The sequence below is a fragment of the Rhinolophus sinicus genome, chromosome 14 (genome assembly GCF_057876585.1).
Source record: "Rhinolophus sinicus isolate RSI-liver-muscle chromosome 14, RSI-T2T, whole genome shotgun sequence".
Lineage (NCBI taxonomy): Eukaryota > Metazoa > Chordata > Mammalia > Chiroptera > Rhinolophidae > Rhinolophus > Rhinolophus sinicus.
The window spans coordinates 177268962-177331772 of record NC_142514.1 but is presented as its reverse complement, the minus strand read 5'-3'; the positions used below and the strand labels follow the sequence as shown (position 1 = coordinate 177331772).

The 62811-nt window shown below is 47.6% G+C and overlaps 2 protein-coding genes and 1 long non-coding RNA gene across 3 annotated transcripts; 2 read left to right on the top strand and 1 right to left on the bottom strand.

The window, feature by feature from the left end:
* The first annotated feature begins 2287 nt into the window (after positions 1-2287).
* Positions 2288-6095, top strand: APLNR (apelin receptor). The gene has a single exon (XM_019713395.3). The coding sequence runs from the start codon at positions 2680-2682 to the stop codon at positions 3829-3831; it is 1152 nt and encodes a 383-aa protein (XP_019568954.3). The 5' UTR covers positions 2288-2679; the 3' UTR covers positions 3832-6095.
* A 7712-nt stretch (positions 6096-13807) lies between these two features.
* On the top strand, positions 13808-41299 carry LOC141572269 (uncharacterized). Its single transcript, XR_012497593.2, has 4 exons — positions 13808-14124; positions 36052-36107; positions 36690-36792; positions 41164-41299. It is a non-coding gene; the product is annotated as an uncharacterized LOC141572269 (long non-coding RNA).
* Positions 37158-49446, bottom strand: LRRC55 (leucine rich repeat containing 55). The gene is made up of 3 exons (XM_019713427.3): positions 49112-49446; positions 46745-48228; positions 37158-43030 (listed from the first exon to the last, which is right to left on the bottom strand). The coding sequence occupies exons 2-3, from the start codon at positions 47463-47465 to the stop codon at positions 42795-42797; spliced, it is 957 nt and encodes a 318-aa protein (XP_019568986.1). The 5' UTR covers positions 47466-48228; positions 49112-49446; the 3' UTR covers positions 37158-42794.
* Between the last annotated feature and the right edge of the window lie 13365 nt (positions 49447-62811).

Below are 62811 nucleotides of genomic sequence, written 5' to 3'. Positions count from 1 at the left end.
GACTCAAGACAGCCTTGGTTCAAATTCTGATTCTGACAATTACTAGCTGGGTGACCTTGGCCAAGTTATTTCACTTCCCTGTGCCTCAGCTTTCTCATCAGTAAATTGAGATGAGTGAGCGTACTTACTTACTAACGTTGTTTTGCCAGTTAAAAGAAATAAATACATACCGTGTTTCCCCCCAAATAAGACCTAGCTGGACAATCAACTCTAATGCATCTTTTGGAGCAAAAATTAATATAAGAACTGGTCTTATTTTACTGTAATATTAGACTGGGTCTTATATAATGTAATGTAATATAAGACTGGGTCTTACATTAATTTTTGCTCCAAAAGATGCATTAGAGCTGATGGTCTGGCTAGGTCTTATTTTCGGGGGAACACGGTATAAAATATAACATGTTCAGGAGAATGTCTAGCATGCAGTAACTGCTCCGTATATAATCCTCATGAGGAATACCAACGTGTTCTCATCCACGCACTGCCTTCAGGTAAAAGCCGTCCAAGACCCTCGGACCTTTCTCGTCTTTCTCTCCAGCCTCCTGTCCTGTAGCCCCTCCATTGCACCCTAAGGCTTTGACCACGCTTATTTTTTTTTTTTTTATTAAATTTATTGAGGTGACAATTGTTAGTAAAATTACATAGATTTCAGGTGTACAATTCTGTATTACATCATCTATAAATCCCATTGTGTGTTCATCACCCAGAGTCAGTTCTCCTTCCATCACCATATATTCGATCCCCCTTACCCTCATCTCCCACCCCCCACCCCCCACCCTGACCACGCTTATTTTAATTTCTCTATCTTTGCGTTTTATATTTCTTTCTCCTGGCCTACCCTCCCTATTTTCCTCCCACTTTCTCTTCCTGTTCAAAGGGCACTGAATGGGGGCCTGAGGACATGTTTTCCTTGTGTTGCCCCATCTTTTTAAAAATGGAATTAATTTCCCACATTTACAAATCTGGAAATTTCTCATGAAATCCAGAATTTAAAGTTTTGTTAAGAAAAGCAGAAGGCACAGAAATGCTGGCAATCAGAGCTGGGAGCTGAGGAGGCCTCCTTTCGATGGAGTGTGTTTGCTCACAGTCTCCACCATTCCTTATTGTCTCAAACGGCCTGTTTTACCCGTCTACATTCTTAGCCTGGTCTCTGTGGGTGTTTGAGTTTGGGGTTCCTGCTTTGTGACCTCTGCAGAAGATTTTCTGATGGAACCTCCCTTGAGACAATGGATTCTAGTTTTATAAACCCTTCGCTTTGGATGTAGGCAAGACTCATCTCCTGATTTTGCTTCTCCTCACCCCTGCCCAACTTTAGATGGCCTCCTCCATTCTTGGGTGTGTGTGTGTGTGTGTGTGTGTGTGTGTGCATATTTTTTATCTTATCTTGTGCATCCCTCCCTTCTTCCTGCCAAGAGGTCCTGGAGAGGTAGGCAGATAGGGCAATGTGAGTTTCTATGTGATTGTGCCCACGGCATGGACTCAGCAACTGCCCTTTTCTCTGCCTCTTCCTCTAGTTGTCACTTCCGGTCCCCATTTGGCTATAAAGAAACCTGGTCCATGCAGTAAGAACCTGAGGATTGAAATGCATCCATGTTCTCACTGCATAGTAAGTCATACACTCATTCCTCTCTATAGGGGCTTCTCTTGTCATTCTCTCACTTAGTGATCACCGACTACATGCCAGGCCCTGCGTTAGGTGCTTGGAGAAGAAGAAAAGCAAACAACAAAACTGGAACAAAATTCATCCTGTGACCTTGGGCCTCAGTTTCCCCATAGATTTAATGACTTGATTAGAGATCCTTTTGTCTGGGGTTCCTTTTGTCCTGTGACTCTGTCCTGACTTTCTAAAACTTTCTATGCCATCTGCAAACTTCTATCTGCCAACAGCTTATGAATTCTTGAGAAATTGCCCTATAACTGTGTCTGTAAAATATAAACGTTTCCAGAGAGAGGGTCAAAGCCCAGGGGTAAAGCAGCGTGACGTGAGCAGAAGAGTACAGTGAAGTCTGGGAGGGAAAGAGGGGAGGGTAGGACAGACCCAAGGGGCCAGACCCGCCTGCCAGGAGGGCTTGCCAGATGCTCAGATCATCCTGCGAAATCTCACACTCTCCTAGCCCCCTGCCCTCCCTGGCTCCAGCTCAGGCTGGATTTCAATCTGCATAATTTGCCCCATTTAGAGGGGTTGGGAGGAGGTGAGAACAGGAGGGTGGCAGAACTGAGGAGGGGGCACTCCAAAGACCAGAGGAAACCAGAGGGTTAGAGGCGGAGCCAGGAGGAGAGCTGGCTGCAAGGCACAGATAACATTCTGCCACTTGCCCAGTGACAAGAAGGAAAAAGAAAAGTGGGTTGTAACTGAAATATCTTAAGACTCACAAGTGAGGGGTTGGTCTGTAGGTGGGAGGAGGGAGTGACGAGTCAAGGAGGAGACAGAGACTCAGGAGGGCGCAGGAAGTGTCTTAGCTGAGGCTGGGGCAAGGCAGGAGAGGGTGGAGGGAAGTCTGCAGAAGCAGGCATCCTCCTCCCGCTGCTGGGAAGGGCTCAGGACACCTTCGGCCCTTTTGTACCCGCCTTCCTTCCAAGGCTCAAGCCAGAAGCTCTGGGTGCTTGCTGAGTTGGTGACACAGCCACCGAGCTGGTTGCCTGGGGGATCCCCTGCTCGGCTTCTCTCTGCCCCCCAGCATGGAGGAAGGTGGTGATTTCGACAATGATTATGGGGCAGACAACCAGTCTGAGTGTGAGTACACGGACTGGAAATCCTCGGGGGCCCTCATCCCGGCCATCTACATGCTGGTCTTCCTCCTGGGGACCACGGGCAACGGCCTGGTGCTCTGGACCGTGTTTCGGACCAGCCGGGAGAAGAGGCGCTCAGCTGACATCTTCATCTCCAGCCTGGCGGTGGCTGATCTGACTTTCGTGGTGACCCTGCCTCTGTGGGCCACTTACACGTACCGGGAGTACGACTGGCCCTTCGGTTCCTTCGCCTGCAAACTCAGCAGCTATCTCATTTTTGTCAACATGTACGCCAGCGTCTTCTGCCTCACCGGCCTCAGCTTCGACCGTTACCTGGCCATCGTGAGGCCAGTGGCCAACGCTCGGCTGAGGCTGCGGGTCAGCGGGGCTGTGGCCACAGCGGTCCTGTGGGTGCTGGCTGCCCTCCTGGCCATGCCGGTGATGGTGTTCCGGGCCACCGCGGTGCTTCCCAACCTGGAGAACATCACCAAGGTGCAGTGCTACATGGACTACTCCATGGTGGCCACCTCCAGCTCGGAGTGGGCCTGGGAGGTGGGCCTGGGGGTCTCGTCCACGGCCCTGGGCTTCCTGGTGCCCTTCACCATCATGCTGACCTGTTACTTCTTTATTGCGCAAACCATCGCCGGCCACTTCCGGAAGGAGCGCATCGAGGGCCTGCGCAAGCGGCGCCGGCTGCTCAGCATCATCGTGGTGCTGGTGGTGACCTTCGCCCTGTGCTGGACGCCCTACCACCTGGTGAAGACGCTCTATATGCTGGGCAGCCTGCTGCACTGGCCCTGCGGCTTTGACCTCTTCCTCATGAATGTCTTCCCCTACTGTACCTGCATCAGTTACATCAACAGCTGCCTCAATCCCTTCCTCTACGCCTTCTTCGACCCCCGCTTCCGCCAGGCGTGCACCTCGGTGCTCTGCTGGGGCCAGAGCAGGTGTGGGGGCGCCTCCCACAGCAGCAGCGCAGAGAAGTCGGCCAGCTACTCCTCAGGGCACAGCCAGGGGCCCGGCCCTAACTCAGGGAAGGTCGGGGAGCAGACACAAGAGAAATCCATCCCCTACAGCCAAGAGACCCTTGTGGTTGACTAGGGCTGGGATTCCCAGGGAGGCCTGGTGCCCTCTGCCCTGGCGCTCTCTCTGAAAGTCAGGTCTCCTGAGGGCACCTTCTCTCTTGCACTTGACTTCTTTCCCTGCTCCCTGCCTCCCGCCTCCCTCTTGTCCATTTTTCTCCGTTAGTTTTGGTCAGAGGTTTTGTGGAAGGAGTCTGAGCCCTGCGGCCCCATGCTTGGCCACTCAATATCTGTGGGACTGACTTTGCACAAGTCTCTTAACGTCTCAGTCTCTCCGTTTGTGTAACATGGGGGAAACCGTACTGAACAGTAGTAATATGACGTGTGCGTCTGGCTCAATAAAAGTTCGTTCCCCCCACTCCCCTTTTCTTGGATCTCCAGCCCTTTTTTTCTCCCTCCTTTCCTTTTACTTTTCTCTCCCCTCTTCCTCTGTCTGTTTTCCCCTCTGTCTCTGCAATTTTCACTCTGAATCTTTACCTCTGGTTCCCACCCCCTCTTCATAGCTCACCCCCCTCCCTCAATCCTTTCTTCTTCCCGCTTTTTACCTCCTTGTTCTGAAGGACTCCTAAGGGTTAAGAATCCTGAAGCTTGTAAACACCACTCCAGTTCAAGCTCTTCATCCTGTTCCCTGAGAAAGCCAAGGGAATGGGCTGGGCGGGGGTGGGCTGGGTGTCAGCAAAGAATTAGTGCTGCAGTCTGCAGGCAGGAGCTGCAGAACTTTCCCCCAAACTGGATCAGTGCGCTGTGATTTCAGGCACTGGGGGTACAGCGATTCCAGAAGGGGCCTCCCTTCCCACATCCCCTCCACGATGCCCACTAGATGTGCTTTCTGCAGATGTCCTCAGACCCTTTCATTCAGCCTCTGTTCTCAGTGGGAACCGGGAGGCAGTGAGGTTGGTGAAGCAACCGGCTACTTGGGTTCATTATGTGAATGGGGAGTTGGGAGAAAAAGGGGCACCTGCATTTATTCTACATGCTGCTTGGCTTTCCTCCCCCCTCAAACCTCCTCCAACGCTGAGCTGCAGGTCTCTCCCCTGTCCCCCACACTCCCCACCCCATCACCCCCAGGAGGTTTTTCTCGGGCACTGGAGATACTCAGTGCCAAGTCACTTTGGCTGCAGTGGAGATGCTTGTTGCGTGCGTGCGTGTGTGTGTGTGTGAATGTGTGTGTGTGTGTGTAAGCCTGCTGAGCAAAGCATGAAGAGTAGTGTGCCTGTGTCACTTGTCACTTGGATAACAACCCCTTCTTCTCCACCACATCTTCATTCTTCACACAGTGTCCTTGAGGGAAGAAAGGACATATTGAGGCAATATAGAATAAAAATGTGTCCACCCCCCACTGGATTTGGGGGCTCAGACGGCTGGTCCGTGCTTTAAGGGAGAAGTCTGTGTGTTTGCTCAGGGCTCCGTATAAGGAGAGTACTCCCCAGAGCAGCTGGTGCCCACGGCTTGAGGATGTCTGATGTGTTGGGTCCCCATGCCTTCCCTAGTTTCATGAGGGAAACAGGAGGCTGGTTAAGAGTTTCCTTTGGCCCCTTTCCCATGCTCCTCACCTTGCTTTGAGTTTGTGGGTGTTTCTTCAGCTTGCTCCCTTTTCCAGGGTCTGTGGCCCTCTTCTTAAGGGGAGCACCTGCTTGCCATGGGGTGAAGAGCACTGGTGGGTTTTTTCTCACCTCACCATCAGTATCAGACTCCTTGGCTTCTCCTGCTGGGTGGAGGGGCTGGGAACATTGAGTGGAGCAGCCATGGCAGGGCTGATGGCATAACATCTACACCACCAGAGAGACCTTGAGGGCTAAATTGCTGGTGGGGCCTTTGCGAGCTGGGGGCAGGGTGAGTACATTCTGGGTTTTGTTCTTGGAGGACTGTGGATATGGAGGACAAGACATGAGCCATGGAGACAGGAAGAGCCCAGCTTGGAGTAAATGGACATCATGGCCATCACTGGAATGGAGCCAACTCTGGGAGCAAGGGGAGGAGGAGAAGGGAAGGTTAGTTTCCCCATCACAGGCCAGAATCTTCCACAGACTCACTTTCTCGGCCCAGGGCTGTCCTCAGAGCATCCAGTCAAGGCTGGAAGAAGTTTCTAGAAGGGGAGAGGCGCTCCTGGGTGACCTGCAGAGACCTCTGCCTGGAAATCATCAGTGGTCCTAGACAGAGGGTGTAGGAGGCTGCCTGCTGTGCTGGTCTCTCATCCCTAACCCACCCCTTCTTTGGAATGTCTGTGCTATTTTCTGACACTGTTGGCCACTGTGGTTCATCAAATAAATCTGTTTTGTGTAACTATTGTGTTCAAATCCTCTTCTCACACAAATGTCTTGCGATGAGGAAAGGACCCCCAATTTACAAATGTTACAGTGGGAGGTGGACTGAGTATGGCTGAGAGGGAACAAGAGGGAAAGTGGGAGCGAAAAGGACTAAAGTGGAAAACTGGAAAGGACGTGGGGGAGGCGACGAGAAGATGGAGAAAATGGACACCAGGGAAGGGAAAGGATGGAGGGTGAGATCAGGGGAAGGCAAAGAAAATAAAGGGCCAGGGAAGCAGCTAAGTCTTTGTGCTCTGAGAAGCTGTGGAACAAATGGGCACATGTTCTGGAGTCGGAGCACAGGTCTTGGGGAAAAAACTAACGTTTCTTTCCATGGAGGTAGACCTATCATTCATTCATTCATTCATTCATCTATTTAGTCATTTATCATCCCCTGTTATTCATTCATTCATTATCATGTGAACATCCGTTCAGTTTAGACTAGAAGTTCCAATGCTTGTTCTTCAATCAGAGTCACTCTGGAGGGTTTTGAAAATACCCATCCTGAGTGTCACCCAGACCAATGAATCAGAATCTCCTGGACTCATCCCCAGTGTTCACAATTACTAAAAGTCCATCAGATGATTCTTCTGGGAGGTCAGGTTTGGAGATGTTTCCATCTAGATAAATTCTGCCCAAATTAAAGTGGGCGCAAAAGATTAGAGAGTCAGAGGTAGAGGAAGCCAGGCTCTGGATGCTCATGGATTTGGGGGAGGAAGGGGCTGGAATGATCCTTAGAGGGAAATACCCAGTCCAGAGGTGTTCACGATCCTCCATGAAGACATTGAGTACTAATAATGTCTGAGGATGACACAAAAACAATCACAAAAACAATCACTACAGTAGAATGTGTAGTAATGACAGAGCTCACGGGATTTTCCTGCTGTCCTAGCTTTTCCCAAGAATTATCTCATTTAATCCTTGCACTTAATCCTCTGAGAGGGGCATTTTCACCTCATTTTGCTAATAAGGAAGCTGAGGCTCAGAGAGGTTAGATACCTTGACCCAGGTCACACAGCTAGTACATGGAAGAGCCAAGTTAGAACCAGCCAAGTCTAACTCCAAAGCCCATGCTCTTGACCACTGTTCCTCCCAAAGTACAAATGGGGCAGTCCAGGTGGTTGGGAAGGAAAGTGAGGTGTTACCTGTAAGGTGCCTGGCACATGTGGAGAGCGCTTCATGAGTGGGTGGGGATGGGGCAGGATTGGAGAGGAATGGGGAAAATGTGAGAGAGAGAGAGAGAGAGAGAGAGAGAGAGAGAGAGAGAGAGAGAGAGAGAGAGAGAGGAAACAGACAGAGACAGACAGACAGAGATGGCAAAAAAGAGAGACAGGGACAGAGAGAGACAGAGAGAAGAGCGAGAAACAGACAGAGAGTGAGGAGGTTGGTGGCAGGAAGAAGCTGGGAGGCAGGGAGGAGCTGCAGGACAGGGTGTCAGTGCTTGTTTTCAGTTTTCTGAAACACACCAGGGAAATGGCAGGAATTTACAACTGGAATCGCAAACTATTGAAGCTATTTTGTTTTTTATAGACACTGTAAAAAATCCTCACTAACTCTACAGGGGAATTTGAAGTAACTTACCCCCAAATTGTAAGCGTATAGAGCACTTAACCATTTATTTGTTTACACACTTCTTCGTTAATACACTCACTCACTGTCTCACTCACCTGTTTATGCAGCATGTCCTTATTTATTCCTTAGGGGCCATGCAGCGTGCTGAGCCCAGGATCAAACTGTGAACAGGGCCCAGTGGATCCCAGTCTGGTGGTGGAGATGGGTTGTTGAATGAGTGATTATAATTGAGTGTAACTCAAAGAGAGGGGTGTACAAGGCGTTTTGAGGGCCTAATCGAGACAATGGAATGAGTCTGGGCAGGTGTCAGGGGGCCTTTAGACACAGGTGCATGGCAGGTGGTGAGCAGTTAGTGGGGACACTGGTCTGTGTAGAGGAAATACCCAGAGATGAGAGAGGGTGCAGCCCCTCTGAGGAGCTGGGCAGAGTGCTCATTCTTGTGGTTCCCCCCACCCCTCCCCAGCTCTGGGAGGGGAGCCAGGCAGAGGCACCGAGGAAAACTTGCCCAAGTCTCAGAGTGTGGCTGATAAGCAGATTGGTGGCTGGGACTCAAATCTGGGTTTCTAGACAACTTGGCAGGGACGGGGGAGGGCAGACATTTTTTTTTTTTTTTTTTTTTTGACTTCCAGTTTCTCTCCTCCCTGGGCTTGAGCTGTCTTCCTCTAAGATACCTGCCAGGGTCTCCTAAACGGGTTAGAAGTTCTGGGCCCTCTCACGTTGGGCTTGTTGGAGAAAGAGGCCAAGAAAGGGCAGATGGATCCCTTGGGAAGACCACCCCAGGAAGCCAGGATGACACCAGTGTGATGGGATCTAGCTATGATGGCTTTGCCATCTCAGCAGGTACCACTCTGAGCTCCAGGGGGTTTGAACCTTGCAGGGCCTGACCCAGGGCTTACAACTCTTCCTAATTATTACCAAAAATGCTTATCAAGTCACTATGAGACACACTGGCGTCACAAAGACATGAGTCAGGGAGCTTAAAATCAACGGCATAAGAAAGGAGATTCAGAGACATTGGGCTGATTCTAGAAGTTTCAATTTATAGTTAGAGTATCAAGCAATGTTCAGTGATTTATTTATTCAACCAACTTTTATTCAGTGTCTACTATGTGCTTGGGTTTTAAAAGAGCCCAGAAAGGTGAAGTAAAGACTGGTGCCAGAACAGATGCACTGGGTTTCACGAGTACGAAGATTACTAACAACTGACTCCGTTATACCAAATAACCTCGTCCTCTTCGAGCTGCCCCTTGGGAACCAAAGCACAGAACCAGAACATGGGATCATGTAAACCATGTTTGCGGGCAGGCACTTCTGATATTCTTGTAAGTAGGATTCCTCAAGTTGCTGTTTTGCAGTGATCAGTTCGGTGTTGATGCTGAAAATGATGTCTTCAGTTCTCCTTGGCTGGGTGATGGTGTGTGAGGCTAGTTGTCTTCCTGGGGAAGTTATCGGTGAGCCAATGGGAGCCAGCAGTGAGTCAAACAGTTTCTGGGAATCTATGTATGGACTTCCACTGTGCATGGAGGAAGGACGCTCATGATGGTGGGGATGTACCAACCGAGTGGAAAATAAAATCTCAGACTTCCCCTCTCTATAAAAACACTCAGAGAAAACTTCTCTTCCGGTCCCTCAGAAAAACTGGGCCAGGTTTAAGGGCATCCAAGAAGATTTGGCAAGTCTTTCTTCTGGGTCTGGAATATGTCCATAAGTGTAAGAGGTCTTCCTGTATGATGGGAATGAAGTGGCCTCTGATGACGAGAGAGAGACCTGGGCTTCACTCTAGGTGGGTAGGGTCTGGTATCTTTGGCAGAGAAAGGACTTTGGCAGCAGGGACAACAGTGACCCAGAATATGGGGACTGTCATCCGAAGGTGTCATGGATGTGACCCTTGCCCTTAGGAAAAAGGATGCACCAATATGGTGGTTATTTGGTTTCCTGGATGAGACCTGGAAGCCCCTGAGTATCCTTGGGACCCAGTTGGCTGAAAACTCTGTATCGGGAGTGTTGTCAGGCTGTCAGGGCCCCTGGAAGGCAGTAGTTATTTGCTGTGCTAATAAGGAGCTCTTTTTAATGTTTGTGAAAAACAATACAGCAATTACCAAAGGAGTTGACTAAAGACAGATGTTACAGGCTGGAGAGGGAAGTGGTTTCCATTCTGATTGCATCAGGAGCCCAGGCAGCCCAACATGTTCTCATGAGAAACAGCACAATTGAGCCGGGAAGTTCTGTTCTTACCTTCCCACTTCTCTAGTGAAAGTAGTGAGGCCTTGGGAGGGTGAGTGACTTTCTTCACATTATTACTAAATAGTGGCTGAATTGGTTGGCTTGGTTTTCTTGATTCTTAGGCCTGCTTGTTTTTTCATGTCCTTAGACTAAGGACCAATCACAATAATTCATTTACTCATTCAACAAATATTTATTGAGCCTTGACTGTATGCCAGTCACTTTGCTAAGCACTGGGATTTTAGTAGAGGATGAGATAGGCCTAGTCCTTCTTTTATGTCAATTATTTTTTGTGGGGGTATAGACAGTCAATAAGTACATAAGCAAACATATTAAATGACAGATTACAGAAAATGTTGGGAAGAAAGCAGCATTTCAGATAGAAAATAATGCTGAGGACATTTCAGACAAGGGGCTTGAGGAAGTCTTCTTGGAAGGTGACCTTTCAGTTGGTACCTGGAGGATGACAGTGAGCGACTGTGCACAGGGCTGGCGGAGAGAGTTCGAGATGCAGGGAACAGCACATACAGAGACTTGGAAGCAGGACAGATCTCAGGGGGTTGTCAGAGCTATTGTCAGGGCCAGTGGGCAGGAAGCCAGGGAGAAGGCGTCACAAAACGAAGTTAGACAAACAGGGGCCAGATCATGCAGGACTTTGGAGATCATGGTGCGGAGTGTGACTTTTCTTTTTTTCAAAGTGCAGTGGGAAGCCCTCAGAAAAATGCACAATCCAGTTTGCATTTAAAATGATTCCTCAGGCTGCTGTGTAGAGAATGAATTGAAGGGGATCAGGAGAAAAAGCAGAGATACCCATTAGGGGATATGTCAGAGGCCAAGATAAGAAATGATGGTGGGTCATATAAAGGGGTGGTCCCTAGAGAAGGGAGGCAGGTTTAAGCCATATTTTGGATACAGAATGAATAGGACTTCTGATGGCCTTGATGACTGAGTGGGTGGGAAGGTGTGTGTGTGTGTGTGTGTGTGTGTGTGTGTGTGTGTGTGTGTCTGAGAGAGAGAGAGAGAGAGAGAGAGAGAGAGAGAGAGAGAGAGAGAGATAAACATGTCATACCTAAGATGTTAATAAGATGTCAAGACGGTGGTTTGATATGCAAATCTGGAGTTCTGAAGAGAGGTCTGGTCTGGTGATAAAAAACTGAGCATGGTAGAAGTGGAACTCTGAGGAATCCTACTGATTGAGAAACCACGTAAGAGGAGACCAGAAAATTGTCCACTGAATTTGGTGACATGGAGATAGATCATTGATGCCAGGGACCAGACAGGGTCGTTACAGTGGGTTGTGATGGCAGAGGACAGGGAGTGGAAGAGTGGGTGGGAGGTGGTCATGGAGAATGCTTATGGGAACAACGCTTTGGGACATTTTGCTGGGATGGTGAGCAGAGAAATGGGCACTAGCTAGAGAAGGATGTGTGGTGAAGGGGAAACCTTTGGGAAGTGAGAGATTCAGGAGCACGTCTGTGTGCTGGTAACGATCTGAGAAAGACTGAGACCATGAGTGAGGGCGAGAGCAAGCCATAGACAGGATGAGGCTTCAACCGAGAGGGATGATTGGAGGAGAAATGCCTTTGAGAAGGGACACATGGGTCAGGCGTGGAGAAGCGAGCACACCCCTTCTGTAGGGTAGGAAGGAAGTAGGCAATGCTGAGTCATGAAGAAGGCGAGTGGCTGGACTTTGGTGGTGGGAAGGTGACGGAGTCCTAGTTCTGTGACTTCTAATTTCTAAACGAATCATAAGAGGAGGGCCTCAGCTGTGCATGAGGTACGGAAAGGGGTAGAGTTTCGAAGGCTTAGAGTGTTATCTTGGAAAGTGACAAAGCAAAATTCCTAGGGAAGCATACAGTGCTGGTTTTCCACTCTGGGATTTGTGTCCGTGACTTCAAAGAGAAATCACTTAGCCGGGTGTGTGATTTTCCCTGGTAGCGTCTAGCTGCGGCGGTTGTAGGCACAGAGAAGGTGTTCAGCACGTTGGAGTTTGCAAGGTGTTTGTGACAGAGGGGAGAGATGCGAGGTATCGGGATTGTTTGCGAGAGAGTAATTATATAGAAGGACAATGGAATTTAATTTATGTAAGGAAGGAAGCAAAGACAAGAAGTGGCTGCTGGATGGTGGACATGTGATGAGATCAATGGGTTAGTCGTGAGGAAAAGAGACAAGAAATGTGGGAGTGGGGGGTCCCACTACAGCAAGTGAGGTAGAAGGACAGGAAGTGGAAGTCAAAGAATGGGTTTTCACATTAGAGATTTCTGGTAATGACATGGTTTATGGTGTGACTTGAGTGGGCGGGTGCAGTGGAGTGGAGAGAAAGATTGTTGGGGCGAAGGACATCAAAGGGTGGAGAGGCCAAGCTGCTGGGTGAGTGGCATATCTAGATTCGAAGTTCTGAGAATTATTGTAGGAAGAGGGCAGTGAATATGATTGCACCCAGGAGCTAAAGTCTGCAGTGAAGGAAGGATAATGACTAAGAAGAGGGTAGACAGAGCCCAACGAGGAGGAGGGCCTGGGTATGAAGTAACTGAAAGTAGGGCCATGGCTAGCCCAGTGGATGCTTTTGTGCAAATTAGGAAAAAGTGTCCCTCCTCCAGGGGGAAGCAGCTGTGCCTAACGCATAGCTTGGGGAGTGTGGGCTGGATTTTAGTCACCTCTCAGGTGTGTGTCTGAGGCCAGGACACACCCTGTTGCACAACCTGCTTAGCCATGCCTGGCAGCCCTGGTTGAATGGCATAGGTATGAAAGGAGTCAGCTATTTGCAGGAGAAATGTCTTGAAAGAGGCAATGGGGAGCAAAGACCAACTCTCTGATTTTACAGGCAGGGAAACTGAGGCCCAGAGGAGGGAAATAAGCACCCAGGAGGCAGAATTGGAACACAACTATTCTGACACCCCGTCATCGTCGTGGAAGCGACGTTTTAGCAAATGCTCCAGAATTGCAAATTCAGAAAACACGTTGCCCCTCAAAGTCGCTTCTGTGGGAGGTGCCAGACTTCTTTCTAGTAATGCTGCTATTGTTCCAACCATTTCTGGAAACTCCTTCATGGACACGATCTTCAGAGCCAGCTTCTGAGTCACAAAGACAGCCCAGCGCACTGGGGAGCCTTATTTAATGTGTGGGATGGGACCTATCCTTGTTCTTCTCTTGTGTTGGGTCTGAGAGCCCGAGATGCAGCCTGGAAATATGGCCTCTCTACACCTCAACACATATGTGTTTTGCACTCAGCATTTCCAGGCCCATGAGCTCCCCATCAAGGTCAGGGGTCAGTTATTGCTGTGAGGTATGTTCGTTCCGAACTGGTTTTGTTCTGCAAGGCTGGTGTGGGTGAGGTTCACATCCTTCTGGCATCTTACCTGCAAATAGCAGAAGCCCACCCACCTATTTATGCAGAAAATGAGTTGAATAAAGAATACCAGGCAGCTCACAGCATCGCTGGCGAATCAGGCTTCAGGGAGGAGCCATCCTCCAATTATCCGGTTCTGATAGGAACCACGCTGCTTGCACATGAGGTTCTGCTGGGACTGGACACAGCACTTCCGGCCCTGCTGACTCTGAGATCTTGATGACTTTCTGCCACTCCTCCACTTCAGATGGAAAACAGATTTCACAAGCTCCTGGGTCCTCAGGTTGTTCTCTTTCAAAGTGAATTCTCCCACGGGCATGGTTGCGGGAGCCCAGGCCACATACTGAAACTAGCAGCAAAGAGGCCAGGAAAAGTGGATTCCAGCAGTGATCTGATTGTGGGAAGATCCCTAAACATAGGGAGTTTGTGGAAAAAAAAAAAAAAAAAAAAAAAAAAGAGTGCTGCAGACGTGGCAAAGTTTTCCTACGAGACCATAGGCTTCCTTGGGCCCTTATGCCTAGGATTTGGGAAAAGCTGCCCCTTGCTGCACAGTGCTGACTGGGTCATTGTCACCACTTCCTGGTCCAACGGCCCATCTTCACAGAGTGTGATCACCAGCTCAGAGATCACAGCACAGCCAGACTTTTCGTGCTACAAATTTAGACTTCTCTTTAAAATGGGTGTAGTTAAAAGAGAAACAGAAAGTTGTTTGTCCAAGCCTCTGCCAACCGGTGGTTGTCACGCTCAAATCGTCCTGCCAGCAAACCTGTGTCCGTGGAGAATGCTGAGACTTTCTACCTGGAACTGCTATTCCTTGGTGATCCACAATTCACCTGACAAGCATTTATTGCGGGTTTACTAGGTATCAGGTACTGGGGCTTGAGCCTGGCTGAGGGGCCTGGAAGTTTCAGAGATTAGTAAGATGTGGGCTCTGTTTACAGGAATGCAGTCTAGTGTCACAGACAGATGGACCTGTGCTTAACTGGGTGTCAGTGGGGAACAGGGAGCAGGGGAAAAAGAGTTTGGGTGTCTTTCAATCTAGGAATCATGTCCTGCGCCTTGTGACCTAGATTTTCCTGCTGCAAAGTGGGGTAATAAGACTTAGCTTATGTGGTTGCTTGAAGGAGTATGTAGTATAAAGTATACGGAGCAGCCAGTGCCTGGCCCATAGTAGGTACTCAGCAAACGTAGTTCCCCCCCCCCCCCACACCTCTTCTTTTCTTCCTTCAATATAAAGTGTTATGGGACCATAGAGAAGGTGGTGGTTAATTCTGCTTGATGGGTTCTTGCTGGGCTCCCAACGATGACATGCGTCCTTCAGGCAGAGGGCGAGGAAGACTTTCCAGGCAGTGGGAACAGCATGTTGAAAGCCGTGGAATACTGTATGTGGGGGCTGATGGACTGAAGAGCTGGTTGCGTGGGGGAGGGGACTGGCTGGAAATGAGGCTGGAGGGGGAATGAAGGGCTCTGTGAATCACACTGGGGGTCTGAACTTTCTCTTATAAGCCTGGGTGGTCAATGAAGGGATTTAAGGCAGAAGGCTGTTCCCAAAGGACCAGAGCAACTGCTCTTTGGCTGATGAAAATATCTTTTATTTAGAACTGCCCTGGATTTGGAGTTCTCTCCATATCTCTGCTTTGGGCTGGGCTGTTTCTTGCCTCCCCATTCAGCCTGAGGAGATATATGGTTGGATATCTTGGAGAGCATCTTAACACAATTACTAATTCAGATACGAAGCATAATAATACTCTTTGTTGAATATCTGTCACTCTCAATGCAATCTTAGATATTTTACATAAATAATCCCAAATCCTCTTAATAGCTCTGTAAAGGCAGATATTATCATCTACATTTTGCAGAAGAGGAAACCAAAGCTCAGAAATGTTAGTCTATTGTTCAAGGTTATATAGCCAGTATATGGCCATGGCAGGATTCAAAGTGGGGTTTTCGTAATGGCAAAATCTGTGCTGGTTCCACCATGAGCTCCTGAGTCTCGTTGGATTATTTCTAATTGACATTAAAACTTGTGACATGAAAACCCAATATATCTTTATTTCCCTCTCTGTATATTTATATAAATACCCCATCCATCCATCCATCCATCCATCCATCCATCCATCCATCCATCCATCCGTCTATCTATGTAATCTCTCTACCTATCTAATGCAATGGCAGAAATTTACCTACTACCTCAAAATCTCTTGCCTTTCCTTCCTTAAATCTCTGGGAATTCGGGTGCATTCACCTTTCTATGTGGAGAAGCTGAAACGTGGCTAATTGTTGTCATCAGAGGTGTCCTAGAGTGAGGGTGTGCTGCCTGCCCCCTCAGTTATGCACAGGCCCAGTACTGGTCACGTGAGAAGGAAGTTTTGAAAGTGACTTAGAGGGTATGACAGATTCCTTAAATGTTGGCCTCTCCCTGTAGACTTGTCAATCTCCTAGCGATGCTGGAAATCCCTTTGTCTTTCAGTCTATTGTGGTGTGGTCAATGCATCTGACTCTAGAGACCTGAGTTAAAATACCAGCTGTGTCCTCACCTGCCACTGGGGTCTTGGTTGAGTTGTACAATTTATCTGAGCCTCAGTTGTCCAGTTGTCAGTCAAGTGGGGATATTAGTCATACCTACTTACAGGCTGAGTAGAATGAAATGAGATGTCTGTGAACCTCTGGGCGAGCAAATGCTTATCAGGTCTCCTCTTTAAGCTTTTCTTTCCTGGGGTGGAAATGTATTAAGCCATGTTACATGGTCATTTTGAATAATTACCCTTAGTTGCATCTTTGAAAAGACAGATTGGGATTAGATTGTAAACCTACTTGACCGTGGCAGGGAAATCTTGCGTGATGTGTGATGTGGAGGTAGAAGAAAGGGAGAGAGAACAAAGAAAGGGCTTATCACAGCCAAGTTCAGCAACTGTGTAATTTATTCAGGATCCAGGCTGGGTCTGCCCATGAGAGCAGGAGCAGATGGGCCTGGGTGGGCCCCTTTGATGCTGACTGTGTCCGTAAAAGGTTGGATGAACTCTTCATGAAGCCATAAAAATGTTCTGGGCTCCAAACACAACCTCGCCTTAAAGGGCAAAATGCTCTCGGACGGCGAGGTGACTTTATTTGGGTTTCCCTGGGGTGGGCAGCGGCTCACTGAAGGCTCCTGGCAGGAAGCAGTCCTGGTGGCTCCTGGCCAGGCCGGTGGAGACCTCTGACCTCCCTGGCCCTCAGGAACTTCTGCTTCCCCGGGAGGGGAAGGTGACAGGGAGGAGGGGAGGACACAGGGAGGAGCACTTAGGAAAAAAGGAGCTTTCCGGAAAAAATTGACTGAAAGGTGAGTGGGAGGATCCCACTGTATTGTGAGCCTGAAGGGGGCTCTTGGGCGCTTTTTGTTGTCATTATTCGTGACTCTTAGTTTTTGAGAACATCTTGAAGCCACTGAGTGATCAAGGACCATTGGGTCTTATCTCTTTATTTTGCTTTATGTACTAAAGGCCCGGAAACGGCAAGTAAGTTCCCAGGGTCACTCGGGCACTTTGCACCGCACCTCACTGCTCACTGTATTATTCTGTGATCTAATCATTCCAGAATTGGATGGATTGATGATAATAACAACCACCACAGCAGCCACAGTCACGGTAAAAGCTACTGAGTACTTCCTAAGCTAGGCATTTCCTGAGCACGAGGATTTCATGGGCTTTGTCTCCATCAGTCCTGGAGGTGTAGGGGCTAGTGTGATCAACCTCATTTTCCAGATGAGAAAACTGATGATCAGAAGGATGAAATAACTTGCCAAACATCAACCGATAGTCAGCAGGGGAGAGTTGGGATTGAACCCTGGGTGGGTGGGAACCAGGGAGAGGATATCTCCACCCTGAAATGCTACTGCTGGTTGGTGCCTGCTCTGTTTTCCTCATCCCTGTTTTCTGCAGAGGTCAAATTGCTCAGTTAATTATTTTCGTGCATGTGATGATAATTATTTTTTATTTTTATTTGACACTTCTGCTTGGGTCTTGGTGCTGAGACTGCACGTTAGGCCCTCAACATTGATTAGTTCAAAATTAATTTTCATGGGTAAAGAGAGACTGATTTAGAGAGACTAGGCGTTAATGTGCGTATATAAGATCTGTCGCCTCTTTGAGATAAAAAAACATGGCAAGAGAGATCATAGTTGATATTACTTCCTGTTTCTCCAGCGCACTGAAGAGAAGGAACCTGTGTTGAACACAATAGTGCCAGGCATTTGAGCATCTGTTATCTCACAATCGCTGCAAATGTCGTGGGGGAGGGTGCTATGTTATTATGTCCACTTTTTGGGATTAAATTTAGAGTCAAGTTAATACTCCCAGGGCAACACTGTAAATAGAAGAGTTGGGTTGGGAACCTCAAAGCGTCAGAACCAAAAGTCCACTGTGCCAAGTTACCCTCTAGGTGTTGGACAAATAATTTAAATGGAGAGAGGACCAGAGTTACATTCCGCTCCACACGCTGTGGTGAAAACTAGGAAGAGAAAAAGGAGTGCTACCTTATTTCTTTTTCTTCTGAAGAGTAGAGAACTAATGTGAGCTACAGGGAGTGAAGTCAGCCAGGGCTGTGGATGGGCCCAATATAAGGCATGAATCAAGGGGCTTGGACCCATGTGCACGATGCTTATCCACCAATGACCTCCTCATGCTCAGAAATGTTTGAAATCCCAAACAGACTGTGCTGAATGAGAACTCATCCTCAGAGTACCTCGTTGACCAAAAGATTAAGCTGAAGCAAGAGCAGTACCCACCAGAATTCTGGACTGCCTCGTGATGGCTATTGAGAACAATATGGACTCTTGCTACCCATTCCTAAGACAGAGGCTGCGTGCTTTCACTCAACTTGTGTGAAATATTGCTGGTAGTTGGGGACCCCTCTCCAATCTGAGCACACTCCCAGCGATCTGGGTTCTAAACAGGGATCCATCAAGGTGGGAAATGAAGTATTTCTCTCCTGTTGTCATTTGTCACTTGCCCACTGTCCTTTGTCATTTTAAGCAGGATTGATGGCTTCTGCTCGTCCTCATGGGGAAGCCTGCAGAGGTGCAGGGCTTCCAGTCTGCAGCGTCTGTAACTCTCCTGTTACCAGGCCATTAAAGGGGCTGAGAAGCTAGGTCCCATTCACCATATCTTAAGGTCAGAGGGCTTGAGGGATTAGATGCTGGGGGCTCCTGAGGGTGTGGCAGCTCTGGGAGGTCACAAAAAGGTTTCCACCTGCTGGGAATGGACAGTTTTTCTAAGTGCAGGGTCATCTTATGGGAGGTTTGTTTTGTTAGTGGAATTAATCCAGCTGTACTGGAGACGGTGGGACTCGTGTGTGTGTGTGTGTGTGTGTGTGTGTGTGTGTGTGTGTGTGTGTGTGTGTATGTGTGTGTGTTCCTTTTGGGCTGTAGGCCAGGGTTGGACTTAACCCAGCAAAGCTCCTTTGAAGTGGAAATCAGAAAGCTCAGTCCCTCTGTCCTGAAATCAGAGCAAATGCATGGCTGCCTGGCAAGGAAGGCATTTATAAACTATTTTCTCGCTTTCACACTGTCTCCTCCTCCGTCCCAAATGGTGTCACAAACATTGTATTTGTGAGAGACCCCTGGCTGCTAGGTCTCTCTGGTTTCCATGGAAACCATAAAGCCCACTTGAAGGGGGGCTAGAGGGAGGAGGGGTGGAGAAGGAGGAGAGCCTGGGGTGGGAGCCTTCCTCTCCAGACAAAAGGGAGGGACAAAGGCTGGGGGAGAGGGAGCAGGGACGTCACTAAGGACGATTTATTGTCCTTAGTCTTATGGCTTTCCAAATTGATTATAGGATAATGGAGCCTCAGGACCCAGAGGAGAAAGCTGAAAGGCACTGGGAGCTGTGTCCTGGGACCTGAGCTTGATTCAAAGGCTGGGATAAAAGGGCTGGAGGGATAACCCTCTCCCTGAACGATTGTCTGTGAGATAAACCCTAAATTCCCTGGACCACCACACAAGGTTTTCAGTATCCAACTCCGCCAGAGCTGTCTGCTTTCCTCCATTTCCTCATCGATAGTCCCATGGCACAAGTGTTGGCCTTGCTACTATAAATCCCTCCAGGGGCCTTGTCTTAGTTATTTATTTCTGCATCTCTAGAGCTTGGTGCTGTATTTGAGCTGTATTTGTGCTGGTGAAACGTCATGCTCTCACTCCAGAACCCAGAGCCTTTGCTCCAACGGAGCTCCCTGCCTGGAAAGTTCTGATTTTTTTTCCTCCCCCCATGCAAGGTCTATTCCTTCTTCCATGTTCAACTCAAGTCCCACCTTCTAGTCAAAGATTCCCCAGCCCACATTCATTACCAGGGTCTTCAAAACATGCATATAGCTCATTGGCTTGCAAACCCATTTCTCGTTTCTCTGAACACCTATGTCCGTGCTTAATCACAGGCTATTTGTTTTTAAAATACAGGCTCTTTCCCTCCTGTTGGAAAGAGCATGGAATTTGGATCACATGATTCTAATCAATAATTCAGTTCCTATCAAGAGTGCTTTGCATGCAAAGTATCATTTGAAGTGAAAACCAATGTGAGTGTGAGGCTTGGCTCTGCGTCTATTGTGAACTTGAGCAAGACATTTCAACTCTGACCTTCAGTTTCCTCATCTGGAAAACAGGAATCATGATAACAATTTCCATATTCTCCTCAGAGGGTTGTTTTGAAGATCGCAAGAGCTATTAGTAAGGACGGTGCTCTGAACCCTGGAAGATATTCTGCCCTGGAGATGTGTGTTATTGTCACTTTTGGAGTTCTCTGAGTGCAGGAGCATGTCTTACTGGTTTTGTGCCTGTCCCCTTTGCCCCAATCTGTGCACAAGTGCTCAGCCACCATACTGGGGAAACACAGTAAATGTTTATTGAGGGTCACTGAGTCCAGATGGGAAACTCCGTAGCGTGTGGCCCACGGGGGCTTGCGTATTGTTGGGATATGTAGGGGATATTTTAGGGGATGTTCTTAGGGTAACAAATCTGCAAGGGTCAGAGATCACAGCCAAGGGTGCTGCAATTATTAAGAGGAAATTTAGAGAAAGGGCAAAGTGAAGATTAAGAAATCCTAAGGATCGGGGGTTAGGGAAGCTTAGACTTTAAAAATACTTGGGTACCTGCTGCCTGCCAGCCACTTGCATTTACAAATCATCATCTGGCTTTGCTTTTCCAACCACTGTGTGAAGTGGATGTTACTGTCCCCATTTTAATGGTGAAGAGTCTTGCGGACACAGCACTTCCTCCTCCATACCACATTCCCTCCCTGACCCTGGCCTGAGGTCTTGAGGTCCCATCCCTAATGGAACTAGAGTAATATGACCCCTTGAAAGACCCACTAAGTGTTCCACAGGGAGAGAAAACCAATAGGTGTGGTGACTGTAAGAAAACATTTGGTTGGAAATCACAGCTTGTCATCTAGGAGTGAGCTCACACCAGGGAGAAGAAATGCAATAGAGCTTCCTGTGTTCCCCGGGTGGTCTGGTCCCCGCACCCCCTGCCTATCTGTATGTCCACTTAACTCACAAACATCCATCACCACAGGGTACAGGGTGGGGTGACACAGAGGGGCAGGGAGTATGGAGGGGGATGGGAAAGTCAACTGTTGATCACCAACAGCTGGCCTCCCTCACCTCCCTCCCCCCAGGCCTCAAGGTTCCCAGGGGCAGGGGTGAGTCTGATTAAGAACCGTCTGTCAGGACGTGCCCACCAGCTGCCAGGTGACCTCAGAGGCTGTTTAATGTCCAGCAACACAATGTCAGTCACAACCTTTGCCCTGTCTGCACCACTGGAGGATGGAGCTTATTCCAAAGAGGAAAACATCTTTAAAATAGAAGCTGACCTCCTCGGCCCACCCCCTGGCTTTTCCTGCAACTTCAAGGCTCTGGTTGGAAGCCTGGAGATGGCTATTTTCTTTCTCCAGTCGAGCCAAGAAAGGGGCCAGGTGGGAAATTTACCAAATGGAACAGACCACTGGGATCAGTTATTGTCTTAGATCCCACACAAACGTTTTGATTTCTAAGGAAAAGTTTCAGAGAGGCCCCACTCCCACTTTTGTGAAATTTGGAGGACGTTTCTTACTTTCATCCCTCAGCCCCTGCCTGTCACCCAGAGGGGCTGTGTGCACTCCCAGGTCTATGGCTGTAGGGTGCAATGGGGTAGCCACTAGCCCCATGTCGCTGTTCAAATTTAAATTTGTATTATTTAAAATTAAATAAAATGAATATTTCAGTTTTTCAGTTGCACCAGCCATTGTTCAAGTTCTTAGTAGCCACGTGTGTGACTCTTCCCTGTCAGATCGGAGCATGCAGGTGTAGGACGTCTGCATCACTGCAGGAAGTGCCTTAGGACAGCGGGAGCCTCAGCGGCAATACCTCCCTGGCTGCCTTTTGGAGTCACCCAGGAGCTTCTGAACAGTCCTGATACTGGGCTGGGGCTCACCCCCAAGACTCTGAAGTCAACAGATCTGGGATGGGGTCTGGCACTGGGACTTTTCAAAAGTTCCCCAAGTGATTCTAATGTGCAGCCATCACTGGTCCACTGAGTCCCAAACCGCCTTGTTATAAGGATTGTGGGAGGGTTTTTTTTTTTTTTTAATATAGATTCCTGGGAAACTTCCCTCAGGATTCTGAGTCAGTGGGTCTGGAGCAGGTCTCAAGAATCTATGTTTTTATTAAGTATGTCAAGTAATTCTTATGGTCAAGCAGGTTTGGGAAAAATGGATGTAGACTAGAGACAGGAAGAATGTCATTCATCAGGTACCTCTTAGGCCAGGTGCTGTGCCGGGCTGTGGCCATCAGGCCCCAGGCCACAACAGGCCAGTGATGTCGGCTTTATCTGTACCTACCTCACAGGTAAGGAAGATGGAAAGTCATGAAAGGCGAAGTCCTTTCCCAAAGTCTCTCAGCCAGTAAGTGGTGGCAGTGGGGCTTTAGACCTGGTCTGTGTTCAAGAGAGTGGGCTCTGGAATCATTTTGGGGTTTAAGTTATACCACTAAGTGTGTGACTCTGGATGACTCAATTTCCTTCCTGGTGAACTGGGAATCATACCAGTGCCTGTCTACGTCCTCAGGCTGTGGGAGTGACATATGACATAATGTCATAATGTATGGTACCGTAGGCCTCTCATTCACCTCCAATAGATAAAGAGCGTGCAACTCCAGGCAGGGCTGTTCTTTGCACTATGTCTCTAGGCCAAGAGAATCTTTTATGCTTCCCTCATTATCCTCGTTTTTCTGTGTGTCTCCCTCTCTGTTTTGTTTTATGGAAGGGAGGTGTTGGTTCTGTCCCTTCATGCTGTGGGGCTCCAGTGGCTGGGTGTGGGGGTCAGGAAGCCTGCTTGCCGTTGACCAGGTGGGTCCAGCCTGCCCTCTTATCCCAAGTCCCTGTGCTACAGGATTGCAAATACAATTTCAGCAGAATAATAAAAACAGTAATAGAAACCATAACAATAATTTGTACCAAAATAGCAGCTGTCATTTACTGGGCGCTTGGACACCAGGCTTGGGCTAAGTGCTTTCTATGTTAAAGTGTTTCATCCTTTTAGCAAACCCATGAGGCAGGTGTGATTGCTCTCCTTTGTTCATACCAAGAAACAGAAATTAGAGTCTGTAAAACACTCATCTGCCGTCACATAACTAACAGAACTGAGATTTGAATCCAGGATCAGGGCCCAAACCTGTTACTCTAGGTTGTTATCCAAGCAGAAAAAAGAAAGAAAAAAACATCCACATAATGAAAGTAGAGTTTTGTGTTTCACTTTATAAGGTACTTTGATGCCCACGGAATCACTGGACGCTTATGACATACCCAGTGTGGTGGGGTCGTTACACCAATTCCTGGATCAGGAAAAGGAGGCCCCTGGAAGGTGTGATATACCAGGATTGCCAACCTAGCAGAGCTAAGACGTAGAAGAAGCCGTGTCTGCTGGCTGCCACGTTCCTGCTCTTCCCAACACAGCATCTCTCAAGAGAAATTACACTTGCCATTGTGACCAGGTTTTGGTCTCCCTCACCTCCCTTCTGCCTAGTCCACGAATGATGAGGAACCTTTCTCTTCCAACGGGGGAGGTGCTTGGTAAAGGCCTGAGCAAACAGAGGATGGCAGTTATCTCATTATTCCATCTTAGTTCTAGTTCTTTTCCAGGGATGAGGGAAGAGCCCTTGACCTCTAGGTTCCCTGCAGGGAAATGCTGGCTCCTGGCAAGGCCTTTTCCCCTTCGTGCACTGCAGTTCTCCACTTACAGAGACTGACAGCTTGCTCATGGGCTAAATAGGCAGCAAAGGGGTCATGCAAGGGAGTGGGTGGGTGTTGGGGCCGGCAGATCTGGATTTGAATCCCTGTTCTGTTTCCTTCTTGCTGTGTGACCTTGGGCACATCATTTAACCTCTCTGAGCCTTACACAATGGCCTAATGCCTAGCACTGCCTGACACACAAAGGCGTCCCTGAGGGGACTATTGCCATCTAGGCTCATAATTATCAGCCAGCAAAGTAGAGAAACAGAGAAAGGGAGGGGGAGCTGTCACGCTCCACCTGGAGTTGTCCCTTTCTCTCAGTGTTGACTGGGGATAGAGGAAAAGGGGGGCTGGTCTTGGAGAAAGGATAGAGGCCCTTTAATGAGTTCAGGAAAGCCCATCTCCTGACAATGACAGCCCGGGACTGTGCAATAACATCCTGCCAGGAGACATAGTGACAGGATATGTGCTGGGATGGGAGCGTGTGGCAGCCCCACTGCGCGCCCGCCTGCCCTCCGGTTCCTTAGCCCTAAGGAGGCTCAGGAAGTACCAGCTGGGGATCAGAGGGAGATGAAGACTTCCCTCTCCACATGCATCCTGGACTGATATGGAGACGGGAACATCGCCTGGACGGACACCCTGTCGGGCAGATTATTAGCGATTCCTCTGTGAGCTGCTCCCGCCCTACGGCTGTGCCGCCTCAGCTGGAGCTGCCCTCTGGGTGCTTGCTCAGTGGCCTCCCACGGTTCCACTGAGTCAAAGGGCAGGACCGGTGAAGGAGAGTGGCTCTTACCTGCCAATCAAAGCACCAATACTTTTTTTTTCATGGTATCATTTATAGTTTTTTGTATATAACGTTCCAAGTTACTGTAGAGAAGCGTGCACACAGCTCTCATTCCAGAGTGAAAGCACCAATACTAGTTGAAGTCCTTCTGTGTGGTGAGGACAGAGCTTGTCTGTGGAAATACAGTGATTGATGATGGCGAGAGATACCATCTCAGCCCCTGGGAAGTTTCCAGTTGGGTGGGGTAGAGAGATGACATGCACATACAGTGAGCTGAATGGAAGTCCCAAAGTCCAGGGTGTTGGCGGTTGGCAGAGGGGTGAGAGAGAACCAGGGAAGGCTCCGCGGTGGGGGAAGATGAGCATCCAGCTGAGGATGAGCAGGAGACGGCCCAGTGAAGAGGTGAGGACGGGCCTGAGGGAGAGCTGTCGAGGGGTGTGAGAGTTCCTGATGGGGGCTGAGTTGGAACCGTGGCTGAAGAGAGCGTCAGGGCCAGGGGCTTTGAGGGGGGTCACGTCAAGGAGGATGAACTTCATCTGCAGGGTAGTGGGAAACCACAGAAAACTTTTTTTTTTTTAGGAGCATGCAGCTCACAGTGGCCCATGCGGGGATCAAACCGGCAACCTTGGTGTTAGCACCACACTCTAACCAACTGAGCTAACTGGTCCCCCACCCAACCCCCCACGCAGAAACCTTTTAAGCAGGGAAGTGATTCCATTAGATTTGCAGTTTGAATCTTGACATGTCTCCTCCCACCAGTGAACAATCCTTCCCAGAGACCCACTCTGCTGTCAAGCCTGGAGGGGCCCAAGGAAGCTGCTGGTCAGAGCCAGAGTCCAGCGAAGTGGAGGGGCGAGATTTGTGTGGGGCACGGGGCTCAGAGCTGTACTCCGGCTCTGTCAGCCGTTCACAGTGACCTGGGCAAGTCATTTGCCCTCTGGACCTCATTTCCCAGGTATTAAAAAAAAAGGATGGAACTAGGTGAATCCACAAGGCCCTTTTAGATAATATGTTCTACTATCCAAACCTAAGATAAGTTTCCCTGCCCTCAAGAAGTTTATAGTCTGGGGTGCATGTCCGAACGAGACAGCACGCTTGGTAGACGCCTGCTGATTCTTAGAAGGCGTGTAATCAGTAATAGGGGGTGGAGAGAAGACCGTAAGTCTCCGTGGAGAATGGATTTATGTATGCAGAGAGGGGAGGGGTTGCCACAATGTGCTCACCGCCTGCAGGGAAAGGTTGGAGTCTCCACTAATCTCGGTCCTCAGTGGGGGTCCGCCTCTCCCGCTGGCAGGCAGGGGACACAGCAGGCCACAGCTGCTCTCCCCGTGGAATAGTCCAGGGATCCTGGAAACTCTGGCCCCCCGAGTCATAAATGGGGTCCATCCCTAAGAAGACAGGGCAGCAATGAGGAAAATATTCAAGTAGGAGACCTGGGTTACATGCCTGATTCTGCCAGTGAGTGACATGTTGTGCAACCTGGGGGACATGTTACTCCTCCTGTCAGGGATTTATTTGTTTCCTCTATGCAATGACATTGTTTTCCGAAGTGATAGCTGTGTTCTGGACATTGGGTGCTGGTGATAAAAGATGAAAAAGACTAGGTTTCTTCCCTCAGGCAGCCTTCAGTCTGATGGGGAGACATACGTGGAAACACATGCTTTCTGTGTAGTGTACTGAGTACAATGCTAAAGGGATGCCTGGGGGTGTAGAGGCACAAGCATGGGCCCTCAGTCCAGCCAGGGAGGGGCAGAAAGGCTTCCTGGAGAAGGAGGCTACACGCACACTTGAATGACCAGTGCAAGTCAGTTGGTAGAAGTAGGTGTGGGGGAAAGATACTTCAGACACTTCTAAAGAAGGAATCTATCTAGTCACCTTGCTTTTGCAGCATAAACTCTGGCTCCCCACACCTTCCTCCCCCCAGTCTGACTGTGGTACTCTGGAGCCGTTCCTCTGTCTGCCCAGCTGGGAGGGCAGCCAGTGCCAGAGGTCTCTGCGGTGGGATGGACTTCTAAGCACCTTCTGCTGGAATGAACGCTGAGCACAGCCCACAGTTGACTTTGTCCCAAGCTTGTTTTGGGCAGAGTTTTCCAGCAGTCAGCAGGATGCCTCCTGACGAGCCTCTAAGTCTTAGATTAGAGCAGACACAGACTTGCTGTCTGCCAAAGTTTACTGGAAGACATGTCATCCACCCCTCAGGGTCTTCCTAAGGGCGGGACACCCAGCTCCATCTGCCCATCTTGCGAATATTCATTGAGTGTAGACTAGGGGTGAGCAGGAGTGAGAGAAAACAATCTCATCAGTAGACACACACACATACACACATACACACACACACACACACACACACACACACACACACACACAAACAAATGTTGTGCGGGAAAGGGTACGGTCCCATAGGAAAGTCTAAGCAGAGCATCTGAGCTGGCCTGGCAAGTTTCTGGAAGGATGCCTTGAGGTGAGATATAAAGGAAGGGATGAACCTTGCTAGTTGAAGAAATGGGCGAACTAGACAGGACAAAGGAATAGCATGATCAAAGGCCCTGGGGTTAGGGCTTTGCTCATTAAGGCAGTAAGAGGCCAGGTGGCTGGTGTGCCCAGGGAAGGGAGGGGATGTGACAGGATGCTGAAGGGTTGGCCAGAGTTAGCCCTGCGGGTCTTCTGGATGACATGGAAGCTTTTGTTCTTTACTGTAAAAGCAATGGAAGTCCACCTCAGCAGGGGCCTAATACATCAGATTTGTGTTTTGAAAGGAAACATCACCATGGACGCCTGGAGGAGAATAGATGGGGGAGGAGGTGGTGGGTGTTGCGGGACAATTAGGAGGCGACTGCTGTGGCCTGCGTGGGAGAGGGGGTGGCCTGAACTGGTGGGTGATGATGGAGGTGCTGAGGTGGTGTCAGAGAGTGCCCGCAGGTGGCAGGTGAGTGGACATGTGAAACATGTCTTCTGGTTTCTGCAGTGACAGGACTGTGAGGCCATCTAGTCGACCCCTCATGTGACTGCATAAGGACACTGAGCTCAGAGATGGAGAGGGACTTGGCCAGGCCAGCAGAGCACAGCCAGCACTGGAACAAGAGCCTGTGCTTATCCTGTCTTGTTACAGTAGAATCTCAGAGTCAGAAAAGGTCAGAACAGAAAGGAGCCTTGGAAATCAACCAGTTTCATTCCTGCATTTTATAGAGAAGGACACTGAGACCCCAAGAGGTGAAGGCTTTAGGGGCCAAAGGCCACCTATGGAGTTAATTAATTAATCAACTGACTGGTCTGGGCATATATAAACACGGCTCGGGTGACCCCTAGGTTCTGGGACATGTGTTTGTTCAGGAGGGAAATAACTTGGCAGAAGTACCTCCAAATGCTTTCCCAAGGCTCCTTGGCCGCTGGCTCCTTGTTCAGCTGGCTGCCCGGGGTTAGGGAATCCAGATGTCTGGGGTCAATGAAGCCAGCAGGATTTTCCCACGTCGCCGGTTCCCAGTGTTTGGACTCAGCAGCTCCGCAGCCATGCTGGAGAGGAGTGGGTGACAGGCAAGGAAAGCCAAGCTGTTCTCCAGTGCGTTTCCCAGCATTGAGTTGAGGGAGAGGGCTGATTTCTTTGGGTGCCTTGGACGTGCCCCCTTCCGTCGGCTAAAGCCAGACTGCCAGTTGCCACCTTGCACCTAAATATGGGACCGTGGTCTTCAGAATTGAATGTTGTGACACGGTCTGACAGATGTGACCAAATATTGTGCTGCTTCCAGATGGAAGAGATCACTGGGAGATATGTTAGTGTGGACGCCAGTTTTCACTTTTTTTTGGAGAAAAGCAAACTGAATAGATGAGATTGGGACTGCATTAGGAAATTCGAGAACATATTTTTTGACAGCTGTCTGAGTAGTTCATTGTCAGTGTGACCTGGCTTTGTCCCTGAGGAATCCTCGAGGTCCTAGAGGAACTCAGAGTATCAGTTCTCTGCACCTGCCCCCTTGAGTCCCCAGGAATGTTCAGGCACAGGGGACAATAGCACCAGTTTTTGTGGAGGCTCAGATGGCTGGGAAAACTGTGGCATGTGGAAAAGCCCAGAGCCTTTGGAATCAGATGACCCTAAGGGTAGAGTGTGTGTGTGTGTGTGTGTGTGTGTGTGTGTGTGGTGTTCAGTTGTGTCCTGACTTTATTAACTACCTGTGTGACACTGGTGCTCACCTCTCTGAACCTCAGTTGCCACTTTGCACCTAAATACAGGGACTTTGATCGTTAGAATCGAGGGTTGTGACAGGGTCTGACAGGTGTTATCAAATATTCTGCTGCTTCCAGATGTAAGAGATCACTGGGAAATGTGTTAGTGTAGGTGCCAAGTGGGGATTAGAACACCTATTTCACAGTGTCGTGAGTATGAAATGAGATAACTGATGAAAAGCACTGAACATGTTGTCTGGCATTGAAAAAGCGCTTAGTAAATTTCAATTGTTACTTCTCACTCCAGGACCCTGAAACCCACCAAGACTGAGTCAGATTGATTCAGAACAGAACCTCGCTCTTGGCGCTGGCCACTCCTAACTCTCTCTTGGGGGTTCACTGCCATGGCAACGGGTTGGTGGAGTAGTGAGAAAGCAGATTGGGGCAGCGAAGCAGCCAGAACACTGCCTGGCCTGCCGGCGCCATGGCCAGCGAGGGCGGCAGACTGATTAATGTCTGCCTGAGCCACTGGCCTCTCTCCGGCCACCCTGGGGGTCACTTCTCGCCCAGGGAGGGGTAGAGGCTCCATCACTGGGATGTGCCAGAGCCCTGGCCAGTGGGCATAGTTACAGGTGCCACACAGTCTTAGAAGGGCCAAAGTGGAATATTAGAGCTGAAAGGGATGCTGGAGAATATTCCAGTCTCCTTTCCTAATGGCTGAATACAGAACAGACGGGCATTGAGTGTGTGTCTGGCAGTCTGAGGTTCTTTCCTCGTTGGTGAATTTCTACAATAACCCTGTGCGATAGGTATAGTTACCCCCATCAGGGAGGCAGAGACCGGGGCCCAGAGACACGAATTCTTTCATTCACAGCACACAGCTGGGATTCCTACCCCCAAGTCTCCTCTGACTTCACCTCCTATGTCCTTCCTGCTCTCTCATGTCACTGACTGTCTGGCTCTTGGGAACATGTCTGGTCTCCACTGTGTTTCCAATGCCTCGAACATATCAGGGGTTCAATAAAACATTGTGGAGCAAGTGGATTGCCATGGGTACCATTTTTACTGGTTCGATCCTAAAAATGGGCCAGGTAAGTGTGTGTGTATGTGGGGCATCTATCAGACTCTATGATAGGAAAGAGACACGCAAGTCTGTAAACATGCCTCCTCGGCGTCCCAGCCCCTCCACAGGAAGCTTCCTTTCTGCAAGGGCCCTTGTTCCAGTCACACTGGACTCCATGCCGAACACACACCTTCCTTTCTTTGTGCCTTCCCTCCTACTTTTCCCCACCCGGAGCACACTCGTTTCCATCTCCACTTGAGGATCCCATTCCGATCTTCAAATCTGAAGATCCTTCTCCATGTAGTTTTCCTTGATCCCTTTAGGGGAATTTGACCTCTTGCGCCTGTAAACTTCTGTACTACTTGCGGGTCCCTCTTGTGTGTCCTTAATTGCCTTCTGCCTTGTGATCTGTCTTCTTGGGATGGCACCATTCCTCTTGTTAGACTCCGAGCTCCTGGTGGGTCCTGACTCTGTTTTATCCTGGCATCGTCTGGGGGCATCTAGCACACTGGCACACACAGTGGTTATAATGAATGTGGAATTGAATGGCCTTGACTTGGGGCAGAGCTCCCCATCTTGGGTCCCCTGCCACCCCAATACTCTGGTATTGGTCTGCATGAGTCAAGGAATAGGGCTAGAACTAGGCAGGCCTGGGGGTGGAGGGGGGCCTCTGTCTGCCTCCTCCCTGCCAAGTGTGGCTGAAAGCAGCCGTCTCCAGGGACCTCTCTGACCTCAGCTGACCTTCACCAGGGCTGTTTTCTCATTCTCTTGGGTCAGGCTGAGAAAAACAGGAAGAATCATTAAGAGTGAGAGCCTTCCGAGCCAGCAAAATGATCCCTGATACTTTTAACAGACACCAAAGGCTTTTTTTGTGTGCATTGTGACTAAAGAGTGGGCTTTTCCTGCTGGCCCCAAGAAGCCTCTACTTATCTCCTAGATCCATCCCAGGCACCATGCCCAGCCTCCAACTTCTCTTTCTTTTTTCTTTTTTTTTCCACAGTTAGAATCGCTAGTGTTTTCCACAATGAAAAAAAATGTAGAGTTGGAGGAACCCACCATTGTATCCAGAATCTCTAAGAGATGATCTGACTCCTTGCTACTCAAAGTGTGGTTCATGGACCAGCGATGCTGGAGCCTTCTTAGAAATGCAATTCCTAGGTCCTGCTGAGCTTACTGATGACATAGCATCGGCACTTCCGCAAAACTCCAGGGAACTATTATGTGCATTAAAGTTTGGGAAGTGTTGCTCTAACCTACTTTTTTTTCTTTTTTTGAATAAGAGGTGGCATATGAACCCTGAGGAGGGAAACTGACTTGTGAGTTCATGGCAAGATTAATTTGGTTTTACAAGTATTTGCTGAAAAGCTGCTACATACCCCATCCTGTGCGAGGCACTGTGGATAAAATTTGAAGTGGGGATTCCGGTCTCTTTGGTCTTCAGTAATTCTTTCGTGCCCCTAACATCGCCTTGCCCACACCGGGGCTCTAGCAAGTGTTTGTTGAGTGCATACGTCTCTTGAATTCCAGCCCAGGGTTTCTTCCCCTTCACTACAGCTGCCTTCTATCATTTCCAGCCTCCTTGAGTAACTTGTAGTAATTTTAGACAGAAGTAAATAAGGGATTTAAAGGAGGAATTCAGAGAGTGGGTTGTATCCGTGGTTTTGCCAACTCTGGGAAGCAGAATCCCAAGACGCTACTAATGAGAAAAGATTCATTCAATCCAGAAATCCATATATCACAAATAACAGAAGGGGAGGGTCTCTATCCAAACAAGAAGCAATTTCCAACTGATGGAACATCTTCAACGGAGCAATACAGGATGTGTAACAGGCTCAAATGTCAGTGACCGACGCCACGTCACCAAAGGTCTGGTGATACTAGTTCTCATCTCTGAGGCTGATGATTCTGTTCTGTGCAGCCTGGCTATCTTCTGGGTATCCCAGCTTTTTCTTGTCCCCTGAGAGCTGATCTCTTTTGGAACACCTAGTTCCTTCTTTAGAGGCTTTATTATTGATTTACCGTTTGCTTAAAGTAATATTTAGAAGCTATCTTTATTCCCAAGGAAGGCTTTGCTTCTCCCTTATCTACTCATCAAAGAGTAACTGTGCAGGGCAGCTGTTCTCCTCTCTGTAAATCACAGGCTCGGTGTCTGCATCTGTGCTTCTTTTGGCTGCTGTATTATTTCTGGGACTTCAATATTCTTTCACGATCGTGGAGTAGGATGGGATTTTAAACTATTTGCCTGCAAGAAGTCACATACTACTTTGCATCTGTGCTGTAAATGACTTTCCCATTGGGGAAAAACGTGCCACCATGATATGTTTCTCTGTAACAATGATATTTTTCAGTAGTAGCTTGGGATAGCAGTACTCTTCAAGACCAGTATGAGACGGGTTGTAATCGTCTCCTCTTGATTAATTTTTGTTGTCTATGTTATGCTCTTTTACTAGTCACAGCTTTACAATATCGTCCAATGGCATTTCCTAAAGCAAAGGAAAGTGATGCAAATTTCCAGTGGTGTTATTTTTGGAAACACTAGAAACTAGAACTGGGAATTTCACCTGTTTCTTGCATTGGCCTATTTAATCACTCTAGAATAATTACATTATTTTTAATAATAAAAGATAGCACTAGCTAATTTTTTGTTGACTTCTTACTATGTGCCAGGCACTATTCTAAGCTCACTAATAGGCATTGTATTTTTGAATCACTACTACAACACAATGAGATAGGTAGTATCCCCATTATTCAGAGAAGGGAATGAGAAAATGGAAACACTGAATAACTTATTTAGTTAGTAAGTGGCAACAGCACAACTTGAACTTGGGTGGCATATATCCACTACACAGCTTGCTTCTGGGATGGAATGGTCGCTCTGGGTTTCAGACTTATGCTACTGACACATTTTTCGCCCCAATAAGTCTTTTCCTCATAGACTGGTGTTTCAGTTGTGTATTGTTGTATAACAAAGAGTCCCAACACAATAAATTAATTGTGTTAAAAGGGAAACTGAGGCACACTAAAATTTAAGAGTTTTTTTGAGCAAAGATAGATTGGAATCAGGCAGTGCCAAACCCGGAGTGGTCAGGGCTGCTCCTCTAATAGGAATTAGCGGCGAGACTTTAAAGAGGAGACACAGACGTGAAGCAAGAAAATTATTTGGTTGGCGATAGCTTAAGCAGTGGCCTTATTTGGAAAAGGCTAGGTGGCTGTTTGTGACTGGCTGTCCTAAGCTTTTGACTTCTTAACCTTGAGGCATTTATGAGCTTAGGTTTTGGTTTGCTGAAGTAGGCTACCAGGGCATTCAAACCACGTCAGTCTAATGGCTTCCTAGTTTAATTAATTTAAACAATCTTCAGTACTGTAACAAAGCTGGACAGTTCTTTTGTTGGTCCTGCTTGGGCTTTCCTATAGGGCTGTGGTCAGAGGGTGGCTGGGGCTGGAATGTTCAAGACAGATCCACTAATATGTCTGGTGCCCGGAGGGGATGTCTGGAAAGCTGGGCTCAACTGGCACGAATGGCTGAGTCTATTTTCTCTCCATGTGGTCTCTGGACTCTCCATTTATCTCTATGGATCAGACTTCATCCACAGGCGTTCAGGGCTCCCAGGAGCACAAAACAGAAGCTGCCAGGCCCTCTTAAAGATTAGGTCTCGAACTGGCACACATCACTTCTGCTACCTTCCTTTGGTTAAACTGAGTCACAGGGCCAGTCCAGGGTCAGTGTAGGAGTGGACTACTCAAGGACATCAATGTTGGAGGCGTGGTTCACTGGGTCGCATGTTTGGAGACCAGCTGTCACAGCTGGCCAACAAAACCTATCTGGTATACGGTAGTGGTTTAGCACACTGGGTGTGGAGGACAGATGTGAATTAAAACCCTGGCTTTGTCACATTTCAGCTGCGTGATGTTAGATAAGTTACTTAAACATCTCTCGTCTTCTAGTTCTTTTCCTGTTAAAGAGGGAAGCTAGTAATAGTGGCTATCACTAATTGAATGTCACTCTGTGCCAGTCCCCATTCTAAGCACTTTCTATACATGAACTCATTTAGTCTCAGAGACCTTATGAAGTGGCTACCACTGTCCTTTCCAATTCACAGTCAGAGAAGACTGTGATATGACGTCACCTGCTCAAGGTCACATAGCTGGCCAAGTGGCAAATGGCAGCCATGTGATTTGAACCCAGGCACTGCGGCTCCCTAGTGCATGCTCTTATGCTTTGCATTTCTAAGTAGTAGCTATCTCCCAGTGAGACATCAGTGAGGTATTGCAGGTAAAGCCTCGGTGTGCTGTGTGGTACAATGTCAGCAGTGGTTGAAAATGTTCACAGTATTAGTGTCATCCTGAGATGCCCAGCTTGTCACCATAGTCTTTCATTCCTTGGCTAAGACGAGTACAAGCTGTTCGTTCCCAGTTTTTAAAATATGATTCTGTGTAATATTCCCATTTCAAACATATTTGGGCCCATCTCAAATACAATTTGTCTCCTGGATTTGCGTCTTTATCGACAGCTGAGGGAGCCTTACACTTTCCTGCAAGGAAATCACTTTCGGTTGAAGCCCCACCTCTAGCACACCACTGTGGGTACCAGTCTACATATCTGTACTCTGAAAATGCTGCTGATTATTTAGGCGCAAGCTCCAGTTCCTTAAGCTCCGTTGCTCGGTTTAAGATCCACTGGGACACTCAGAGTGATACAGAGAATTTAATGCTGTGTATGTTCAGAATTTTCTATGCTTATCTCAGGTTTGGGCTGTTTCCTGTCATTATGAATCTGTTTATCTGCTTTCTCCCTTCCCCTTCCAACTTACTCATCAGGGTTTTCTGACTTGCTGATTGTTGACGGTCTGTTGGTTTTTTTTTTCTTTTTTTCTTTTCTTTTAGAATTATGACAGCCTTTCTGTTACTTGGGTCTTGCTGAGAATAACTATAGCTGAAGTAAAAAAAAATATGTAATTGAAGTTTTCCTTTATTCTTCTTTTGTTCTGTCTCCCATAGCCAATGCATTAGTAGGTCCCATTGACTCTGCCTCTGAAACATATATCCTCAGTTTGTCTCTTTATTCACCCACACTCATAACCCTTAGAACATCTTGCACTAAAAGGAGGACCCTCCCTGGTCTCCCTGCTTACATTCTTTCCTATCTATTGGACATTTTCCATACAGCATCCAGAATGGTCTTTGAAAATATAATCAAATCATGTCATTCCCTTGCTTAAAACCGTCCAGTGGTTTCCCACGGAATTTACGTTAAAAGGGAAATCTGACCAAGGCTCACAAGGACCTACTTGATCTGGGCTGACTTATTCAACCTCATCCTCCAACCCTCTTCCTGCTATTTTCTTTTCTTTTCTTTTCTTTTCTTTTCTTTTCTTTTCTTTTCTTTTCTTTTCTTTTCTTTTCTTTTCTTTTCTTTTCTTTTCTTTTCTTTTTTTCTTTGCAGTACTTTTCACTATCTGGAATTATTTACTATTCTTGTTTATTGTCTGATCTACCTCTACTCCCCCCACCCCCACTCCCACCCCCTTATAAAAGGTTGGCACCAAGGGGCGGACACTTTATCTTGTTTATTGCCATTTAGCCAACCCTTGAAACATGTGTCCAGCGCATGGGAATGTGTGATGAATATTTTTGAATGAATGAAGGCAAAAACTGCTCTTTTATATAGAACTCTTGACCTGCTAAGATTCTTATACCAACCATTTCCATAGCTTTGGCTTTTAATTTATGTACATAGAGATCTCTTTTGAATATTGGCTCAGCTATAGGAATAGAATCCTCAGTTTTGTAAAAATCAGCCCCATTATTACGTATTTTCTAGAATTCATGCTGTGTCCTTCTAAATGATTCCACGAGCTAAGCATAAAACCGGAGGAGGCCACACTTGACAATATTCTCTTTTTCGTAACCCTGTCAAAGTGGCTTTATGATCTCGGCCCTCCGTGGTGAGTAGGTTGGGGGTAATGACCAGTAACACAATATATTAGCTAACATTTTCTCCTGAGATAGCCTTTTAATCACTACGTGTGGGCAGTAACTCGTTTCCATCAATTCCTCGTATCCTTATAATGGCAAACCTATCTCTGCTCTAGTGATTTCTGGTAGGTGTTCTGAATGCCACAGTTATCATGTTTTATCCACTTTCCTTACCTCGCATCACAATGATCATTTTCAATGATGAGTTTAATCCCCTTCACGAAGTTCATGGTGCAGTCTTGTTTGTGTGCTTCAAACATTTTGGTCTCAGCCCAAATTAATCCAAATCAGGTTTCTAATGTTTTAATTAGTTTTAAAGCAGTTTGAAAATAGAAAGTAAAAGGAAGAGGGAGAAGGTAAAAAATTTACAGCCTTAAAAAGTTGGGAAAACTGACTATTTCTCGATCTAAATGAGCAGAGATAAAATAGGAAAAGTTGACTATTTCCAGACCTACATGATAAGAGATAAAATTGAACAAAGCTTTGAGCAAGAAGACCCACTAAAATTTTTCAGTTAAACTAACTTAGCCAAGTGGGAACACATAAAAATAAGAATGTGTCTTCTTGTCTATTGTTTCAGGTAATTGCAAGGTTGCACTTAAAAAAGCACCGGGGAAGACAACGCAAGAAATCAAGGTAGGCTTAAAAAGGCCTTTTAGAAAGAACTTTGTGTGTGCACTGAAACATGAAACTTAGTAGAAGCAAATAGAATAAAAGTCTGCCAAGTTTTTAAGGGAGATGAATAGCGAAGAAACCATGAACATGGAATCAAAAAGCTTTTGACCGTTGAGACCTCAAACAAATTTCAGGCCAGGATACTTGCCTCAGCAGGAGGCTGGTCAAAGAAGATGGGCAACCCCCAAAGAGTGCATGCTCCCCAATACCCACTTTAGATTTGGCCATGGTGAATAGTGGAAAAGGGAGACCCTTCAAGAGAGAACACCCAGAAGTGACAGAGAATGACTGACAAAGGAGTTCCAATCAGGAAACAGAATTGAGGTCTAATAAAGGAATTTGATCTGAGGCCTTCCTCGTGCTCTCTCACGAGGATTTTAGAATTACTATGGACCATGACTACTATTACTATGGACCATATGTGGTTTTGTTTCCCCCTTTCCAAACAAGGGTTTTAATTTGCTGTTACACTGTCCTTGTATCAACTTTGTATATTGGATATGTGTAAGTGGGTGGGTAGTAACTTTCTTTTTTATTTCATAGGTCATAGGACCACAAGGAGACCTAGTGGAGAATCACTATTGGTGATCTTTTACTTTGAGCTGGATGTGGTGACAGGATAAGTATGGGAGGAAGATTGAAACAGGTATTTGGTGACCAGCAGAACAGATGGTGTTAGAGACAGGTGGGGTTTTCCAAACCCTGTTTCCTTTGCCTTCTAGGTACTTACAAGTCTATTCCTTTGAGGTTAAATGGAGACATGGAACTGGGTCTGGCCAGTGAAACATGGCTGGAACTGATGTGCAATATTTTCAGCTTAGGCCATCTAAAATCTCTCTTGAGGTCCTCTGTGCTGCAGAGGATACAATGGAGGGCTCTGGGGACTCAGGGATGGCAGACACATTAGATGGAAGGAACCTGGGTCCCTTAATGACCGTGTGCAGCAGAAAAACTTTGACATGCATTGAAATGTGACATGAGCAGGAAATAAGTCTTTATAATGTTAAATAATCCAGTAAACAAATCTTTATTCTGTTGAGATTTTTGGATCACCTGTTGTCATAATTAGCTTACCTTTACCAATGCAGTAATCAAAGCTATACACAATAAAACATACAGGATATGGGTTGGTTTTACCTATTACCCCCCAGTTTGCTTTCACCAAGTAATTATAGAGGACCTTCTGATTGAGATGGGATTTTCTTTAATGTCTCATATTGTTCTTGTCCCCTGAAGTCAGTTAGTCCCCAAGTATACGTTATGGAGTGCTTAAACCCAGATCTACTACTTCCTAGCTGTTTGACTTTGGGCGCGGATAGCTGGTTTGAGTCTCAGTTCCCTCATCAATGAATGGGTATCATAACAGTGCCTATCTCGGGTTGTTGTGAAAATTAAGTGAATTACTCCATGTATAGTGCTTTGCACAGCATCTGGCACATATCAATAAATGTTATGTCATCATCACCATCATCATCATCAATATCTAGGTATATGCCTGGCACTAGGGCCAACATTGCATAACATATACAAGTTCTAGACTTCTGTGAGAAGTACTTCATTAAGCACTTCATTTTATGAGAAAGTCTTTGCCTCCCTCCAATCTACTGCAGATGCCACTAGTTGTGGTTGGGCATGTTCTTTGCCTTTCTGAGTGTTCTGAGTCCCCTTTAGTGGCTTTACTTTGTGAGTGCAGTACTCGTCTGTACCCTGTGGCAATTAGAGTGTGAGGAACAGAAGGAGACTAGAATATGTATTGGTGGAAGGAACTACTTCCTGTCTAGAGCCACTTCCTGCTTGAATCCACTTCCTGCTTAGAACCACTTCCTCTTTAGTGTACCGGGATAGAAATGGCTGCTACTGCACATACAGGAGTACACTTTGCTCCTCCTTTTTCGGTCTCTGTTCCCAAGGTACACTGCCCAACTGTCTCATTTCCCGTGGTGTTCTGGCAACACTTGCAAGACTCAGGAGGTTTATATTCCCTTCCTTTCTTTTATAACCTATGAGGAGAGAGACTGAACCTATACCATTAATGGCCTCTTCCGTCCACTACACCATGTGTTTAGATTCCTGGTTTACCTGTATGCCTGGTTTATCCTTTTGCCTATGTGGCTGGTATGGGCCATCTCCCTGGCGCACATCCCTCAGGGATGCTAACTAGGCTGGCACACCCACTTGCCTTGGCATGTTTTGTAGATGACCCAAGCTGCAAACACCAACATGTATAAGACATATGCTCTTTTCTTTGTATAATTTCAGGCACCAAAATATGCCTACACGTAGGGGTGTGTGCATACAGACACACGCGTACTCTTTTTTGCCTGGTAGAAATATGCTTCTGTGATGTTCCTTCTACTCCCACACATGCCCCTCCATGGCTGGCTCATCTCCTAATTATTCCCATCTACTCCCTCCCCATAGACCTCTTGCGTGTATATTTTGGCACGCATTCTCTTGATTCCGCTTAGTTCCTCTCTCTCTCTCTCTCTCTGTTTCTTTCCGTTTCCCTCCCTCTTCCTCCTCTTCACAACTCTTTAGAAAATTTGTTAAACTATACACTCTTTATTATTAATGTACATTTATGAAAAATTCTTCACAGTTACAAAAGTGCATGGTTATAAAATCATCTCCATACAAAGGTGCACATCTTCCCTTTCCCCACCCCTCCCTCACCCTTCCACCCCCAGACCTCAGCACTCCATAGGACAGTGCTAGGAAAACTGAGAGCTCTGTGGATGCAGATCTCTCCATCCAGTGCTGTGGCAAACATGATGGTGATTTACACAGGACCTTGCCTGACTTCCTTCCTTCATTTCCCCTTTCCATCCTTCTGGGGTGGGGAGAGCAGACAAGTTTCTCTAGCTTTGGGAGGAATGGAGATAGTTGTTCTCCTTACACTCTTTGAGAGCTGGAAAGGATGTCAGAGCAATATCAACAAAGACATCTATAGGGAAAAGAGGGGCTGTATTTCCTAATGGATGAAGAGAAATTCCTATTTTGGTGCGTTCAAATTCCATACATCAACCTTCTTGAAAGGATCCAGCAAACTCTATAGCAACTCTGGGGACCTATTTCTGCAGGGTTACCTGGGAATCCCTATAGGGATGGAGAACAGAGGAGGGTTTGTCTGAGGGTGACCAGAAGCAATGGGTACAGAGTGGTGTGGTACATATGTGGGGTCTTTTCTACAGAACAATTTTCTTGGCCCAGACTTTGCCCATGACAGCCCTGTTGGTTAGCTATCCTCAGGCCCAGCATGAAGGAAAATTCTGTGATGAGGACAAATTTCTGAGGACTAGAGAGTGGAGGGAAGCAGACAGGCTGTCATTAAGCTGCCTCAGCCACATCTCTCTCGCTCTCTCTCTCTCTCTTTGTATATTTTTTGAGCAGCTATCCCTACCCCAACTTTAATGGGATTCCATATTAGGGTATCATGCAATACAATAAACAGATGGTTGAGTAGACTGTGTCAGAGAACTGAAATCAAGTTCCAGAGAGATTGGCCCCATATCAGTGGATATGCAAACTACACGGAACCTCACAAACAGACACGTGGTCTCAGAGATACCCCAACACTTATGTGTTAACTAGTCTGGAAAAATCTTAATGAAGCCTTATAGGCTTACCATCATGGGTTCTTGGTCAGCAGCATGTAGCAACAGTTTCAGCCAGGACTGCTAGATTCCCTCTAGAAGCTTGCTTCTGATAGCCTATAGAAGATGCTGGTAGTGGACGTGGGGAAAAAACGGAATTCCCTGGCAGTAGGGAAGTTTCCTCATTGTGCTTTAGTTAACTGGGGACCTTCTAGTAGCTGGAGAATCATCTGTTCTTTAAAAGTCATGTATCCTACTCAGAAATGTTTGCCATTAATGGGGACTAAGTAGTCTCATTAGAAAGGACATTGGATCTCAAGGGGGCATTTGGTGTCTTGTTTGGTTCTAGTTCTATGCAAAACAGAGTACATATCTTAAAATATATTAACTATATTTCAGCAAACAAGCATCTCTAGGAGATTATCATAGATGCATATGGTGCCCCTCTATGGGACACTTAACTGTTTGTGTCAGGACTATTATTTCTATAAGTTCATCCTCAAATACTTTAGCTTTGGAAGAAATGGACAAAGGTGTCCCTGACAGCTTAATGGGTGGACAGCAGGCCCAGTCCAGTGGTCGCTGGACATAGCAGAAGAAGAGAGCGGGCACAGTTATGCTCTAGAAGTCGCAGGAGCAGGGCTCTGGGCCGGATGTTATAAATGACATTCAGGGGACATAAGGTTCAAGTAGCCCAGATCTAGCAAAGTTTCCGGGCACTCTTTCGGTTGAGGAGATCAGGGAGCATGAGTAAGGGAAGGCTGCTTGGAAGGTGGAATGGTATTCTCCTTCCTTTCAGGCCAGGAGGATGGGACGATGCAAGCCTGCTGGAGCTGGGGGCAAGGGAGAGAGCCCATGTTTTCATTCCCATCCCAGCCAGCCTTGCCAACGTGTTGGACGGTGCCTTAACGTCTTCCCCGGTTGTGTGGAATTTCTCACCCACAGCTTTCAGACACCCTGTGTATTTCAGGCACCCAACACAGCAGGGCTTGAGCAGGAGGGGTTAACACAGCTCCCTCTCCTATTTTCCCAAGTCTAATTTTTCAGATGGCCACCATTTCTAATGCGTTGGTTACACATTGCAAGACAGGTGACTCCTATTCAGATGTTATCTGGGCTGCTTCTATGTTTCAGAGGCTGCAAGTTGCCCCACTGTAAGTACATCTAAATCTGGACAGCAGTGAGGTTTTACACCCTTTATTTAGCTGATCTACTGGGATATTCATGGCTGCGGAATCAGAGGATCCCACTCCCCAGCTGTCCCAGGCATTCTCTTTCCCAAGCATCTGGGACAGCACTGGGAAGAAAAGTGAGTTGGAGTTGAGTGCCACCCCTGCTGCTTAGGCAAGGCACATCCAGTCTCGGGTCTTTATTTTTCCATTTGTAAAATAGAAGTAATGGTGTTTGGTTTGCCTCCCGTGCAGGGTTGTGAGGAGTCAAGGAGAATGGTGCCAAAGCAGTTCATGAGCTGTCCAGTGCTGACCAGACACAGGGAAGTGAGGAAGCCGATGACAGTGGCGGGGACGATGACGACAGTGATGGTGGTAATTATGCTGCACATGAAGTTACTTGACTTTTGACTGACTGATTATACACAATTTCCCTGAATGGAGCCACCTGTCACCTCCCTTCTACAGTTTATCCAGATAACCTTGCGTAAGAGTCTCAGCTCTCTACAAGTAATTCGTCTGTAAAATGGGAATACTAACCAGCAGGCAGTGTTGCTGTGAGAATTGGAATAAATGAGTCTGCAGATGTAAGAGTGCCTGGCTCTTATCGGGAGCGTCATCAACACTGCTTGACTTTGAATTTGTACGCCTTTGGAGGGGACTGTGACGTCCCCCAACTTGGGTGGGGTAGTCAAAAAAGCACAGACTTATTTTGCTCATAAGTATCACATGACCTTAACCTCCCTGAGCCTTCATCGCCCATCTGTAAAACTGGAACGACAAGACTTACCTCAAAAGATTGTTGTGTGTCAAAGGGAATTGTCTGTGGAGAGAGCTTATCACAGTGTCTGATGCGGGCAAGTGCTTGGTAATTAATGGCTCTCTCACCCTTATGCAAATGAGTGAGTTGCTTAGCAGAAAGAGCAAATCGTCTTATGTCACCACAGTGATGACCATCTCCCCTTCAGTCCTATCCCATCATGCTACAGGGCTGTAGCGCACAGTGTACTTTCCTGGTGAGGTCCCTTGGGGTGAGCACTGTGGCAAGAACAGTCACGAGATTAGGAGTCCCAGAGTGCCAGCATTCTTGCTGGGCCTTCTGCTGAAGCCAAAGCTAGAGTGAGAGGCAGGAGACAGGGGTAGAGAAAGGGCTCCGAAGGTGTCAGTCCTTAGCTTGCTACCTGGGACTTTGCCAGCAGGCTACAACTGGCAATGTAGTGTAGGGGGCAGTCCCTGGGAGGTGGTCTCACCTGGTAGCTGCTGGTAGAAGGAGGCCACGGGGGCTGGCATGGAGGTCATCTCACCCTCCAGAGGCAATGGTGGGCAGCCCCAAGTGCTGACAGATTGGGTGTCAGAGGGAAAGTTCCGGTCCTGTGCCACTCCCCTCTGTACACTGAAGTCACAGGGATTGTTCAAGGTTCTCAACATTCCAAACATATTCTGGCCTCTGTCATTTGTGTATGTCCATTTTTCTCCATCTACTTGACAAAGTGGACAGTTTTTGATGACTCAGCTCACGAATCACTTCCACTCTTGTAATTCTCTTGGAGTTTTCGAGGCACAGTTAATGACCCCTCCTCTGGGCTTCCATAGCTCTGTGCTCAGAGTGCAGACAAATCATCTAAAGGGGATGAGTCTCCGAATCTCTCTCCTCTGTTAGAATGAAGTGCCTTGAGGGCAGGGACTAGGTGGATTCATCTAACATTGCCAGTTCCTAGCACAGCGCCTGGCTCACTGAAGAAGCTCATCAAAAGTACTTTCCTGACCTTGCTTGAGCCATGACAGGTGGCCAGGGCACCATGGGACCAGAGTGGGCAGCCAGGGAGGGTGTCTGGTGGTCAGTGGTAGTGGCGGTTGGTAGCATGGAGGGACGCCAGGCACCCACGTCAAATCTCTTCCTCTTCGCTGGCCTTGCTCCAACGGTGGCAGCAGTTGGCTGTGATGCCCAGGAGAAAGTTGGTGGCCACGGATGCGATGGAGACCACGAAACCCACAAACGCGATGAAGAGGTAATCATCCAGGGTCAGGGTCAAGTGGCAGGCTTTGAAGCTCTCCTCAGTGAGGGAGAAGAGTGGGGCGCCCTCAACCTCAGGGGGGCCCCGGCACTCAGCCAGCTGAGAATCTGCAACACAGAACCCAGGGAGGGTGAGGTGCCTGGGGGAGAGAGAAGGGAATGGAGAGCCCCCACCCCACCAGGAGAAGTTGAGTTTCTTATGGAGTTTCTTTTGTGCCCATTTTTAAATTTACCTTCTGTAGTCCCTTCAACAGCCCTCAGGGTAAATACATCTATGGATGTGGAGGTCACTGCTAGGAGAGTTTAGTAACTTGCCTAAAGTCCAATAGCTACTAATAAGAGTAGAACTGGGACTTTTGTGTCTTACAATAGCCTTCCAACTGGTCTTGGGGCTTCTGCCCTTAAACCATCTCAACACAGTTGGCTGAGCAATCCATTCAAACCTGAAGTCTCATCATGTCACTTTCTGCTTGAAACCCTCCCCTGGCTTCTTATCTTCCCACAGAATGAAAGCCCATCACTCCGAGCATGTCCCCTTTTGGGGTGGGGAGGGCGTGCCTTTGCATTTGTCCCCCTGTGAGGATGTTTCTCCCCTGAATCTCTGCACAGGTTAGTCCCTCACTTTCTTGGGTAATTTGCTCAAATATCACCTTATTAGTGAGGCCTTCCCTTATAATTCTACATAAAATAGCAAGCCCCACTTCACCTTTCTCTAGGCATTCCCTATCTTACCTACTCTGCTTCATTTTTCTCCATCGTGTTTATTACTGACAACTTGTTTGTTATCTAACTCTACTCCCTCGACTATAAGCACTTCCCATAGCATCCTTAGCATCAGAATCGTGTTCTGTCCGTGTAAGTGCTCAGTGAATCTTTGTGAAATGCACATGTGAATGAATGACTGTCCAGCTCCACTGCTTTGGGTCTTTCTACTACCCCATGTGGCTTTTCCAGATACACAAATTGTAGGGTTAAGAGTATGGGCTCTGCAGCTATTGGCCTAGGTTCAAATCCCCCTCCTCCCCTCTCTCCCTAGTTGATTGTGGGTAAGCTATTTAACCCCTCTGTGTTTTGACTTCTTCATCTGTAAAATGAGGATAATAATAGTACCTATCTCACAGGGTTACCCGGAGGCTTCAACGAGTTAACATATATAAATGGTATACTCTTCGTATGTTGTAAGTACTATGTAAGTATGTGCTTTCATTATTTTCCTATGTTGGTGTCTCCGAACAGATCAGTGGAGATCCTATTCTGCACACAGACTTCTGTAGAAGTCACTGTTCAGTGTGTTACTGTTCGCTCCATCACTGATGGTCCCACCTCATCCTTCCGGGATCCTGTGTGCAAATGCTTGATGATTGCCAGTGGTTTCGTCGTATTCTGCATTGGAAGTAAGAGGGTATGCAGGTAGCAGTTCTGCCATTCCTTCGTTCAGTGGATTAATATCATTGAAGCGCTTACTTTGGGCATGTCTTTTTTGCCTTTCTGGCTCTCATGAAGAAAGGGGATCTATAAGAACAGGATACTCTTATCTAATTGTCTAGGAGGGTCAATGGGAAGGAGTTCTCTAAATTATATGGTGCAAAATGGTATTTATTCATTCTGTAGTTTTTGAGGGCAAAGAATAAAATGAATTTGGATTGACCCTTATGAGAAATGAATGAGCATCATTCTCCTTAGAAATGAGAGTCTGCAAAAGAATGCAACCTTCCCCAAACCCCACGTGGGTGGTTCCCGTAGGCTGTATGCACAGTCCTCCAGACTCTGCCCAGGAAAAGTCCGTGTCTGGGGTTGACCATCTTGGAACTGGAAGATGCTGAACTCCCAAGTCTATTGTGTGTATGACTGGGTGGTGGTGAGACAATACGAAGCTGGGGAATGTGGGGACACCGAAGGCAATTGGTGTAGACCAACCAGAGGAGGCACTGAGGGCATTTGGCAGGAGTGCCGGATGGGAGCCCGGCCGGGGGCTGACAAAACTCTCTCGTAAGTCAAAGAATCACTCTTGAAGTTGAATTATGTCCCGGGGACATCCTTATGTTTCTCTGTGTTGGGATTTCTCCAAAAACCGTGGATAGTAGCGGGAATCCCATGAAAATAGAGCAGAAAAAGACAAAGGGAAGAGGATTGCCTAATTCTTCCTACACTGGTAAGTTCTTCGCCCCCAAGAGAAAATATCCTGGATAGTGTGGTGTGGTGTACAGTTCTTTGGAGGAACAGGGAACCTGGGTTTCTGGCTGTGGCCTGTTTGCCCTCTCACTGTGGGTTTGTGGATGCTTTCCTTCTCTGGAGCTCAAGTCCCTCAGGTGTACTGACATAAGGTTGTACTGGTGGGATCTGGGACCCCTCTCCTGCTCACTGGGAGTCGGTGCCTCTTTTGAAGGGCAGCAGGAGCCTCCGAGATCTCAGAAAAAGAGGAGCCCAGATGTGGTGGGGGCTTAGCACCCCAGAATGCCCCTTCTGTGCTTAGTGCCCAGAAGAGAGGGGAGGAGAGCCAGCCTGAAAAGGCTGAGCAGGTGGGGAGATTGCTCCAGGCAGCCCCCCCATGCCCCCTACCACTGCCCCGTCTCAGTCCCCAGCTATTTTGCTTCCGGACAATGTCCTCCCACAGTTCCGTGGAAACACAGGAATCGTGACCCACAGCCCTCCCTCCCCCAAACTATTTTGGTCCTGGGCTCCCCACTCAGTCCTCCTCCCCCTCACACCTCATTCAGCACCACTGCTGAACAAACTATGAGCCCAGGCTCTGGGAAAGCCCTGGGACAGTGCCTCCAGCTATTCTTGTCGTTCTGCTGCTGGGGGCTTGTGCCAAGGCTCGGTGCTGCCACACAGGACAGCTGGTGAGGAAGGCCTCAGCTGAGCAGTGCCTGCCTCCGGGCCAGGCTTGGGCACCACAGGGGGAGGCCAGGGACCATCAAACCTGCATGATTCAGGCTCCTTCAGGCCCCAGTCCAACTCCAGTTGGGATTGGCTGGTTGAAGTCACATCCCAGGTTCTCCTCTCAACTCTCCATCTCATGCTCAAATCTTGCAGAATCTGCAGAGGCCCTTTGGCAATCCCAGAACTCAGGCTCTGACTCTTCCTGTTAGCCTAGAACCTGATTCTTCAGGATACAGCCAGAGGACAGCCAGACAGCAAGGGTTCGAGTCCTGACTCCAACACTTAGCAGCTCTGTGACTTTGGGCAAGTTACTGAACCTCTCTGTGCCTTGGTTTCCCCCTCTGTAAAGTGGGGGAGGGGCTCATTAGGGTTCATGTGAAGATGAAATGAGCTAAAATGTATACTATGCTTAGGACAGAACATGACAGTTAGTACAAAAGTAAATAGGCTTAGAAGTCAAATAAACTCAGGTTTTATCCATGTCTCTGCCACTTTCTAAATGAGCGATTCTGGGCTACTCTTTTCATTGTTCTAAATCTCATTTTCGTCATCTGCAAAATGGGGATAATGAAAGGGGGGGTTCGATGAGATCACGCACACCAAGTCCCTAGATCATGGTGAAAGCTCAATAAACACTGTCTATTATTAGCTATTCTTACTTGTTTACTGTCTGTCTGCCTCATTAGGTCATAAGTGCCACAGAAGCAAGGGCGGCATCTGTTTCCTTACCAAATGGGTCCCCCTGCGCCTCGCCTGCTGAACAAGGACTCAACAAATACTGTGGAGTGAAAGAGCTGGGGTACAGAGAGGCCAGCACAGATCAGGGCACACAGTAGGTGCTCAAGATCTTTAAGCTCCTCTGTCTCCTTTGGAGCCTTTGCTTTCAGAGAGGACAGCATCCTCCTCCCCACGGCCGCCCAGTCTCGCCCCTGCCCTTACCAGCCGTGCAGCGCTGGATCCGGTTCCGTAGCCACTTCAGCAGGGGCTCCATCGTGCAGCCGCACACCCAGGGGTTACCGCCGATCTGCAGCGTCACCAGCCCCGGCAAGCCCTCGAGGGCCTCCAGGCTGAGGAAGGCCAGGCCCCCATAGCTGAGGTCCAGGTCTCGGAGCTGCACCAGCCCCTGGAAGGCCTGTGGGTGCACCCTGCGCAGCCACGGGTTGTGGCTCAGGTCGATGTGCACCAGGCCATGGGCGTCTTGGAACATGGTGGCTGGCACGTGGCTGAGGTTGTTGTAGCTCAGATCCAGGTGTGCCAAGCGCTTGGCATGGAGGAAGAGGCCGGGGGGCAGCTCCATCAAGGAGTTGTTGCGCAAATCCAGCACACGGAGCTCCACGTAGCACGTAAGGTAGCCGGGCGGCACCGCGGCGATGCGGTTGTGGGCCAGGCTGAGGTTGCGAGTGTCCATTGGCAGGTCTGGGGGCACGGAGAATAGCCGTTGGCTGCTGCAGTCCACCACCTGGTTATGGCACGTGCAAAGGACTGGGCAGCTGGTGCCGGCGTCTGAGTGCATCACCCCGGCTGTCAAGAGGAGGGAGACCAGCAGCATGGCTGGGTGGGGGGGCCCTGGCCAGGGCAGCTGGGACCACGTGTCACCCATCTTAGGCAGCTGGCAGCAGCAGTGCTGAAGGGAGCGCATTGGGGCAGGGGCTGTGTCCATGGAATGAAGAGTCAGTGGCACAGGAAGGCAGCTACATCAGGGGACAGAGCCCTGGAGGGTGGGGCTTCTGAGCAGGTGGTGTCATGGCTCAAGCCTTTCCCTGGAGCCTCTAAGTAGCACACGGCTCCCTAGGTGAGAGCCATAGGAAGTCCCGGAGTTGAGGTCCCCCAGGGTCTGCAAAGATGATCAAAACTTGCGAAAGGGAGCTGAGGATGGGGCTGAACCAGCTGCCTGCACGTCTTGGAATCCCTGTAGATCTTTTGTGTCCCTCTCACCCATGACTGCTGACGCTTCCTCTCTGTACTGTGTCTGAAAGGTGGGAGTGGGGAGGGAAGGACATGAACGGTGCCTTTTAAAGGTCCTGGCACATCTGAAAAAACCCTAAGTGCTGTCCCAAGTCTGGGACTGATTAGGAGGCCAGAGCTGCATCTGGGTCTCCAACGTTCAAGGTCTCCAAGGCCATTCTCCTGGTGGCCAAGTAGGCTCGTGTCCGAGGGGGTCCTGGGGTGGGCGTTTTAGGCAGGGATCCCGGGGTGAAGTGGATCTCCATGGGCCTCCTGAAAGCCTGAGTCCTTAGCCTCAGTGTCTATTGAAATCCCCAGGGAGGGGAGGACCCCAAGTGACTCCCACTGTTTGGGCCGGTGAGGTTGGAAAGTCACGTGTCCTGGAGGTGCAGGATGGGGTCAGCTAGGAGCTTTGGCGACTGCCCAAGCCAGTGCATCTCAGCTGGCTTTGTGTTCAGCAGGTGGAGGCAGAATTCCCTCTGTCAACAAGGAAAGCACTCAGGCAGAGAAATCCAGTGCCCTCTCCTGCCCACTGTCCCCTCTCCTAGGTTCCTTCCTCCCTCCTCTTTGCCACCAACCACAAAGTTCTTTGCGTACTGTCGCAGGTGTGGCAAGGGGCGTGCTCAGACCCCAACCTCACATGGTTGTCACCCACACACCTTCCCACCCCTACTTGCAGTCGTCCTCCTAAGTCTGTCCTGGGCTGGATGCATTTTCTTCTTCTCGTAGCCCCAGCCCTGTTAGCGGCCTCTCCCCTTCCCCACCCTTGAACAACTCTGTAAGAAAAAATGCGTACACACTGGCCGATCACATACCTTTCAGACCCTCTTAGCATCTCTCTCCCCCCCACCCCACCCCGCACACGCACACTATTCTCCGGTGACTCCAACACATCTCGCCCTGCCCAGCGCTCACTCCTCGGTCTTCTCTCCCGCTTTCTTCTGCACACGCACTCCTGCAGATCCCCTTCCAGGCTGCCCCCACCATCCTTCACCCCAGTGCCCACCCCGAAATCCTACCATCCTTTCCCACAAACACTCCACTTTCCCCGCAGCCCCCCCCCCCCCAGCTTGAGCCCACACCCACACTTGGTCAGGCAGAGGGACAGAGTGGGATGACCCACCCGGTGGCTCAGCCTGCCATCCACCCTGTACCCTCTGTGGACCCTCGCTTCTCTGGTGCCCACCTGCTGTCCTCATTTGTCCTCTCCATCCCCTCGTCTGGCACTGCCTCTCTTCCCCTTACTTCCAGCTTCAATCCCGCTCACTGGGAAATCACCCCAGCTCCCCTTTATCCAGACTCATTTTTCTCAGCCCGAAGGTCTCCGCCTGCACTCCCACAGGCCCTCATGAGCCCACTTACTATATTCCAAGGACACAGCCATCAATCTGCAGCCGACACGGGGCTCCCTCCCTCACGCTGGAATCCCCGCTTCTGCTTCAGGAGAACAGATTGCCTCCCAGGCTCGTCCCCTCCCCCGGCCTCTCCTCTTCCATGGCTTCTGGATCCCAGGGCAGCATCCTCGGTCGTTTCCAGTCCTGTGGTCCCTGGGCTGGTCCCCTCCTTTTACCCAAAGGGAGAATCAGAGGGAGGATGCTTAGAAGAAAGTTCATAGAATCCGAATGCTTTTTCCAGAAACTCAGCTCAGTGCTGAGGCTGCTGGGGTTTGTGGCTTCCGCCAGGTCTTCCCCTCCCTCCCCTTCCCTCCCTCTCTCCCCCTCCTCTCTTCCTTTTTCGCTCCCTTTTTTTTTCCTCGAGGGCCAGGTACTGACGTTTCACTGTCTCTTAGCAACTGCCTCCACATCTCTGAGCAACAGGAGCGCTGGCTATGGACACCGCCAAGATGAGAGAGAAAAGAAGGAAGCAGTTGCAGAATCCACAGCTGTGTGCAGGATGCTACTGACAGGGCAAGGGGAAGAAGGGGCAGGGTGTCTACAGGACAGGGCAGGGGCAGGGGAAGAGGAGCGGGAAGGAAGAGAGGGCAAAGGCCCAGTGGAATCTGAGATGGAGGAGAGGTAGTTTAAGGGCATCAGACCTAGAAGGGAAAGTAGAGAGGGCTTGGAATGGAGAAAGTGCCTTAGTGGGAGGTGGGGGGAAAGTGGAGAAAATGGGGTGGGGGCATGAAGACGTGAATAAGGATGGAAAGAAAAAGAGCACTGGATGTGACAAGTTTTCTCACTTGACGGGATACATCTATTCGGTCCATATATAACATCTGTTTCCCTGAGTCTAATGGATTTGGGTCATCAGGTACCAGGTGACTGACTGGATTGGCTCAGGGCTTGTCAGAGACAGTTATAGGAGCTGAGACCTTTTCTGTGTTTCTTAATTGCCCCTAAGCCCTGACCCTACAAGCTCTGAGAGCTTTCAGGATGCAAAGGGCCAACTGCCAGATCCTGGTGGGGTATCTGGAGCCATAGAGACACTCAGACCGGCCTCTAGGGAAACGGAGGCTGCCAGGAAACCTTGTGGCCCTGTTATCTTTCTCCAGGCTCCAGGGACTCTGTCTGCTGTCCTGTTCCCATCTCTCCAAGCGTCCTGCTCCCTCCCACCCCAGACTGACTTCAAATGAGGGTGAAGTCTTTGCAACACCTCTTTTCTTGATGACCCATTGAACAAGTCTCTAGCTGCCTTGTGTTTTTAAAACCAGCCTGACCCGTTGGTTTGGTCAAAGGGCTGGCTCATGTCTGTCTTTCTTTCTTTCTTTCTTTCTTTCTTTCTTTCTTTCTTTCTTTCTTTCTTTCTTTCTTTCTTTTTAATTTTTATTGGGGAATATTGGGGAACAGTGTGTTTTTCCAGGACCCATCAGCTCCAAGTCAAGTTGTTGTTTTCAACCTAGTTGTGGAGGGCGCAGTTCTCTGGCCCATGTGGGAATCGAACCAGTGACATTGGTGCTATGAGCACTGCACTCTAATCAACTGAGCTAACTGGCCGCCCACATTTCTTTCTTTTAAAAATTATGTCTTTCTATAAATAATTATTTATTGAGCACTTACTGTGTGCCTGGCTCTTGGTAGATGGTAGACATATATCCTCCAGTAAGATGGAATCAGACTTTGCCTTTACAATGGTGTCTTTGTTGTGTGTTCACTCAGTTGATTTGGGGCCTCTTCTATTCAAGTGATATCTTAGGTCTTTTGGGGAAACTGAAATAGAGTAACAGAAAATGAATGTTAAGTTGTACAGATCCTGGGCAATTATAATGTTCTCAAAATCATTGTCTTCTCTAACATACTTTTCCCCCCTGTATGGCCAGAGAAGATCTGTTTCCCTTCTCACTGTCCTCTTTCATTTTATGCTCATTTTGAATCTTTCATGTCATACGGTGTCTAGTGAAGAGCCATAGGGGAACCACTTCCTTAATATTTTTATATTGAATTGGTTGAGGTAAATATGATTTGCATCCACCCACCTTAAAGAAAGGAATGGTTGTTCAATTCATTTATGAGCTAACAGATAAAATTGTAATACAGAAAACACAACACATTGAAATACATAATCCAGTATAAAAAAGGACTGTTGGCCTCAGTAAAGCAAAGCTAGTATAATACCTTATTAATATTAACTGAAAAATGGTAGAAACCATTATTTCAATGGAGGCTAAGAAAAGTAATCAACATATTTCAATATTTAATGTTGACTAAAGATGCATTAAAAACAAATAAAAAAGAATGGAGGTTTTATTCCTTTATATAATATGAAGTTTATATTCACAATTAGGACCAATAATATGACTAAAGGAAAATATTTGTGGCATTTTCCTTAAAAAAATAGGATCTAGGCAAGAATACCTCATCACCATTTGAAATTACAGTTTTCTGACCTGTAAAATTGGGATAATAATAATAATGGCACTTAACCCATGAGGTTGTTTAGGTTACATGAGTCATTATTGATAGCACTTAGAATAGTATACAGTGAGCACTACAGATGTGTTTGTTAAATGAACAAATAACATAAAGTAAAATTGTTAAAATAGTTACGCAGCAAGGAAAGCAAATTGCACAGATATGGGAAATGAGGAAAGGAAACTATCACATTTGCAGAGACAATAACAATGTATTCTTGTGCAAGGTAAGTTTCAAAAACTTTGGAAGACCTCCATCTCAAGAACATTATCATTGCGTGTAATGTCTTCTGTAAAAATGAGGTTAAATGAGGGCAGAACTCTTGTAAATGACTTTTGACCCATAATCATTCTATAAGTTAATTATTAAACCATTGTTTCCAGACTGGTGTCTCATGGTACACTGGGTGCCATGAGAAAAATGTTTGTTCTCAAATAAGTCTGAGACATATTTGAGTTAAGCAAAATGACACAAATTCATTTGTCGCAAGATTTCTCAGAGGCTTTAATGAACAAATGTTCACGGTGACTTTCCAAGGGAAAGGGCTGGGGAAGGGTGACGGATGGATGATATCCAGCATTGCCCTCATGCTGGGTGGCTGGCTACTCCCCTTAGCAATGCAATTCAGTTCTGAGCCCACCAAAATGATATAACATATCATGGCCTTTCAAAGTCTCTTGCAAGTTATTGAAACTGTGACTATTCAATCATGAATGTCAAGAATTTACTCTACTGGGAAAATACACAGAAATTAATCTAAGAGTTAGAGAATACAAATGAAAAATCATTTTTATTATTATAATTTCTTGACATACACGGTAAATTAGTTGTAACAATGACAGAAAACCTTTAAATACATGAGAATTACTTTAATCTACCACCTAAGAAATTTGTTCAGGGAAAATTATGAAACCTTAGTCGGATGAAGATATAGGGAGAAATGGAGAGCTAATCTCTCCTGTTACTGGGAAAGTTTAAACATAGAAAAGATAACTCTGCTTTGTACATTATAATAGTTTAATGACGTATTTAACAGAGTTTGGTGAACTGGTAGGGAAAGCCACCTGGGGGAAAATGAGCAAGAATGCACAAATGGTGCAAATAAGGAAGAAGATGATGGACATGCTCAAAAGTAATGGCGGTGGACGTACCTAACTAAACGACCAACAATATGTTGTGAACTGGAAATCATTCAGTGACATTACTCAATGTTTGTGCTTTGGGAAATGATCATTTGCTAGGCTAGACTTTGAGAAAGCCAATCTCACCAGCAGAATACAGAAAACATAACATGGGAAGCAACCCCACAATGTTGCAAGTAATCTTAGTGTCAGAAATGTTAGTGAGGCCTTAGCACTGTGCTTCATTTTTATACATTGAAAACGTTGGTCCAGAGAATTAAAGGGAGGAGCAAACAGTAACATAATACAAATCAGGAAGAGAACAGACTAGCACATTTATCCCAGCTGTGGAGAGAAGATATCTTTCTGTGTGTTGAGGAAATAGAGAATGTCATTAGTGCTAAAATGGCTCTTGTCAAATACACAACATTGAAAGACAACAAGGTTTCCCTGAGAAGAAAAATAATAAAACAAAATCAGAGAGAAAGGAAAGAAATGCAATGGAAAAATAGATTTTAAACATAAATGATTTGAAATAATCCATACAAAATTCATTAAGAAATGCTATCAATATAATTCTTACAAATTGATATAATACATATTATTACTGAGCACCTAGTATACACTCCAGACCCTGTCCCAGGACGGGACGACAGCCACGTTTGATATACAGACAACGTGCACTTGTATGACGATGGGCCCAATATCCATCTGACTGGTCAGTGCCCACGATGGCTGATGGTTGCACATGTTGGCTGCCCCCTTGTTTAGCAGTGAACAAAACAGTCCCTGCTCTCTTGCGGCTCACTCTCTGGTTGGAGGAGACAGATGATGAACATACATGCAAACAGATACAGTGCTGTGAAGAAAACCAAATCAGGGTACAGGGGTCGAGGTTAGTAATTTGCTTGAGATTTCATAGCTCCTAAGAGGTGGAATCTGGGCTTGAAGGATTTGAAGACTGACCACTTGGCTGTTATCCAGTCTCAGCCTAGGGACTGTGGAAGCAGCTGGCCTAGCTAAGGGGATTCAGAAAGAGAGTTGGCCTTCTCATAAGTTGGCCATCAATTGTTTATTGTGCCCTTACTATGCACCAGGCACCATACTCAGCACTGGTAATAGAGCAGTCAAGGAAACCAGCAAGCTCCTTGCTTGGGGGTCGGGGGGAGACCCACAGACAAAGGATCTTAAATAATTGTAAAGATACCAAGTGTTTCAAAGGGAGAATAAAGGATGGTCTGGGGAAGGTAAAAGCAGGGTTCTATGCTTACGGTGGGGTGGGGTTGGTGGACCTCCCTGAGAACGCCATGCACTGGCTGAGCGGGTTTGTTTTGTGCCCTCCCCTTTTGTCCTGTAAGGTGGTATGCTTCATAAGCCCATTGCCTGATTTTGTTTAGTTGCAGCTGTCACCTTTATTAGATAATATTTTTATGCTTCCATGAGCAATGGTTAACATTTTGTGGTGTCATTTTACCCCTTAGATGCTTTTATAGTCTTGCATGTCTCAGGTGATATAACCAGCTTCATTGTATGAAATATAGATTTTAATGAACCAAGAGGCAACAGTAAGAAAAACATTATTTCTCCTGAGTCCTCTGAATATGAATCGAGAGGGCAATAAGATGTACGTTGTGGGCTTATGAAAATCATGCTGCAGTAATGACCGACGTAAGTATCCACTTTTTTACAGCTGATTTGATACAGCACTTGATGGCACTGCTCTGGTCATTACCTATAGAAAATACTCTACTTAGAAATTTCCTGTGATTTTTTTCTTGAGATCCTATCCCTCTCTCTTCTGTAGCTGTATAGAGAAACATAAAAAAAAAGAACATATATATATATATATAGAGAGAATACAAACTCCTTGACTTTGAAGAGCATCACTCTCTCCTGTCTGGTTCCCTGCATACTTCTTCCTTTGTGGGTGCCTGCTGGGGCCCAGTCCTGCTAAAGTCTCCTCCGTTTGTGATTCTGATGCTGTCCGGACACGCTTAGTGGGCCCTGGACGCCCCAGCCAGCCCACGGAGCAGCTCCTATTGCTAGCACCTGACTCTGAATCATGCCTCTGACACATTCATTCAGGGCAGTTGCCTCTCCCAGGCATCCTTAGAATTCTGGGAAGAGGATGGTGGGAGGGAGCCCAGATCCTGCCCTGGATTTCCTGGAAAAGGAGAGCAGCAGTGTCTAAGGAAGAAGAGATGAGAGGCTGGGACTGGGAAAAGCTGCGGGCTTGGGAACTGAGGCCCTGGGAAGGGAGTCTCAGTTATAGTACAATTCCCAGTGAGTCTTGCTAAGTGAAGTTTTGCCTGGAAATATCCTGGAGCTGCAGTGAGGTCATGCCCACCTTTGTGACCTGTGCCCTCTCTCTCTGTCTTACCTGTCCACGCGGATGAAGGTGCACCACCAAAGGTGCACCTTGTTTCAGGCATAGAAAAACTACTGCAACTGGAGTGGTTTATTCTGGCTCGTGTCAGCGAGGCCACCATTGCTGATTTCTTCTTTACCTTACCATTTTCACCCTCTTCCAGGGGCTGCGGGATTAGAACCAGAAGACTGTGGTTGGAGCTGTAGTTCTGTCGTTTTCTGGCTCTGCCTCTGGGGATGACAATGCGTAGCTAACACTTATGGAGCCCCTACTTTGTGCAGGCACTAGGTTAAGTGTTTTACAAGGGTTGTCTTATCAAGTTCTTACGGCGGCCCTATGAAGGGGGTGTGACTGCTTTTTTTTAAATCACAATTTACAGATTAATAGAAAATTGAGGCCCCGATAAATTAGGTAATTTGTGAAAGTAACAACAATTAGGTAGAAGAGCTTATGACCGGCACTCTAAACACTAAGTTTCTGTTCAGTGCTTTATACACACCATCTTTTAAAATCCCTGAAAAAGTCTGAAACATAAATATCAGCCCCATCTTTTACACACAGGGAAACTAAGAAGCAGAGAAATTAAGTAACTTGCCCTGGGTCCCACAACTCACACACAGCAGAAAAAGAACCTGGTTATTCTCCTTCCAAAGCCCAAGTTGACACTGTCTTTCTGAATCTCAGTCTTCCCTCTCTGTTAAATGGGGAGATTAATTCTCTTGGTTATCACACAGGGTCAAAACAGAACATTCCCATAAAATCCGTAAAGTGTATCAGAGGCTCATCATTTTGGTGAGTGGCTGGGAGGGGATCTGCCTTCTCAGGCACACCTTCCCTCTCCAGGGTCTGCTCTGGATCTGAGCACACAGAGACTGGGAGAGCTTGGGTGTCCACAGTGTCCCTGAGGTCTGTTACAGGGATGGTCTCTTCAAACTGTGTTGTTTCCTTATATTCCAGTGGAGTTGGCATTAGAGAAACACACTGAGCACAGCAGCCACTGTGGGCTCCTGCTTGGTTAAGGGGAGGGGATTGCCAAGTCCACCTGTGGTCAGGTAGGTGCAATGCTGCCGCAGCTTCCCCATGTAGCAGCTGGTGGAGAGGGCGCAGCACAAGATCTTGGGCCAGCAGCACTGGGCCCACATCCCTGATCAGCTCTGTGAGGGTGGGTTCGTCTCCCAATCTCTCTGAGCTTGGCTATCCCTCTGTGAAAATGGAAAAAGGTGTTTCATTGCTCAGTGAATTGCTAAGAGCATTTCATCAGCTATTGAGTGACCTACATGTGATGTTAACCTTCCCTCCTTTGGGTAATAAACAAGACACACTGGGGCTCCCTTACGTGACAGATTTCTAGGTCTGGCTCCCAGCTCTCATGAATGTGCCCTGGGATGTTAAAGCCTTACAGACCATAGGAGCAAAAGATGAAACAGATACAGATGGTTATATTCTATTCCCATGAAAGCAACCAATCGGCTATTCACTCACCTAATTGCTAACTTTTCCAGCACTTCTACATGACTGGGCCTGGGTTTTGCACTGTCTGGGGTGGGGGTGGGAGTGGGGAAACCCCATTGGTCTGTCCTGGCAGAAATTTAGGGTTTTAGATGAAGAAACAAGACTACCACCAACCCAGAATAATTAGACATGGAATTTAATTCATCACTAAGCTGGGGCTGTGGAATGGAGGTTCTGAGAAGAGAAACTGATGGAGAGATGATAGTATCAGAGAAGGCTTCCTGGCAGAATTGGGGCTTGGGATAGGCTAAGAGGAGCAGGGAAGGTAGTAGTGTGTGCAGTGACATTCCCCCTTCACCTCACATTGTGTGGGCATTGTCACCATCCCACCGCTGAAAAGCACTGAATACTGCCTCTATCCCAGGTACAGAGCTATATCCTTTATGTCATTGAAACCTCTCAGCCCTTTGAGGTTGATAGCGTCATACCCCCATTTTACAGATGAGAAAATAGGCAGGTGGAGTAAGTTGCCCAGGTACCATACCCAGGCAATGACAGAGCCTAATTCCAACTTTGGTGTATCCAGAAACTGTGAGCCAACCACACACTGTACATCGTAGGAAGATGGAGTGGCATGAAATACTCTTTGTTGTCTACCCAGGCTGAAAATGTCGGGCCAATGGAAAAAAGGGTGGGTCCTGTTAGGAGCAGAAAAGAAGCAATTTCTTTCTTACCCGTTGTTTTTGTTTCCTCTCTTTCTAGGAGAGACATCTGGACTAAGGTGTTCCTGCCTGGGAGATGACTTTGGACCAAAGAGCTGAAAAGGGTCTGGATGTTTTGGGCTGCTAAGGTTCTGAATCCAGGGACCCAACTCTGCATAGTGTGGTCCTCAGTATAGCACACGAGGGCATGGAAGAGGGGCTGTAGCAGGAATTCACACCTGCAGCTAGAGCATGGCCCTTATAAGAGGAATGGGGGCATGGAAGTGAAGCTCAACCAGCCTCTTGAAGTGGAAGGATGATGACCCCAAGAATGAGAATTGGAGGACCTCCCCATCAGATGACCTCTCCAGCCCAGGTGAAGGAATCCTGAATTGAGAAATCAGGCAATGTCTAACGCTCCTTCAAATTTGCTGTGGGACCTTGGGGCAAATCATATCCCCTCTCTGGCCCTTACTTCCGTTATCTAATAACATGGGGCATTTGGGCCAGATGAGTTCTGAGTAGGCTGGGTGACTGTAGAGTTCTAATAAGGACAATGACTAAGCATTTATCATGATTGGAGATGATGTTTAATCACGTTCTTCTCTGTAAGGGGCTGATTTCCTTCCTGACTGCTAGGCTCTGAAGTCTCAGGTCTCAGGCTCTAAATCAATAAGGAGCTGGAGTGAGGGTGAGGGTCTGCCCACCACCCTGGGGAAATAGAGACTGGCAGGGCCGCAGTGATGGAGCAGCCACTGCTTGCATCCCAGAATAGCTGCAGCCCTCCTGGCATCTGCCATCCTGGTTGCAGACTCTCATCCCATTGGCTGCTCCCCATCCTTGCTGTCTGGCATATGCTGCTTTCCAGGTTTTTGTGGCACCCAGTAAGCAGCCTTCCTTGTGTGCTAAAGCATGCTGGCTTCTTCCTCCAAGAGGCTGGGATCATAATAGCAACTCTTGTCTGGTTCCCTCTATTCTGCCTCACTTCACCTCCCTGATGGCTGAGGACACAGGGGTAGTTTAGGACAGAGGAAAGAGGCCTACCATGTGCCCGGATACAGCCTAAACATCTCTCTTAGCTTCTGTATCTTCTCCTGTAGAATGAGGAGAATCAGGCTAGTGTTTCACAGCTGGTGGCCATCCCACTGACTCATAGCTGGGGTCCTGTAATGGACTGCACATTTGTGTCCCTGCCAAAATCACATGCTGAAATTATAACCCCCGTTATGATGGTACGTGGAGGTGTGGCTTTGGAAGGTAGGAAGCGTAGGAGGGAAGAACTATTATGAATGGGGCCAGAGAGCTAGCTAGTTCTTTCTGCCATGTGAGGGTACGATGAGAAGTCAGCAGTCTGTGACCCAGAAGAGGGCTCTCTTCAGAACACAACCATGCTGGCAGCCTGATCTCTGACTGCCAGGCTCCGAACTGTGAGAAATAAATTTCTGTTGTTGATAAGTCACCCACTAAGCAGTCCACTTTGCGTGCTAAAGCATGCTGGCTTGGTATCTTGTCTATGGTATCTTGTTACGACGACCTAAGATGACAGGTCCGATCTACTTGGCCAGTGCCCCCGTCATGCTAGTTGTTCAGTATTTTGAATATCACCCTGGGGGTAATAATGCTTGGGCAATTGCACAACACTGGTGTGAAGATCTAATGCAGTAAAGGAAGGATGGGAGGAAGTGTTTTTGGGAACTGTGAAGCCGTAATCACATGTCTGATACACGTCTGCCCAATGTCCATTTGTCTCCTGTGTCTCGGGGAGCAATTGCATCTTGATTTCCCCCTCACCCATTCTTAACTATAGGGTTAAGATGGAGATCGCTCCACTCCCGGTTCCACGTTGGCATGTACCCCAGGCCTGGGCAGGTGAGTATTTCTTCCTCTGGGCACAGTGACAGGTTGGGGGATGAACCAAATCACAAAGACCCCATCAGAACCAATCCTGGGGTCAGACCCCTACCTGACCAATAAGAACACACATCTCCTTGCGTGGTCATGGCTTAGGGATAGACATGTGATGCAGACTAGGCCAATCAGATGATTTCTCTGAGATTATTCTCACTGGGATGAGTAGGAAAGATCCCTTCTGCTTTCAGTTATAAGCTTGAAGGATGTGACTTTTCCTTGAAGAACAGAAAGAAAAGGATGGGACCAAGTAGAACAAACAGATGTGACAGATGAAGAGGAGAGAGGCGTGGTGACGTCAAGCCCTGTCTCTCTCTGGTCCCTACGGTTCTTCCTTAAAGCAGAGTAAAGGAGTGGCAAGGCATGAGGGGCATTTTTGTGGTTTTACTTTGTTGATCAGGAAAGACTTTTCTAATAAGGTTAAACATGGTCTTATATCTGAATAGAATAAGGGACTGGGCCCTGTAAACACAAGGAAGGGAATTCCAGGCAGAGGGAATAGGAAATGCAAGGGTCCTGGGGCAGGAGGGTGCTTGGTGTCTTCAAGGCACAGGAAGGCCATGTGTGGCTGGAGCTGGGTGAGAAAGTGATAACTTTTTCTAGGCATTCTCTCTGGGAGTTAGTGTCTGCCTGGACAAGAGTTGGTGCTGGGCCCTGAACAACAGCTTCAAGGGCTCTAGTGTGTGTCGCTGCCAGGGTCTAGAAAGGTCAGTGTTGAGCTGGCTCTGTAATTCTGTGTGTGTCAATACGTAAGGGATAGGACCTTCCTCCTCGCTTCCTTTAATAACTCACCTAGGATCTACTGTAAACTACGGTTCCTGCAGGGATCCAGAGCACCGAAGGCTTCCTTGTGGCTAGAGTAGACAGAAATGAAAAGGATGTCTTTCATTACAATTGCTGAGGTGTGACATTCCTTAACAAATTCCATGAACACATGCCAATTTGTTCCCGGTGTGTGTGTTCCTTTCTTCATTCATTTAACAAGAATTTATTGAGTATCTGATAGCTGCCAAGGTATACAGACAGGCACTGAATACACAAAGATGAATCAGTCACGGCTTCTGCTTTCAAGGATCTCAGTCTGGGTGGGTGTGGAGGAGGCAACCATGTAAACAGATAATTAGAGAGAAACATGGCAGGTGCTGGAGCCAAGGTAGGAACACAGTGCCGCTCTGGGATCCCTGAGGAGAGAGGACAGCTTTACCTAGAGGAGTCAGCGTGGTCTGTACAGAGGAGGGGACCTCTCAACTGGACATTAGCCAGTGGAGAGCAGGGGGAGTTTGGGAGGGACAGTATATGCGAAGAGTATACACAGTATATGCTAAGAGTGTACAGGGAAAAAAATAGGATTAGGAAAGGGTGAACACTCAGAGTAGAGGTATAGGGCTTGGGAGTTTGTGGATAAGGTAGAGGGGTATTTGAGATCAACCCAGTCTGCACTGGGTGTTTAGACTTTGTTCTGTTGATCTGGAGAATTATTAGAGATTTTTAAGTAAGGGAATAATGTAATCAGATTAGATTGTTTGACATGATATGATATGATATGATATGATATGATATGATATGATATAATAATGGGAGATGACCTGAAGAGTAAATAGTCAGTTGTTTGTGTGGAGACCGGGTCACAAACTCTAATACCAGCAGAGGCCATGTGATGACATAGGAAAACATGGAGGTAAGCAGGTCGTGTGGCCCCTGCCCTGTCTCAAGAGAGTAGTTGCTGCTCAACTCAATCAGTTGTCACCCCAATGGGGAATCAGGTCCAGGGCTGTCAGGGCTCCTGAGCTTTTAAGAGCAGCTGGAAATCCAGATCCTTATGTAAAAAAATCTCACCATTTTTAAATGTTGGCAACTGATTTAAATGCCACAGAATGCTGTGTGGGCCAAATATAACACATCTGTTAGCCTGACTTGTCTGCCGGCCACTGGTTTGCAACTTCTGGGTTGAGAAAAAAGTTTTCTTTTTTCTTTTTGTAAAGAGAGATCAAAATAGTTTTGGATCCAACGATCCAAGCCTGCAATAACCTTCTCTCCTCTTGTTCTAGCAAATTCTTCATCATTACTTGACACGCAGTTCACGCCTCCTCTGTAAACCTTTCCCCATGGCTCCCCTCCCACCTGCTACACATCCTGCAATCAGCCCCTAACCTCCGAAAGCACTTATCATGCCTTATGTTCCCCGGCATCTTTTATATGCCCTGATACCTGCGAAAACCAAACAAACAAACACAAGCTGTGGAGCAGGAGAGAAGCCAGGGCAAGAAAAGCTAGAGAATTGTGGATTAACGGACAGAATCACAAGTTGAAGGAGACGTGGTTGAAACTCCACAATACAGGTCCCCTCAGGCAGCAGCTGCTGCCTGTCAGCACTCAGCCTGGGCTCGGAAGAAGCAGACCGAATCTGAAAGGAAAGACGAGACGCTTGAGAACAAGTTGGACTGTGGAGGCTCGGAAGGCTCGGCACTGTGAGTCTCTGGAGGGCTTGCTTGTTAAGCAGGGTTGTGTTCCATTCTCGCATTGTAATCACATTGGTCTGTAATCACATTGGTCTGTAATCACATTGGTCTTTAGTTATTGCTGGTCCTGAGCCCCTGAAGACTGAGCTGGGAGTTTCCTGGCAAGGGATTTAGGATATGGGGGTGGAGTGGACATCTGCCATTTTGCTGTCCAACTTCCGTTCATCCTCTCCTTGGTTTCTCTAGGAATCTATCCTTCCCCCACTTTCGGTCTGTGTACGTCGTGCTTGAGAGTTGGGCATAGGACTCAGACATGGCTCTCCTCACTCCCTGGACACGGTGGTCAGAGCACGAATGGTCACACGACCCAATTTGGGTCAGCGAGAATCAGGTTCAGGACTCCCCCTGAATTATTGAGAAAGAAGCAGCCTCTCTTTTCTGCTGGATTTGAACCGAGGGAGGTTATAGGTCGAGAACCACTTAGTCGTCATGAAGAGCCTAGGAAGAAAGCCGGCAGGGAGTAGAGACAGCTGAGGGATGGAGAGAGAGCTGAGTAACGGAGGGTATCATTTGTGTCTCTGGATCAAACTGTACCTAAAGCTGCTTCACCCTAGATTTTGTTGTTGTTATTGTGGCCCGTGTATTTTTCTTCCTTACACCAGGTTGAGTTAGGTTTTCTTTTGTTGGTTGCAACCCAAAGGGGATCTTCACCATCAGTGAAAGGCATGAAGAGTGAGCCCTCGTAGGAACATGCTCTACAGTTGGCAAAGCCTTTCTACATCCGTTGCCATATTTGATTCTTCCACCTCTCCTGGGATGTAGGTAAAGCATAATCATTGTTCCCATTTCACAGAGAAAGCAATTGAGTCTTAACAGGGTTAGGCTCCCCAGTCAGATGGTAGGAATGCCAAGATGAAATTTGAGCCTTGTTCTAGAACGTCTCTGCATGGATAATGTCATACTAAATTAGACTCCACTAATGCCCAAATAATTACACTAAAGCACCCCTGGAAATAGCCTCTCAGAGCCGTAATTCATGCTGGGTAATTACAAAATAATGTTCTTCTCATTATTTTTTTACTTACATATACCTTCAAAGGAAGGGCTGGTGATAAATGTCAGGGTTGGGACAACTCAGGTAATTATTTGGATGTCTGGCTGAAGCATTTTTTTTTTTTTTCTGTCAGAACTTCTATCTGTTTGCT

Bases quoted from the DNA above. Each gene is read 5' to 3' on its own strand.
- LRRC55 (XM_019713427.3), bottom strand. From the start codon at position 47,465: ATGGACACAGCCCCTGCCCCAATGCGCTCCCTTCAGCACTGCTGCTGC. The intron at 43,031-46,744 runs GTAAGGGCAGGG...TCTGTGTTGCAG, and splicing joins GATCCAGCGCTGCACGGCTG to ATTCTCAGCTGGCTGAGTGC.
- APLNR (XM_019713395.3), top strand. From the start codon at position 2,680: ATGGAGGAAGGTGGTGATTTCGACAATGATTATGGGGCAGACAACCAG.